The sequence below is a fragment of the Prosopis cineraria genome, unplaced genomic scaffold (assembly GCF_029017545.1).
Source record: "Prosopis cineraria cultivar Desert tree isolate PC_DT_omini unplaced genomic scaffold, ASM2901754v1 PC4, whole genome shotgun sequence".
Lineage (NCBI taxonomy): Eukaryota > Viridiplantae > Streptophyta > Magnoliopsida > Fabales > Fabaceae > Prosopis > Prosopis cineraria.
The window spans coordinates 33,072,569-33,144,657 of NW_026555335.1; the positions used below are offsets into that span (position 1 = coordinate 33,072,569).

A 72,089-nucleotide genomic window follows, 5' to 3' on the forward strand; every position below is an offset into this window, starting at 1 on the left:
ATATTATATATGAACTATTTGGATTGATAATTATATTTATTAAAAAATTTAAAATTTATACAAATCTTTTATTTAAAAAAAATACAGGACTGACCAAATCATACACCTCACTACTGGAGGGGCTAAGGAGGCTTCCCTCCTAGGAAAACCGACTCCCGCAATACGTACACGATGAGACCTTCATTGCAATGAGGCGTGGGTTAGCTCAATAGGTAAAAAAGCCACCACCTATGATCCGCAACCTGACAGTCAAACCCTAACAGTCAAAATCACTGCCAACTAAATCCGTCAGGCAGTGCGCTTGACAACACTCTCACCTACTGTTTCTCGTCCATCTATAAGACACCCAAGCCACTCCAACACTTGTTTCTAAGTCACTAAATCCCTCGAAACCTTTCTAGATATGGACATAGAAGTCATATCAAGAGAAACTATCAAACCCTCTTCTCCTACCCTTCCGCATCTCAGAATTTACCCACTTTCCTTTTTTGATCATGTCCTTTTTCGTCACTATATTCCAGTGGTTTACTTTTACGAGCCAACCAGTACTACTGAAGATCGTGAAGAAAAATCTGATGAAGTGGTCAAGAAGTCCTTATCTCAAGTTCTTGCTATGTACTACCCACTTGCTGGCAGAATCAGAGATCGAGCTTCCATAGACTGCAACGACGAGGGCGCAACATTATTAGTCACTCGTATCAAATACGACTTATCAGGTTTGCTTCGAAACCCAAAGGAAGACCATCTCAAGAATTTATTCCCTCACGAATTGCCTTGGAAGATAGTGGATCCACATGATCCCTTGTTGGTCGTTCAAGTGAACCATTTTGTGTGCGGAGGAATTGCAATCAGTGTGTGTGTGTCTCACAAGGTGGCCGATGGGTGTACGATCTTCAACTTTGTCAAAGACTGGGCCACCATTGCCAGAAAATTTGAATCTTCTGGAGAAGAGAAAGAAGGAGAAGAAAGAGTAATCCTCCCACGATTTGATGGAGCATCAATATTTCCACTTGAAGGTTTACCAAATTACCCAGAAATTGCTTTTGCGAGAGACAACACTATGAGATGCAAACGGTTCATACTTGATGCCTCGAAGATTCAATCTCTCAAGGCCACGATATCACAGAAAGTGAAAAATCCCACACGCGTGCAAGTTGTGAGTGCTGTTCTTTACAAATCTGCAGTTTCAGCTTTAAGTTCATCTTCCAAATCATCGAACCAACCCTCGTGGCTTTGCTCTTGGGCGAACCTTCGGACGAGAATGCTCCCTCCGGTACCTGAAAAGACCATAGGAAACATGATCTGGTGTTACATAGTATCTGCTACGATGGAAGAAGGATTGAATGAGCTTGTCTACAAATTGAAGCACTCTTTGACGGAGTTTTGTGATACCCATGTTGAACAATTTGGGAGAAAGGACAAGTCATTCATCTCGGAGATTTTGCAACAAGCAACTAGTTGGGACCCAGATAATACCGATACGGTTGTGGTTGATATTACGAGCTGGTGCAGATTTCCACTTTACGAAGCAGATTTTGGGTGGGGAAAACCGATATGGGTGACCACTACTTGTTGCCCTCATAGGAATTGCATGTTTCTTAAAGATACAAGAGATGGGGACGGGATTGAAGTTCTTGTTAACATGGAAGAAAATGAGATGGCCTTGTTTGAGCATGATGTTCTTCAATATGCTTCTGTTTATCCAGGTATATAACCTAGTCATGCATTGAATGCTTGTTTCATTGAAGAGCTTGATGAGGATTGTTCTATTATTTTGTTTTTTAAATTTTATTATTGTTATCTTGTATTTTAATCAGGCTCTATGTATTCCCCATAAAAAGCTGGGTTAGTGTTGATTGTTTAATAAGTGTTAAATTTGATCATTTCACTACTCTAGAAATAAGCTTTGATAGCATTTAAAACTTCAATTTGGTGACGTTTATAAGACATTATATGATTCAATATTATAATAAGTGTTTGATAGTATTTTATTAATTAATGAAACATCACAAAATTGATGTAAGAGCAATAGTGCAGTGTTTTTCAAATGCCATCTCTTTGAGCTTTTTCTTAAAAAAAAAAATTAGAGAGGTGGCATGTCCTTTTGAAGCAAATAGCACCTCTCTCAATTTTTAATAAATAAAGATGACGTTTTCTTAACTTACAAATGTCACCTCTATTATTTTTTTTTTAAATATTATTGTCAAAAGATGCAGCTTTTTTTCATTATTAAATAAAGGCAATGCCACCTATCTTATTTTAATTATTAAAAGAATATGCTTAACAGTAGTAATTAAATAAATTATTAAATATTTTATTTAGTTAATTATTAATATATATATATATAATTTTTTAAATAACTGAATAAGAGAGGTGACGGTTCCATAAAGATGAAATGCCACCTATATGTCATAAGTTATTAAATAATAATACATAATAATAACAATATTTAATTAAATTAATTATAAATTATTTATTTATTGAAAATTTAATATATATATATATATATATAGTTTAAGTAATTAAACCAAAGAGCTGGCATTTGCAATTATTGGAAACGCCGTCTGTGTAAAATAATATTGCATACTGATATAAATATTAATTAAATAAATTATAAGAAATTTATATAATTAGTAATTAATATATAAAATTTTTGAATAATTAAACCACTATTTTAGTTATTAATTATTATGAAAAAACAAGATATTTATTAATAAAATACTTATGGCATAAATTATATATAATTTATTTAATTACTTACTCATTAATATATATATATATATATATAATTATTTAATTTTTAGGATAAGAGAGGTGGTATTTTCAATTTGTAGAAACACCACCTCTTTATTTTTAATTATTAAATAAATAATGATTAATTAATGAATCAGAAGCAATTAGAGAAAACACCACCTATTTGATTTTAAATTATTAAGTGATTGTATATATTGATTATTTATACCAATTATATAACTATGATAAAATATTTATATAATCTTATAAAAAATTAATTAATTTATAACAAAGTAGAGATGTGGTGTTTAATTATTGAAATGTCACTTAATTTTTGATTAATATAAAATTGTGGCATTTCATTTAAAAAACACCACCTCTATGTGTTTACTAAAATTGTAAATAAAAATAATTTTCAAATTATGGCATTTAATATAAGAAATACCATATCTATACTTTAGCTTTAATATTTGCGGCGTTTTGCTTTTTATTGCTACAAAATACATGTTATTAAATCTCATTTTTATAATAGTGCTTATTTCTCTCCCTTTCTTATTCGTTTTGTTCGGTCCTACTTATTATGCTTGTTATATGTTGCATATTGAGGAAATCAAAAAATTCACGTTCATGGCTTTTCTAGAACTCTAATTATAAATAAGGGAAAGAGAGAGAGAGCGTAATAAATGACAAAGTTTTGGTTGAAGGTTCATCCGCCAAATATTTCCTCGTGGGCTTGCTTCATAGTTTTTTATACTAACGGAATTCGCGGGATAATGCACCATTTTGAAGGGAATCAGTTTCATACTCATCACATAGAACATCGCTGAAAGTTCATCACATCTGAAGCATTCAGATTTAATTTATATGATCTAAATTTACAGCTTTTCACTTTTATTTTTTTAAAAAATTATGTTAGTAGATACAGAATATAAAATAAAAAAAATCTCTAGACTGCCAATTTTTCAAAAAATAATTTTTTATTTAAAAAACATGCATTAGAAAATTATAAATCTGGACTATCTAGAGTAGATCTAAATGATCCAGAGATGATGAACTCTCGCTGCTCATCTGTATGAAGAGCATTAAAACTGTTTCCTATTTTTAAATGTAAAGGATGAAAAAAAATAAATGTAATTGGTTTGATCTAGCTTTTTCCTTTTTTTTTTTTTATAAAGGTGCAACTACATTAAACGAAGATTATAAGGTGCTTCTTATTTAGACTATATGTGAATCATTATTAACTCATTTATATTTTTTAAAAAATAAGTTAAAATCTTGATTTTCCAAATTTATTTACATCTTTCTAAATATTGTGCCCTTGAGTAGAGTAAATACAATAGTTAACTTATCCAAAATACCTTGATTAATTACTTGGGTGAAATATATATATATATAATAAATTAAGTGTATATATAATTTAAAAAATATATACAATTGATCAAATATTCTCTATTTTAAATCAAGTAAAGTTTTTTAAAATTTTTTATATTATGGTTTTGAAAAGGTACATAAGTAAAGAAAAGACCCAAAAAAAAAAAAACAAACAACTGTGTCAAGAAAACAAGGAACTCACATGCACGTCCTTTTTTCTTTCTTAAAATAATGGAAAATTGGGGAGAAAGAACATGAGGCGCAAATAATAGGGCAAAATTTCCTGAGTCCCATTAAAATATTTATATTTTGTACATTTGTAATCCTTTGGTTCAAAATTAGAAGTGAAAATACAAAAATGCCCTTTAAGTAATTTGATGATAATAAGTTGGTTTTCCAGGAAAAATGTACCATTTCATTGTAAAATATGTACATACGTAGTTAATTTTCAGAATACATAATGACAAGTTTTTAGGAAGAAAAAAATTAACCCAACAGCCTAATGCACCTCACTTTGATTTTTTTTTTTCAGAAAAATGTACTCCCAAAATATGAGACACTTTTAGAAAAAATACAGCATCCCAAAATATAAGACAGCTCGATAAAAATAAGATTTCATTAATGATACTTTTTTAATGTTACCGTTACTATATATTCTTTTTCTTCAATGTTCTTTTATTAATGGAGTGTTAAATGAAGGACATTTTTTAAAGTTTATATTTTTGCTTTAAAAAAGTAAGGCTGTAAAGTGCATTTAATGAGTTTTATTGGTAGATGAGATTTTATTCAAAAGTATCTTATAATTTGAGACATGAGTACCATTTTTGGGTCTTAGAAGCGTTGGATATCTTTCAACATTTTAAGTTTTCAATTATTAAATAGTAATCATTAATTGCAATTAATGTTTTAGAAGAGTTAATTGAGATTTAGAGAATTAATTAATGGATTATGAGGTCAAAGAATTACAAAATGTGAAAAAGAAATTAAATTGGGAGAAATTGAAGGGAACATGTCACAAGTCATTAAATGACAACAAGGGATGGCAATATCTTTCAAAGACATTTAAAATAAGCATTTCAATTTATCATATTATAATTAGTTAATTATACAAAGAAAATTCAATCTAAATAAAATACATAAATTCCTGGTGCGTGCGTGTGGCATGACTCCTTAGAGAGATAACGGCGTCTTTTGTTTCGTTAGCAGCAGTGTGAGGGCGTAAGGTAGATAGGGTGCAAGAGAAAGAGATAGTGTGGGAGCTTCTTTTGGGTGCTAATGAATCCCAGAAATTTAATTCATCTAATTCAAGGCTTCTAAAAATTAGGTAAGTGATCTAAGTCTTCATTTTATTTTCTTTTTATAATATTTTTGGGATCTCATAAGGCCAAATTTTAGAACTAGATAGATTTTAAATTTATTAAGTATTTTCAACTGATTATTAAACTAGTAAAAGAGCTATAAAGATTAGATTAAGGGTTTATTATATAAAGTAAATGATTATACAAAGTTTTTGATTGAATTGTAAGTTTTTGAATAATTCTATTTTGTGTTATTAACAGCATATATTTAATATTTTTTAAGTATGTATATTTGGTAAATAAATCTTTAACTGTATATTGAAATTAATTGGAATGGTGGACAAAGAACACTGAAATCAAGTGGGTGCAAATGAAAATAAATATTTCAACTTTATTCCTTAATTAGAATAAAAATTATAATATTGGTTTAATGAATTTAATTATTTTATTTTCTTTATAGTGTTCTTGACAATCAAGAAGTGTAGAGTGTGGCTATTTTTGTGATGTTTTTCATGCATGAAATCATCATTCAAGCTATTATCCACTCATTTGATCAAGTAATAATTTGTTAATACTGATTTATATTTTGAAGCTCACCCTTGTACTTGAATTATTATTCATACATATATTGTTATTGAATTTGCAGCATTTCAAAAGCTTAAAGTCATATTTTAAGCAAGAGCTGAGACATATATGCAATATTTGGTCTAATTTTTTCTTAAAATTAATAAGATTAAAGTAGAAATTTTTCAGATATTTGTATTGAAAATGTAGATTTTTCATTAATATGTTTGTATTAAATATACTTGTATTTCTCTCTAGGGCTACTTATTAATGTATCAATGCATGTTTTGTAAGTGAGAGATGTATAAAGTTATAGGTAATTCTTTAAAAAATATATACATATATAGCATTTATACCACATTTATAACCACAACTGTGGTTAAAAGGTACATTTATAGTGATAGTTATGGTTACAACTGTCGCTATAAATGGCTCCTTTTGCCACTTATGCTTGAACTGTGGTTGTAAATTATATCTATGGCCACAGGTCCCAAATTGACTTGTGGCCATAAGTAGTATTTTCCGCCACAATTTTGTTATGACCTATAGCAAAAAGCTCCACAATTTGTTGCCATAGTTCTATTACGACTTGTAGCAAAAAATCTCCATTTACTACTACAGAACTTTCTACTATATACCATCTTCTGTTGTGAAAAGTGGCTTTTAAATATGGTGAAAAGTACTTTATATACTAGTGTTATAAGTGTTGGTTTTGTCGCTCAAATAATTGATTTCAAGACTCTAGTAGTTTTTAATGGTTTGAGAGAATTATGATATATGAATAATGATTTATTTATAATCTAATAGGCTAGGAAAGTTTTTTAGATTTTAAATTTATTCATAAATAATTTGAATATAAGAAGTTTTTATTAAATTTATGGAGGTGAAAAATGTACAAAAGTTTATAGAAATTAATTTAAGTTAAAGGATAAAATAGTTTGGAGATTAAATGAAGAACATTGGGAATTTGTAGAGTTAATTTTTGGATAAAATAAATTATTAAAATTTATTAAATAATTATATTTATCATTATTAATTTTGTATACTAGCATTTGTGTTGATAGCTTTGTGAACGTTATGAAATGCATAATTTTAGTTTGGAAAAGAGGTAACAATATAATTATTCTTTTTATGCCGGAAAATTGTTGTGTTATATTATTATATGGTGTAACATCCCAAAATTTAGACCTAAGTGCTTGTAAGTGTAAGCAAGAAGTTTGAATTCATATGCTATCTTTTCAATTTGGATGGAAACTCAAATGCAAGGAAGCTAAGATATACTTAAGATAAGAGGGAAAAAAATAAAGAAATCCTTATGAATAAGGAACTTACAGGAAATTAACTTGCGTCCAATTTTATAGCATATAATTTATTAGATTAAAAATTATGGAAAGTGAGGGCACACATGGAATTCTTCATTAAAGTATAGAGATGCCTGAAAATACAAAAGGAAAATTTAGAGAAGAGAAAGATGGTAAGGATTAAATTGAAAAAATTATTCTTTGTTTTAACCATGTGATGCATCTTAAGTTACTCGGTATATCAGAGAGAACCTTAATCATGATGAATAACTTCAAGGTATATTCAATGTGCATCAATTTAATATTCTAAGAAGGAGACATATAAAACTAGAGATATTATATATATATATATATATATTTGTATTCAAATCTAATAGGTTATTTTATGGTAATTGACATTTATCATGTATTTGATTGAGAAAAGAAATAACCCAATATGAGATATTAAAAAAACATATTTTTCACTTATAATTCAAAGGGGAAATAAAAATGAGTGGGAATTAGATCTCAAAATAAGAGATTAAATAAAAGAGGAGTTGGATTATGTGTCCCAAGGTAAATTAGCTCCAGTTAAAATGTGAATAGGTGTGTGGCATTGAACGAAATTAAATTAGAAGCAAGAAGAGGCATTAAGTGGCAATAGAAGCATTCAACTACCAATCTTACGCTGTCCTCTTAATTTATTGATTTACTCCTCTATTATTGATTAGTTCCCATCAAGTTTATTATTTAAAAAAAATGAGTTGGACTATTTCCACATAGACAATGAAATAAGAAATAAACTATAAATGAGTCATACTATTTCCATAAGCCATTAGATTCAAGAGATAGTTAATGTTTTATTAGGTGTTGATGACTTTGGGTTAGGAGGCATGAAGATAGATTATAATGAAGTAAGAAGAGTTTATGTAGCAGCAAGTGGGTTTTTCAAAATGCACTTTTGGTAGGGAAAAAAAACATCACCACCCTTTTACTTGTTCCTTTAATGCAACTATATTTATACCAATTTGCCTTATATAGATTCTTTCTTTCTTTTTGTTCGTGGCAGAACAATAAATATTAGGTGTGTCAGAGACGCTGGGTCTCAATAGATAATAAAAAGGGTCATGAGCTTTGTATAGTTTACTCAGAAGTAAAAAGATATAAGGCTTTGGTAGAACAAGTGTTTGATTGTTATTGAAATATGAAATAACTACAGACTAAAAATTGAAAACTAAATAGCGCTAATGAATGTAAAATTTATAAGTCTTTGGTGAAGTGTTGACTAGTTTCTTCTATATTTTCTTCTTCTATTTATATAGTCAGAATAGCGGTAGCCTTTTCCTTGAAACTTAGCACGTTCTGCTAAAGAATCAGGGATTCTCATGAAACTTATGGCACGGTCTCTCCATTTTGATAACCAGCCCATTTTATCGAAATACTTGGGCATAGATTTTGGTATTACTTAAGATCGTGTCTTCATGCCAATAGTCTAATATTTATAGCTGATAGGATTTAGGCATGTTTACTTATTGTGGCCTTATTGAGCCTAGGGGTCGGTCCCTTTCGTTTATATTGGGCCTAACGCTTCAATTACTCAACCCAACTAGCCTTGTGACCTATTTAAGTGAGGTTTTATATTTAGCCCAAACAATGCCCTCGTGTGCCAATGGTTGGTAACATAAGCCACATGGTATGTTTGAAAAAACTGAAATGTCACTTCACTTCTGAGCGCTCTTTATTAATATTAACTCATTCCTTTGTTTTGGTCACTTCTCTTGCCTTTTTTTTCCATTTCTTAAACTTTAAGTATTCAATTCACTATATTTCTCTTACCCTAACTTTCAAATGACTTCTTTCACTCCTATTGTATCTTCTACCACTGCTCCTTCTTTTGCCTCCACTGGTAGTTTGCCAGTCTCTAGTGACTATTTGGAACCTCATTAACCCACTTGGCAGGCTTGTGACGGTATGTATTCAGTGGTTTGGAAACCCCTTTTTAGGAGGATTCATCATTCCACAAATCAATGGCTTTTTGGTAACTTTTTCGCTTCTCGCACTTAGCCCTTCTATTTTAGTGAAAAAGTATGCTAACTGTGCTATATTTTTTTCCAGCAGTTCACCTTAGAGTTTCCAAATGTCCAATAAGAGCGATGTTGAGTACCTAATAATCTCTCCTGACCTGTCTAAAGTCACTGCCCCCACTTAACCAAACCCATGGCCACTGACCTCCCTTCACAGCTTGGTCTTGGCTAGAACGACCTCACCCTTACCTGAGTCATCCTTCAGAAAGCTCAAGAACTAGCCCTAGTCTCCTCGTGCTTGGGTCAACTATGTGAGGCGTGTGAAGTTAGAATATGTGTCTCAGTGGATAGAGATGGGTCTATATGACCTAATCCAACTCTCCTTAGTCAATGTTAATGTTACTGTCGAGCTTTTAATGGCCCTTCTCAACTTTTAGGCTCCAGGCTACAATGCCTTTATATTCGAGCTCAGCTCGATGTCCCTCATGTTATGGGATGTCTATATGTTCTTAGGACTGCCAATCATTAGGAAGGAGAACTTCTATGTGATCCCAAAAAAGCATGACTCCTACACCACTCTCCTTGCCAATTTAGAGAGCAAGATCAGGAGTGCGGGCTCCTATATGAATATTATGGAACTGTTTACTGAGAAGCCAGCCATTGAGCCCATCATTGCCATGAAGCATTTGGTCTTTGCATGGATCCTACTAAGCCAATGGATTTTAGCCTTGGGGGAGGGAAGCCCGTTCAACTGCACCTAAAGATCACCCAGTCCCTACTCTGTGGCAACCAAATAGCCCTGGGGACTATGTTTCTATATCACTTCTACGATGGCATGAGGAAGTCGCTAACCAAGAAGCCTTTTAGCAACTTTCATAGGCTCGTTTGGTTTTTGAAGTTAGGGACGATGGCCTATTTCTTACATCTTTAGTGGGAGCCATTCTCAGACGATTCTCGCACCAACCATCCCTTCACCTGTCTCCTAGGTGGTCATCTACTGACTGAGTTAAAGATTTTCTTTGAGTTCTTTAATCAACAAAACTAATTCTTGGGGAGGACCTTAAAGGCTTTTAACATCTCGGACTGCCGCCTTCCCAAATGGTAGAAGTATATGGTGGAGAAGAAGAACAAGCTTACCAAGCTCCTGAAGGATGAAATCTTCTTTTCAGCCACTACTCCCCGGAAGATGTAGTTGCCATACGCTGGCTCCTCCTCCAAGACTCTAAAGGTCTACTTGAAGTCTTACCATTCTCAACTGGTGGCGGGCTAGTTTGGACTGAGCCAATGTATCCCTTGGGGTCTGTCCCCCAAATTAGCGTGGATCTGTTGGATATAGAGGCTATCGACCAGATAGCCATTCCACTCACTACTTAGAGACAGTATAAGGTGGAATTCGTAAATAGAGACACCTGCCTCTACTTCAACAAATGGTGGCCCTAACGCCTTAGCCAAATAATAAAGAGCCATACCAGTAAGTGTTACCTCTTACATTTGTCTTAGTTCTATTGTTCTTATTTTATACCCCAGTCTAATTTTGTTTTTATTTTTTATAGGCCATGATTGGATGTAGTCTCATATGCTAATGACATTCTTAAGGGTAAACATTGATGCCCTTGCAACTTCTAAGACACAGACGGCACCCTCATTAAGGACTATGGTCTAAGGGATGGAGCAAGATGACATCTCCTCCTAAGTTTCTGCTCCCTTAGTCTCCAGGAAGCCCAAGGTTAAGAAAAGCTCCTCAAGTTACTCGGCAAAGGAGATGGTCCTGATAAGAGAAAGCAGGCTCCATCTCTATCACCCAAAGCTAAAAGGAGGAAGAAGACAACGCCCTATCTACTCGACCAACCTTCCTTTGCCCTTCTCTTGACTAGCCCCATGCCTCAAAAAGGAAAGCGCATGCATAAGCGCTAACAGACGATGATCTTGTTAGCATATTCTAACAATGATAGAGTGGGTCCTCTTCAATAAGGGGAGAAAGAGACCTAGCTCCCAAATCTCTAAGTAGTCACTTTCCACACAATTGCTACTCTTGAGCCAACACCCATGGACCCAATTAAAGTCAATCAAGAGGTGGCTCGGTAGGTGATAGAAAGTGATGAAGGTTTAGGGGCTACCATGTCTACTGTAGCCCTAGGTGGTCTAGAAGACATCGGAGCTGCCCTTAATTAGGGAGGGGCTTTTGCCGCAGCCTTGAGTGATAAGTTAGAGTTTTAAACCAAAAGCCTTAAAATGGTCTCCCTAATCAGTTTGATCCCACTCCTTAAATCATCAAGTATTCAAGAGGTAAGGAACTTTGAGAGATCCCTGGAGGGATTCCAAGTGATGTCTGTGAATAACGCCTTGGTCGCTCTAGTTCCCACCTAAGGTGGCTCAGTACAAGGTCAAACTGACTCTTCCACTCTTAAGGGCCGTGTGGAGAAGGCTCTATGCTCAGCGATACAATCTATGCATACTCCTCCCTTTTAATGAGAAAAGACAAAGCACTCATGCACCTAATTCAGGTATTGCTTGTTTTGCTTTTTCTTTCTAGTCCTTTTAGTTTCTTCTTGGTCTTTTGTTGTTGACCTCATTTTGTTTTCTTCAACTGGTTACACTGGAGGCGGTGCCTATTAATGCCCTCCTATCCTGCATTTGTGTCCCTAAAATAGACGTGGTGTTGGATGCTTGAAGGGTCATGTAATTCCAACTGAGTTGAGACCCACTCCTTATTCCTGCACAAAACTTCAAGGAGATGATCCGAGCTCTCAAAATTGTAGAGAAGTTGATCCCCATGTCTGAGTTGGCACTCCTGCAAGCTCAAGTCTCGGCATGTTACAGAATCATCAACTGATGCCTTAAAGAACTCCCCCTCCTGTCAGAATATTTGAAGAATAATTGGTCAGTGAGGGATGAGTAGTTGGCCGTTAAGACCTAAAAGATTGCTACTACTTATCAGGTCCAAGAGATTGCCCCTCACGTGGATTACCTCTGGATGCTAAGGGCTATATAGCGGACCTATGGCACCAGTTAGCAACAGCTGAAGAGGAGTTAGCGAGAGCTGAAGTTGAAGATGATCTAGCAAGACCTAAACTGGAGATCGCCACCAAGGTCCTAGACAAGGCATGGGCCATTTCGGATGTTAAACTTCAGTCTATGCTTAAGTTCGAGATAGCCATTACTCACCATTAGACCTTTTTACAAATCTGGACTCGGCTTTGGCGACATAGGAGACTATGTGCAGTCTTTGTAAATAATGTATCTGTGTATTTACATTTTTTTCTTCCATTGTTTATTCTATATTCTTTATTCTTGTACTCTATACCCTTTGTAACACGATTCAAATGTAATAAAGAATAAATAATTTTTTTTCTTATTATGTGACTTTCATATGCCTGGAGACCATTCTAGGCCTCGAGTCCTTTATCGCTTTTCTATTATAATGACGGCCAAAACTTCTTCAAATACTTTTTGTTTATGGCCCGTCTATGTGGAATCCTGCCAATGCTAGCTAACATATAAACGTTCCCTTTAAGTACTTTGTTCACCTTAAAAGATCCTTCCCAATTAGGCAAAAATTACCAAGTATTTGGTCTTTAAAATTAGGTGGTAACATAAGTTTTCACACAATCTCATACGTCTGAAAGTATTTCCTTCTTATCCGCTTATTATATATTCTTGAAACCTCCTTCTTCTAGGCGATCATATGATTGAGTGCTTGCAAGCAAATTTTGTCTAGCTGAATTAACTTATTCATCAAAGCTTCATTGTAGTTATCAGATGGTCTTCCTAGATTGCTCGTAATGCATAGTGAAGGGACTACTATTTCTATAGGTAAAACAACCTTGTATAGGTAAAACAACCTTGTGCTTATATGTTAACACATACGAGCTCATGCCTATAACTTCTCTCTTAGATGTCTGGTACGCCCATAGTGTCTTGGGCAATCGTGCATGCCATTCTTAAGGATTCTCGTTAATAGTCTTCCTTAGAATTCTGAGGATGATCTTGTTAGAAGCTTCGGCCTATCTATTTGCTTGAGAGTAATATGGCAAGGATGCTAATAACGTAATCCCACTTTCATCGGTGAAGGCCTTGAATTCACTTTTAGTGAACATTATCCCCTAGTCTTTTGTAATCATTTGAGGAATTCCAAACCAAAACACAATTTATTCGCGTATGAAGTTAACAACATTACCCTGTTCTACTTTTTTCATAAAGATAGCCTTGAACCACTTAGTAAAATAGTTTGTGGCCACTAAGATGAATAAGTGGCCCTTAGATGAGGTCAGATAGATTTTTCCTATTACATCCATAGCCCATTCTCAAAAAGGCCATGGTTTGATGATTATATGCATGTTTGATGCTGGCACTTGTTACGTTAGCCTATAAGTCTGACATTTATTACACCTTATAGCGTATTTAATGCAATCTTTTGTCATTGATGGCCAATAGTATCCATGCCACACACCAACCATTATATCTTTAGCCTTGACTGATTAGCCCCACAGACTCCCTCATGCACCTATCTCGAAACCTCTATATAATCAGTGAAGGCCAAACATGTAAGTAATAACCCATCGAGGCCTTTTCTATATAACTCATCTCTAATCAAAATGAAGTGTTGAGCGTATATCCTTTTCTATAAGGGTATCTCTAACTGGGATCTTGTAGATAACTCTTAAAATCATCTCGCCAATCTCAGGCTAACCCTTGCGAGATCGCGCTGCATTGTACTGTCAAACCATGCTGAGCGACCGAGGGATGTTCTTTCCGTTCCACCACAATTACCTTTCTAGTGAGTTTAGGAGACAGCCTTAGCCCTGACGCTATTTGAACCAGTTCATTGGCTTCTCAATTTTGAGCTCAAGAAACATGAGTCAACATTATCATTTCAAACTCTTCTAGAATTTAGAAACCCCCAACATAATATATCACTAGAGCTGGGCTCATACAATTGTACTGGCCAGTTAATTATTTGATGACTAACTGAGAATCCCTTTCTATGACCACATCATGAGCTTTCATTTCTTGAAGAATGTCGAGCCCTGTGAGTAGTGCTTTGTATTTTGCCTGGTTGTTAGTACACTCAAAATCTAATTGAAGAGATAGTATCAATTTTATCCCTATAGGAGAGGATATCACTATATTAATTTTAGATGCCTGTTCAGTATTAGATCTGTCAAACTTAAGCACCCAGGGCCCCAGATCTATTGAGAACACAAGTAATTCTAACTCATCTTCAGGGAACCCCACCGAGGGATGATGAGCAAGGAAGTTTGCTAATGCTTGGCCCTTCACTAATTTTTGAGGCAAAAATATTAATTAAAATTCTACTAAGGCCAAGCTCCATTTCCCTATATAACCCGTTATGGTCGGCCGATTAAGCATGTATTTAATTAAATTAGAATGAAAAACCACATACACAACTGTGTTTATTATATAATGCCTTAACTTAATATAAGTATAATATAGCGCCAAGCATGCTATTTCCACAGTTGAGTATTTGGCCTCTATGGAAGTTAAACATCTACTTAAATAATAGACCACCTGCTCACATGCTCCATGAATATTTTAGGCTAATATACAATCTATGAGCATAACGGTGGAAGTTAAATATAATAAAAATGGGGTGTTCTCCCTCGAGGCTGCTAAGACCGGAGGTTTTGTCAAGTGTCCTTTAATTTTGTTAAAGGGTACCTGATGATGTCTAGTCCAGGTAAATTCCTCATCACCTTTAAGTTTTAAGAGCTTAGAAAACTCTTTTGTCTTCCCTGCCATGTTCAGGATGAAACGCTTGAGATAAATGACCTACCCCATGAACCTTTAAAGTTCTTTCTTGTTGCTTGATATCTTTGCCTCTAAGATAGCCCATGCTTTGTTCTAGTCTACCTCAATTCCCCTTCTGCGAACTAGGAATCTAAGAAAATTACCTGCAATTACACCAAAAGTACACTTAAGTAGGTTTTACTTAAGGCCAACCTTCCTCATTCGAAGGAAACTCATTTTCAAATGCTCAATATGATCATGTGCCTTCTTAGATTTAATCATTATGTCATTTATGTATACTTCTCGATGGCCAACACCTATATTGATTCTTGTTTGCTGCCCTCTAAGAGGCCCTATACTTCAGCTTGCTTCCAAAGGAGTGCTACTCAATGATGCGTTTATGTTCTTCATGCTGTAATGTAAAGCCTGCATTATGATCTACTATCATTCTTTCTCCCTGTATTTTAATGTTTCCAAGGATAATGTAAAGAACCTTTGGTTCTCTTCCAACTGCTTATCCATCCGGTCTTGAATTTCCCACAGCACTTCTGTCATAAGTCCATTGGATATGATCAGTGCGTTGGGTTGTCTACTTCCTAACTTTAAATCAGGGCTCATGTTGCTGCTACCTGTTATCATCAACACTATGTGCTCATAATGTTCAGCTGCCTCAGTATCAAGCGATAATTGTTCTGACCCTGCATGTGTAGAGGTCCCTTCTGGTTCGTGAGAACCAGTACCTGTTTCATCAGTCCATTTGTCTTTTCACGTCCTTGCCATCTTTGTTACACAAGTCCCACCGGGCATGATAAAAGATATTCATAGTTGAATAATAAATACTAAGAGTACCAGAGACATCGAGTCTCAATAGATAACAAAAAGGGTATCGAGCTCCCTTACTATAATTTACTCAAATGTAAAAAGATACAAGGCTTTAGTAGAATAAGCGTTTGATTGTTATTGAAATATGAAATAACTACAGACTAAAAACTAAAAAATAAAAAGGGCTAATAAATGTAAAATTTATGAGTATTTGATGGAGTGTTGACTAGTTTCTTCTTTATTTTCTTCTTCTATTTATAGTATCAGAATAGCGATAGCCTTTTCCTCAAAATTTAGCACATTCTATTGAAGAATCAGGAATTCTCATGAAATTTATGGCATGGTCTCTCTATTTTGATAACCAACCCATTTTATCGAAATACTTGGGTGTAGATTTCAGCATTACTTAAAATTGTTTCTTCATGCCAACGATCTAATATTTGTAGTTAATAAGATTTTAGCATGTTTACTTATTGTGGCCTTATTAAGCCTTAGGGCCAGCCTTTTTCGTTTATATTAGGGTTGATGCTTCAATTACTCAGCCCAACTAACCCTGTGACCTATTTGAATGATATCTCATATTTAGCCCGAACACTTTCCTTTTGTAATCCAAAACTAAGAGAGACTAAGGAAAGTTGGATAATAATGGGAGGAAGAAAAGAAGAAACTGAAGAACTAGCTAAGTGATTTAAGCTAAGGAAAAGGAAAGCAAAGTTAGAATACATATAAGGTAGCAATCTTACACTTTACTTTTGTAGGTATTAGTTGCTTGAGTAAGTTTAGGCATGTTTATGTGCTTTGATTGTTTTTGAAAGAGCTAGTTTTTTCAATGTAAACCTAAGTGGAATTGAAATGAAGATTTAATATGATGAATGTTCTTCTCCATGATTCTTTTACCATGATTATGGTTATGTGCTTATAAGGCATGTTAATCTATTTGAGCTGACCATGAACATCATAAGTAAATGTAAGTTTTGTTACTGAGATTATTATAATCTTACCTTCTAAAATTTTATTAACGATGCAAGGATCAAGCTTAAGCAAAGGCAAAGGCAAGACAATTTACGAAGTTTGATTCCATGGTAAATATTGTTGTGCTGAATTTGTATTAATATTGTCACAAGTGCGTGTAAATATGGAGTTGCATAGTTGCTGGAACTTGCTGTGGAAATATGTTAGTTGGTGTTTTAGAATCAAATTTGTTTTATTTTGGTTGTATGTAATGGCTGAAAACATGCTAAGTCTACCTATTTATAACCAAATGACCATGTGAATGTTGTTAATGGCTATGCTTGCATAATAGTTAGTTTTGTGTTCATGCATGAGCTAGAAAACCATGAATATTTGTTCCTAGATAGAACACCTTTAAAGCTTTAAAATGACACTAACATCACTTTATTTGAATCAGTAGAACTTAAGATGTGATCTTTCAAACATGCAAGTTCAGCAATATGGGTAAAAGTTGGTGCCAGAAGAGGGAGCAATCTTTAACTGAAACTCTGTATCAACATAGCCATCCAAATTCAGTGATAAATTTTATGATTAAACTAGACATGTCAAATATTAATATGAACTTAGAATGGTGCTTTTTGAATTTATAGAACTTAAGTTATGATTTTCTCAAGATAGAGAAGAGAATTAGTGGTAAGTGAAATGTCTTATGAATAGAGTTGGATTTACCAATGAAAATGTGTCAACTGAGACATGCAATGTCCTATATAATAATTTTAAATTCTGGAAAAATTCACAACATTTCCATAAATATATCATATTAATTGGGTTCCTATAGCTCAAGTTATGTATTTTCCAAGTTAGAGCATAAAATCTAGATCTAGAACAGAGTCCAGATGAGGTAGTCTTAGAGATTAATAGGACTATATCAAGTGAGAACTACAAAGTTATGACTGGCACGAAATCTGAGATAAACTCACATTTCATAAGTCTTAATTAACGTAGATTAAATTAAATTATCGATATAGAATTTGTAAAGTTTGTAGTAAAGCGTTAAATATTTTGTAGAAATTTTAGCAAAGTCTTCCTTATAATTTAGACCTCTCAAAATTTCTACAATAGCAGACCTATTAGCCAATCCAGCAAAAGAGAGTAGCTCTATACTGGCAGATTTATATCAAGAAAATAAAACTAGGATCTAACTATAGTATACGTAGAGCACTAATTTTATAATTTGAATATAATACATAATTACATCAAAATGAATGATCAAAGAGTGCTCCCCCTATCCAAAAACAATATTGCCCTTTAGTAATTAGCAGGAAGTACAGGGTCAGCTATAATATTTAAGAGTAAAGAAAGTTTTCAGTGAGTATCATCTCAATTGAAATTCATGGACAAATATAATTAACAATAATAATAAAATAAAAAATTAAGTTAAGAGAATCAATGAGATCAATTTCTCATGAGCCACGTGATTCTATGTACATATATAAATTATATATGTATGAATCCAACTAATGATGACATAGCATTAGAATTCATTTCATTCTATAATGAATATTATAAACAAAAAAGAAATAGGAAACTCTTCAAAATCGATATGTAACAAAATACAACTCATTCAACAATTAATATTTTAAGTAAGCGTCAATTTTTAAAACTTAAGTTAATATAAATATATATTTTTATTCATGAGATTTAATCAGATTGTCAAGCATGGATATAAAATCCATGAGAATAACTAACTGATAAGCATGGACACACAGTCCATAAGAATAAGTAACGAACAAGTATGGCTAGAAGCAACAAAACAAACGCAAGCTCTAGGCCTACAAGAACAAGCGTGAATACAATGTTTATGAATTAACATCCCTCCAATTCATGTGCAATAGCTTTCGCACGACGCTAGTAACTCCTACAAACACCCTACTAGCTAGGTACACTATAGTGCGTCAAGGGTTAACGAAGTTAGCATCTCGTGTTTTGAAATCAGTTCCTCTAGTAAAAATGATAAAAAAAACAATTCAATATTTTCATTTCCAAATAATACCATTCAACTATCATCTTTCATTTACTAAACTCATTTTCATTTCTTCCTTACACGAATTATTATGTTAAAAGTTTTTATATCAACATAGAGTTAAACAATCAAATTACTTGAAAAAAAAATCGCTTATTCTATATCAACTTCAATTCATTCTTATCCATAATATAAATCATGAAAACAAAATTGACAAGAATGTTTATACAACTTATAAAGAAATAATATCAAAATTCTAGTAAAGAAATTTTATAAATACATTGTAGGAAATCATTTAGGACACTACCCACTGAGAGTTTTTTTAATAATTCTAAAACTCACTTTACTCCAACTTTTCACTTAATTCTAAGGATGCCATTAATTTTCCTAATAAATAAATCACAACCCAATTTTTAATTTAATGTATCCTACTTTAGGTACTTCAAAAGTCCAATCAATTTTATCAAGCACATGAATCGTAGAGCTTTCCAAGCCAAATCGAATGATCATTTTAATTTAAAATTGATAGCCACCCCTTTATGCTCAAATTTAATTTCTTAAGATTTTCCCATCAACAATATAAATTTTTGAACCACAACATAAATTTCCCGTTCTCCATCAATAACTCACAATTTAATTGTATTGTCAATTTACCTTACCTTTCTCTTAAGCATTTAAATAAAAACATTGGAAGCGTATCCATTTACTCAATACAAAACCAATTTACATATATTCGTTCCAACTTCTCATCATCATTTAATTCATAAATCAAACTTCCATACAATACTCAAGCACTGATCACAACACAAAACATCTCAAATTAAATCCCAATCAAACATTTGAATTACATTGGAAAGCAACTAAACTAAGCCTTAACAAAAAATTCTAATATGTATAGACTTGTTCAATAAGCTTCTTCCCTAACTAACACCAGCTGGAACAATTAAAATAAAATTCCAGCTCCCTCCTTCAACCACGGTAGCTCAAGGAACAGAAGGGATGCGTTTATCAACCAGAGGAGGAAGAAAATAAGCTTACCACATACACATATGTAAGTTCCAGCAGCTGGGGAGGAAAAGAAATTGAAGTTCACACACCTACTAACCATACATGCCGACGAAGAAGCGAGGAAAGAGCAGAAACAAAACAGGAGCGAACCATAACAGAAATCCGACGACTCCACCTCACTGGAGAAGATTGACGCTGACAAGGGAAGGGTGGCCAGCAACTAACAGCGGCGGAAGGGCAATCGGTGGCGAGGGACAAAACTGCAGACCAACGGTGAAGGGAAAGGAAGGTTTGTAGATGCTCACTCTCACTCTCATTGTAACTCTTACTTATTCTGGCGTTCAACAGAGGAAGAGAAGAAATAAAAATGTGATCAAAAAGTATTTGGGAAATTTACAAGATGCCAAAGGAAAAATTATAAGAAAAGCACAAAATTTTTTATAATTAAAAATAAAACCAAAATTAATTAGTGAAATTCTAACTTTGAATCCTTAAAAAGTTACTAGCATATATTCTTATAAACTACGACCCTTCACTTGTTATACATCTAATTTAAATAAAATTTAATTGGAAAAGAAAAAAATTTAAGTTAAAATTTAAAGTTGGGGCCATTACAATAATTTTCCCGTATAGTCAAGGCCAAAACGTTTTCATAGAGTCTAAGACCATGTCAATTGGAGTTCTATAATTCTAGATATGAATTTTTAAAGATAAGGAACTAATTCTAAACTAATTCACTTGAAAAGCATAACAGAGTTTGTTAGTTCATTTAACTGTATCATTGGAGCAAGCTAATGTCCTTTTTAATATTTTTAAATAATAGAGAGCATCCTAAGGTTTCCAAAAAGTCAGAGATAACATTAAGTGGATCTCAATAATATTTCCAAAGTTAAGACTACAATTCCGGAAATTTGAAAGGAAAACAGAGCAATCTAGTTAAATGAATAAGCCATGTTAATTGGTTTAGTCAAAGTCTAGTTTATTATTATTATTTTTTTACATAGAGGACTATTTTTAGTTTAAAAGAAGACAAAAAGAGTTCAATTTGAGTTTCCCAGAATGAGTTATGAATTTTGTAAATTAGTCCAAAAATTCTAGAAATACCAAGTTAAAGCAAATCAAGATTCAGCATGGAATTTTAAATCCTTCTTGTCTTTATAGAAGCTAACATAGCTTCCATTGCTGAATAATAGTTCCAAATATAGGATGTTTCAAATTTGGCAATAAACAATTAGCCATGCATGTTTTGTCCGTGAGATACATTTAATACATGGAATGGCAAGGAGTTTATCCATACCCCTTTTGATATACACATATATATTATATTAGAAATTGAAGTAAAAAAATAATAGGCACAAAAATAAGGTTCGGGTTGATAAGTGCCTAAATATTGGGTTGATAAATTAAATCAGAAATAAAAATGATTTAAGACTTCTAACAAACCCTCAAAGCCCGTCAAAAACGTCTGAATTGGCCCCTTTCTTTCAACACCATCGTTTCATTTTCTTCTTTCCCTTTCCACCTTCACGAGGCTTTGACATATTATCCACTAGTTCTTTTTCATTCATTAACATGCATGATAGCTTTGTATTCTTCTATATACATCCTTTTACTTCCTGTCTTGGTTTTGAACAGTATAGTTTATAAGCCACTTTGCCTTATGACTTTCATAACAGAATCTAATTGCCCAGTTTGTGCTTTCTATATTCCTAAGAGATATGAATCAACCTGTGCATTCACCACAACTGCAATCTATCCCATTTGCACCTCAAGATTCTTGCGAATTCAGTCTACTTTTGTATTAATTTTAGCGTACTCCTGATTATTCTTTGTTTGAGAACTCATTAACTTGGCCAACATCTCTTCTGAATCAGATTCAAGCTCTTGGATATGAATATTTTTCCTTTCCATTAGAGAACTCAGACGATAGAATTTGCTTTGCCCTAGTAGTGCTTGATTGAGTGTGGTGAATTGTTTTTCCACAAGAAATTAGGATTATTTTGCCACGCCCATCATTATTTAAGTGTTTGAGTAGGGATTGATTTGATTACCACCATTGTAATTTCTAGCACAGGTTAGTCCCTTTTGTTGAGAGATGAGACATTGTCCAAATGCATGTGCCAGTTTAGGGTCAACGAAAGATAATGTTTTTGCTAGGTTAGTACTCATTTGCAAATTGATATCATTTTTTATTATTTATTTATGACTGATTATCATCCTGAAATAAATATTTTATCAAATTTTTGTTGAGATTGTTATTGTAAAAGAAAAATATGAGCAGTTAAATTGAAGTTATGATACGTGTGTTTGTGAGTTTTGTTAAGCTCAGGTTTTGTAAAATCGAGTATTTAATTTTAAGTTCTTTTATATCTACCATGGTAAACGTGATTTTTTCTTTTTATATATTAAATTCAAACATTTATAATTATGGTAGCCTTTTGATTAATTCAATTCTTTCTACCAAGATTAGTTTTTAATTAAGCATATGTTTATTAGGTGAAAATTTTTATAATTAATAACTATGGTAGCTTTTGGAAATTACGTTTAACTCTTTTCTATCATGATTACTTTATAAACAAATTTGAGAAAATTAGTCATCATAATTATTTTTTGGGTTTGATTTTTATTACCATGATATTTGTCTGAGGTTTTTGGATTGTAAATTTAGGTGTGTTACATGACTCCTCTCGATTTTTCCTCAAAGGAAAATCTAAAGTGATGTTTGTTTCAATATATGTAGATGATATCATAGTCACTCGAAACTCATCTAATTTATCAAAAAGCTAAATTCATTATTTATTTTGAAAGATCTAGGAAATCTAAATTATATTATTTCCTGAGAATAGAGACATAAAAGGACAAAATAGAACTTAAGACTGGAGAGAGATAGTTAAACACTTTACTCCAATGATTGGCATAGCTAATCATTACAACCAATCGAAAGAAGGACTGACTCTAAAAAATCCAAAATTATACAAACAAGCTATTGGATCTCTTCAATACTTGATAACCCAACTCTAGACATCATTTTTGCAGTCAATAAACTCAGCCAATTTCTCAGTTCACCCACATACATACATTGACAAGCACTCAAAAGAATTTTTAGATATTTAAAGGGAACGACGGATTGAACAATTCATATTTAAACTAAGCAACCATCTAACATTACAAGGGTTTTTTTTATGCTGATTGGGCTATTTGCTCTGATGATAGATGTTCCATCAACGAGATCTATGTCTTCTTCTTTGGGTGACTCTTTGGTTTCATGGTCGGCGAAGAAGCAAAAAGCGATTGCTCGATCAAGTACGGAGAATCATAATGCAAAGCATTGTCCAATCTCACTGCTGAAGTTGCTTGGATTCAATCATTTGTTGGTGAAATTGGTCTTCATCTCAAGCAACTATCAATAGCTTGTTGCCATAACATGAGTGTCACTTACGACTCTTGTCTTAAGCCCTATCCTTCATGCCAGATCAAAATACATCGGTGATTAATATGTTTTTACAATGAACATTTTGTTACAAAGGATTATTACGCTTAATCCATTTCAAACATGATAGATATGGGCACCACAAGGATTGGTTGCCCAATGATCTATAGTCGAATGGACTTAAAATTAATATACAATTAGATACCAATGAGATTATGTTTAGTGGAAGTGGTTAGTATCTCATGATGTGATGGAACTAAATTTTGAATACTCACAAAGAGATGCGCCTATATTTAATGCCTCATGTTACTTTGAATAAGATTGCCTCTAATAAAATGACACATATACTCTTATGAGAGCCACGTCCATGTGAGATGGCAAATGAACCCTCTCAAATGGAGAAACTACACCTAAAATTTAATATCGTGCACCCCTATTTTTAGAATTTTGATCCCTCTAGACTACTCAATAAAAAATATTTCGATTAAAAAAATAGATACATGATGTTTTAGCTCATATCCCATAAATTCATACAAAAAAATTTTAAGCTCATTAGACATATTATTAAGAAAATAGATCAAAGAGTTGTTTAATTATTTTATAGTAAAATCCAACTGCAACAAATTAAGTCATTTGGATTCTTTTCTTCCAAATTTAAACTATATATCAACCTTCTCAACATATTTTTGGCCAAAAAAAAAAACCTCAATATATATTTTCCTAAATAATTATAAATACATATAATTTTACTCATTTTATTATATTTTTGGCTTGATGTAATAATTTTTCTAATATTATCATATTATTTTTTAATTATTAATTTTTAAATTGAGTTGTATTACACCACATCTAGCTTCACCACTCTTTGTAAGACAACATATATCATCTTCCTAAGAGCTATTGAGCTATTCAATTATGACCTGGGAAGTTAAATGAACAAAATATACAAATTAAATTGGTGGTTTTGACTGAAATTAAAAAGCAGAGATATAAGTTATCAACTAACAACTAATGTCGATCGCATGTTTGCATAAAAGAAGAAAATCGTTGCACAACCTTTCTGGCTTGCCGTGGACGTCATCATCAGGATGAGGAAGCTGTATTTTTTTTTTTTTTTTATCGAAGATTCTCTTTGAAGATTTCCGTTTTGAATTGCATGCCATGTAGCCATCTTGTTCTTTGCACTTTTTCATGGCCCTTGTATTGAAAAAAAATAAGAAAGAAAGATCTCACTTGCTTCATTCATTCAAGTAAATCTAATATATCCTGAATTAAAAATTTATAACTTGTCCTAGCTAGTCACTAAAAATAAGCGTGCACGGTCGGCACAAATAATTTCTGACTCATAGACTAATTAGATAAACCAATCTAACAAGAAGTTGCACACTTTCGCTGAAAGAAAATTAACTCATCCTTACAGGACAACATTTAAATTGTTGATAGAGAAAAGTTTAGATAAATTGGATCACAGGAGTCTATCAAGGATGGGGCTAGCTTTAGGGCTCAAAGAGAGCTTATAGAAATTGTCTACCAACAAGGTTCTTACATTAAACAGAAGAATTGAACTTATAATTTTGTGAGTTATGGGTCAATTCCTTGTCAATTGGACCAACCTTTCTTAGGGTCATTTTAAATTACTTTGTTTAAGCTTATAAGATAAAACTTTTGACATTTTTCTTTATAGAATCAACTAAAATCTTTCTATTAATAAAGTGATAAGCTCTTCTTGACAGATGACAACAGAGAAAAATGACATAACTTGGTAAACGGTAAACGCGCACTCAAGTCACAAAAATATAATAAGAAATCATGGAAAACTATGTGACTCAGGCTATACATTATTCAAGTTTGGCGAAACATGCATTTCAATTAATTTTTTTTTTCTTCGTTGTTCTTTCTTTCTTTCTTTTTTTTTTTAAGCTTCCTCCCAAATCAAGCTAAACTTCCTCAAAGACAGTGATCGGAAATATTTCTTCAACAGATTAATGAAATAGGGTGAGATAGTTAAAAGGTTTGAGTTACTAGAAAAAACACATAATCCATTTTATTCCATTAAATTTATAATAATGACTAAATAATGGTTAAATGAGATTTGTTTTTCTTGTAAAACTACAAAAAGTGAAACGTTTTATTCCATTTCGGTCCAATAATGACCCTTCTATTCTATTTCATCTAAATAAGGAATGCAGGTGAGCTCTAACTAGAATAACAATATATCAGAAGCTGAATAATCAAGCTAACACCCAATTTTTTTAGTATTTTTTTTTAATTTATCTGTGCATATAGTTGACAATACATATATAACTCTTGTAAGCTAATCAATCTATGAACAAGTTGCTAAAAGCATATTTTGCCACAAACAAGTAAAAATTAATTTAATAACACTTTCTTAGAAGATAAGATTTTGACTTTTTTATATCAAACAATATAGGCGATAACTTTCTATCAAGAACAGATCCATTTTAGCTGCACTGATGGCTGTAATATAAATAGTAAAATAAGAAACCGGAGCCATCAAATAAATCAAGAAACATTAAAACTAATAATGTAGGGCAAAATTAGATTTTTTTATTGTATATATTATTCTACATAATTAGGGTGATTATAACTATTTTATTTTCTGTTGTTATTTTATTCTTTGATAGATCTTGAAAGATCTTTTGCCTTGTATAAATAAATCTCACATTGGACTTAAAAAGATAAGTTACTATTTTCATAAATTGTATTAAAGTATCAAAGCATGTGAAAAAAATTTTCATTGTTTTCCTTCTATGCTTTATTTCATGCTTCTAGAACCCCATGGCTCCTAAACCCATAGTTCTATCTCCTACCATTATGACTACTTTAGATGCTTCTATACCTACTGATAGAATTGCTTGATCCTCATCTTCTTTTGCCTCTCTATTGTTCATTGGGATCAGTACAATAGGCTTCTCGGTCTTATGTAGACCCCTACGCCTGTTGCTTCACCAACTTCTTCGGTACAAGTTAATTTTGTGATTACCTCTCCTTCTACTCCTTCCATTAATGTGACTTCAACACCAAGTATAATTCACTTACATTCCTCTAAATGCCTTTTGTCTGCATGGATCATTGATAATGGTGTGATCGATCATATATGTTCTTCTGTTGATCTTTTTTTGAGTTAGTTTCTATTTCTCCTATTTTTATTCAGTTAGCAGATAATTTTGTTGTTCAAGCTCATCATTCTAGAACCATTTATCTTTCCTTTGATTTTTATCTTACTGATATTTTGTTTATTCATTAGATTGTCTATCATTTGATTTATGTTTTTAAACTCACTTTTTACCTTCATTGTTTCTTAATCCTCAATACCATCATTGTTTCATTCAAGCCTAGGACTCTTGAAAGACAATTAGGATAGCTAAGGTTTAGAATGGTCTTTGTATTCTTTAAGATAATGCAAGTAGGTTCTCACCTTCTTCATTTTCTCTTGTTGCTTTATATTCTAAGTCTGTACCTTCTTCTAATTTGTGGCATTCTTTGGTTAGGACATGCCTTCTCTACTATTATTAGTATTTTAGGTCAAGAATAATCTTCAATCACTTGTAAATCTACCTTAGATAAAAGTTGTGATATTTGTCATTTTTCCAAACAAAGAAAATTTTCATTTCTTGTTAGAGTTTCTCACACTACTCATCCTCTTGAATTTTTACATGTTCATATTTGGGGTCCATTTAATACCACTTCTATTCATGGCCATCATTATTTTTTTTTACGATTGTTGATGATTACTCTCACTTCAATTTTCTTTTGCTATAAAAATTATTTGCTTGAATAATGGTCCTGAATTGCTCATGCATTCTTTCTTTGATTCAAGAGGCATTTTTTATCAAACACCTTGTGTTGAAATGTCTAAACAAAATAGTGTTGTGAAACATAAACATCAACATATTCCTAATGCTTCTCATGCTAATTTTGTTTCAATGTCATTTACCTTTAGCTTATTGCTCTTATGCTATTTTACATGCTGTTCACATCATTAATTGTCTTCCTGCCCCTATTTTGCAACAATAAACACCTTATGAAGTTCTTTATAATGCATTCCCTAATTTTTCTAATTTTTATATCTTTGGTTATCTTTGTTTTGCTTCCACTTCTATTTTTCATCGCACTAAATTTGATCATCAAGCTAGGAAATGCATTTTTCATAAATTGTTTTCAGATGGGATGAGAGAGTTAGAAAAACGCAATGTAACTCTACAAATCCATGCTTTTGAAGAAGCAGCCCTTGTGGACCTACTTAATTTTATATACAATAATAAATTATCAGGAACAACACCTACTTAATTTTATGTACAGCAATACATTGCATGATGATAAATTTGAGGTATCATCATGCATAAGTATTATAGTGGCATGTTGAGGACCATTCCTATGACGTGTGAGGTTGTGTTGCTCTATTGGAACTTTCTTTTAGTGTTCTCATGGAAAATGCAATTCAGCCATTGATAAATGAAGCAAAGCTGTTTCCTGTTGCACATTACAGAGACATAATTAATCCCTAAGATGAGGTGTGATGACTTCAAATATTTTATTAAATTTATTGGTATTTTTAATGTAATTAGAAGTCATTTATTTGAATATTGTTAGCAAAAATACAGTTAAGTGGATGAATGTATGTGAAAATGGGCTTGGAAATATGTTAAAAGTTAGTGGACCAATTTTATTATTTATTCTAGATTTTATGCATGTAAAGAGGCCTAATTTAGAGGCCCAAAGAAAAAAATTTTGGAGCCCAAGCCAAAGGAATTCAATCTGAAAAAAAATCTAAACAAGTCATGTTCACTATAGTAAAAATGCATTTCGCTACAATGAAGCATAATTTTAGTAAAATGCATAGTTTTGATTGTCAGCAAATTTTTAGGGCTTGGGCACCTCATTTTTGACCATTTAAATGTTGATTGTGATTTGAGTGTGTTGTGATGTGAGAACTTACACAAATGGTGAGGTAGAGCCTCATTTAAAAGAATTGAGTACATTTGTGATTCTTGATTATATAGTGAGATGAAGCCCTATATGTAACAGTTGGAGAATTGAAAGTGGAACAAGTTTAGCCGTATTTGTGAGTATGTGTTGTATATGTATTTTCTTCATATAAGATCACAATTATGTAATGTAGCTTTGAGAGGCCAAAATAGGCTATTGATATTATATTTGATATGTGTGGTCTCAATCAAGTGTATATGGTCCTTTTGGATTGGGTTTAAGACCCAAAGTATTCTAATGAGATAAGGAATAAGAATTGAGTACTTAAGGTAACAAGTTTTTGAAAGAAAAAATGACTTTTTGCACTTAAATGTTTAATTTTAGATTGGACCATTAAATCGAGTCCAAAATTTGTTCCATTAGCTAGTATACATTGTAAACTTGGTGTGGATGCTTGAATTACTCTAATCAGATGTTGGATATGAAAATGACACTTGTTAAAAGTTTGTCATTTTTTGCTATCAAGATGACAATAGAATTTTGGACAGGTGCACCGCAGCACATGATGTTCTTGCCATGGCGTATGTCTTAGTCAAAAATAGAGCGTGTGGCTCTGTGCCACATACTACGGTGCATGTGTTGCATGCTGCTATGCATGGCCTTTTTTTATGATTTAGAAGTTGTAGCTTTTTGAGTTATTTGATTGTACTTACGCTTCCACTAACCGTCTTATTTGAATATATATTTTAAGAAGTTGAGATCCTGTGATTTGAAAACAAATAAAAGGCTATTACTTTGATTTTGATCTGTTGATTGTATGATGTGAAATGATAAAGCTTGAATGTGAGACGGGACTTCACAGTTTAGTTTGCACTTTATAGTAACAGTCTTTAGGCAAAAAACAAAAAAACAAAAAGAGAGTAACAGTCTGATGAACTCCACGCTTATGGTATAATGTAATACTCTTTGTATAGATTTTAGGATCACCAACTAAATACTAGGTGATTAATAATAATCACCTTGACTAATCCAACAAACATTATGAAGTCAAATGATGAGTATAATTAATATCATTTTAACCCGTGGTAGAAACATGAGCCAGAAATTCCTCATCGTGTTCAAATTTAACCATGTCCTCCTCTGTGAGATTGACACAAGCTTCAATGCCACCACTTGACTTGGTGTCTTTTAAAGTAACCACATTCTTAAATTTCTAGGTAGGTGGTCCTACCCACACTAGATTTCCCCAACCAAAATCAAACTCATAGACCGGAAACCTACAGAGCGAAGTAAATGCAAAAGCTGCAATCTCTACATTACCAGTTGCTCTAACCATTTCTTCTTTCTTCTGATGTGGGTTCCATTGTTTACTTTCTCGAATCTTCACAAAAAAAAAAAAAAAAAAAAAAATCCTTATCGATTTTGTTGACCTCTTCTCTTAACTTCCTTCACAGGTCGTGACATTCTCCTTTCTCGTATAATATTGGAAGTGTTCGCATCGGCCAATAGTAGTTTCCAAAGGCATATTCTGGTAATATAGGTTCCATTCTTGGCCGTAGATTTGCTATCCATGCAACTAACTGAATCTTCTTCTCGCTTCCTAATTCTTCCTTAGTGGCTGCTAGAAACCTTGTCCATATGAAAGTTGAAAACACTCAACTCGTGAAGGTGGTTTCTGATGACCTTTCAGAACGTTTGTCATCTTCTCAGAGTATTTTGCTTTTAGAGATTCTATCGCGGATGCTTCCAACACGAATCTCTTGCACACAATTTTGTCCTTGATGACAAGAGAATCCGGGTTGTATCCCTACACGTCTTTTGGCGGTAAGAGTATGCACGATTGGAAGTGGGTCCTGATTGGTTCTGGATTGCCACGTGTCACGGCGGCCCAGGTCTTGACGAACTGGAAGTACGACAGTGCATCAGCTATGTTGTGGGAGATGCAAACACCAATGGCGATTCCGCCACAATCAAAGAAATTGACTTGGACTCCGAGGACTGTGTCGACAGCTTCGTCCATTTTGAAGGGAAGCAGATTGCTTACATCAGCTGGAGAGGGGTTATCGGTGACTTGGCTGAGGCGGCAACTGACCCTGGTTTCTATGTTAGGGACACCCTCGTCGTTGCAATCTACGATCAAGTTCTTGTTGATGAGCCTTCCGGTGAGTGGGTAGTAGTGAGCTGAGAGCTGAGATAATGATTTCTTGATGTGGTCGGAAACCTTGTTTATATTGAATTTGTTTGCGACATCATCGGCTTCGAGGAAATAGACCATAGAATTGTTGACTTGGGGACTTAACTGGTCAAGGAACGAGAGGTAATAGCGATGAACATGTTGAAGTGTAGGAGACGAAGGTTTCACCACTTCTGTAGAGATTACCTCCACTTGGTTGCAGCGTCATGTTTTTTTCTTTTTATTTTTTTTTAATTTAGTTTGCTTTCTCTCTATGCTTCCATTGCTTCATTGCCTCAAACAACTCATTCTTTTTCACCACTATTTATACATCTCTATTATTTGTCCTCTTCTTATTGGAAAAGTTTTCGTGTTATATTTAACTAACAATATGTATCAGATATGATTTTGTAGCTGGGTCCCATGTGACCAACTGTTCAATGGGTGAAGTTTCGTGCAGTGAGTATTATAGTTTTAATGTGAAAACAAAACTTTATATATATATATATATATATAACATTGCATACACTATGAAGGGATCTTTTGACCAATTTTTTGGGAAAACATGAGAGATTGGATTTGTTGACTTGTACGTATATGGAAAGCTTGTCTCTCTTGATATAAAAGACATGTACCTAAGTAATTTGCATTCAATAAGTAGCCTAAGCATTACTACACCATATTGGATGTTTAAAATAAATATCTCAATTATAGCTATTGTATCAATACTTGAAAATAATAAAGGTACACTTTTTTTAAGAAAATCCAAAACAATTTTGAAAGTAACAGAGTGCATGAATAATCAACAAGGACCAATTTTGTTGGGATTCAAAAGGGCAAATGCAATGAGGCAGTGCACTGGTTGGTGATTAAAAAGAATGGATAACGCGTACGGCTGTTGACCAAACCCAAAAAGATACCAACTTAGCAAGCATACGTTATTGATTAATTAATTATTACAAAGCATACCACCGATTATTAATTATAAAAAGGTAATTTTAGGAAACCAAAAGCCTAATATTGAAAAAAAAAATTATATTAAATTTGAATGGTTAAGATTTGTGAATTTAAAAAACCAAATATTAATTAATTATTTTTAATGGGACAAAAGTAATTTTGATATACTTATCTTGGAATTTTAAGTAGAGAAAATGACAAAAAAAGAAATCCTCGATACATGCAAATGATAAGGAAGTCTTGCAAAGTGCCATAATTTTTTCAATCCCTAAATACCTCTTTGACATTAATAATTTTTTATAAATTAACTAAAATATCCTCAATTTAAAATAAAAAAGTGATAGCTTTAGCCTAAAAAACATATCAATGACTATTTTAGTTTACATAATGAATAGAATGAACAAGGAGTACAACTGTCCCTCTGCAATTTTTTGATTTGTAGAAATTTAAATGTTGTAAATATTCATGACTACTTTAATTTAAACAATGGCTACTTTAGTGATGACTAAAATAAAACAAGCACTTACAATTTTCCATGTGCAGTCTTTTTATTCACTTGTAATTGTTCCATTTTAGTCATCACTAAAAGAAAAGTAATTGTTACTTAAACTAAATAGTAACACAAATATTTATAGTAGTTGGACTTTAGTGAATCAAAAATTTGCACAAAAAAGTTGTAATTGCTTGTTCCATTTATGAAAGTAGTCATTGCTTAAACTAAAGTGGTAATTTTATTATTATCTTTTCGGACCAAAGCTATTAATTACTTTTTTTAATTTTAAACTAAGAATATTTTAGTCATTTCACCAAAAATAATTAATATCAAAAAGTCCCTAAAAACTAGAGAAGAATTATAGCATTTCGCATCGTTTGCATATTTTAGGAGAATTTTTTGTCATTTTCCTTTTTAAGTAAAAATCAATGACCTTTAAAATTTTGTAGAATGCCTTACATATTAATTGAAATATTGGACTTAAAACCATATTTGAAATGTAGGCAATAGTTTATTACGAACCATCTTCCGATCAAATTGCATGGAGACAAATGAGGGGTCTAACAAATCAGAAGTTGAATAATCATAAATAAAAAAATAGAAAATTTTCAATAAAATCTCATCAAAATTTCATAATTCCTTTCAAGCCTCTGGATATTTTTCTAACATTAATAATCTTAGGTTAAATGATTAAATTGCCCCTTGTTTAATGATAAAAGAAATTTCACGTGGGAAATTGTGATTTCTTATTCAATATTTGCAATTAATAACACAAAAAGTTACGATTGCTTAAACAAAAGTTGTGATTGATTATTTTTGAAACTTAAACTTTAATAATAAAAAGATATTTCACATGAAAAGTTGTGATTTCTTATTCAATATTTGTAATTAACAAAATAAAAGTTGTGATTGTTTAAACAAAAGTTATAATTAGTTATTTTCAGAACTTGGTTCTTCAATGATAAAAAACATTTCATGAAAGATTGTGATTTCTTGTTAATTTTTTATGAATCACAAAATAAAATTTGTAACTAATTATTTTCACAACTTGGACTTTACTCATAAAAAAATCATATGAGAAATTGTGATTTCTTGTTCAATATTTGCAATTTACAAAATAAAAGTTGTGATTTTATAAACAAAAGTTGTGACTGGTTATTTTTTGAACTTAGATTTCAATAATAAATGAAATTTCACATGAAAAGTTATGATTTGTTATTCAGTTTTGCCATTCACAAAATAAAAATTGTGATTGCTTAAATAGAAGTTATAACTAGTTATTTTAAATAAGGGGTAATTGAGTATTTAACTTGAAATCATTAATGTTAGAAAGGTATCTAGGGACTTGAAAGAAATTATAGCATTTTGAGAAACTCAATTGTCATTTATATATTTTGGTGGGACTTTATTGCCATTTTCCCTTCAAAACATCCGATTTTCTTTAATATTTTATCATATAGGGTCATGCAAATAATTGGAAAATGCTTATACAAGATTGGAGGTGTTTGATCTATGACCATGTTTTTAGGGAAATTAATACCTATATAACTAGATTGCACATAGCATGCACATATTTCTGATTATTAAGCCTCATGGTGAGGACCATATAGAAAATTATGGGAGAGTAGCAAAGAATCATACACTACAAAAAATAAGACTTTTGGCAGCGACTAAAGGTCAATGCCAAAAGTATAAATGTTGTCGCTAAAGGTCTTTAGCAACAACAAAAGTTCACCATCATAATGGCCATTGCCAAAAAATTTTAGCAACGACAGAAAGAGTTGCTTCCAAAAGTTGATCTTTAGTGCTGACATACGTGGCTGCTAAAGGTCAAAAGTTGCCACCAATACTTTTAGGTTATGTCACCACTAATGACAAAACTTTTTGTTGCTACCAAAAGTGAAGGTGAAAAAATGGTATTTACTTTTGGCGATAAAGACTGTTGCCGCTAAAGGTAGTTAATTGTCGCTACTAAAAGTTGAGTAAAAAATATTACATACTTTTGGCAATGAAGTGTGTCACCACTAAATGTTAATATGGCGGTGACATTTAGACACCACCAAAACTCAAGCAAAAAAATATTATTTACCTTTAGTGGCAACAATATATTGCCACTAAAAGTAATATCCAATAGTTTACACCTTAGGTGGCAACTTATTGTCACTGCTAAAAGTTGTTTGCAAAAAAAAAATTATATATCTATATATATATATATATATTCTTTTAATTTATAATTTTATATTTAATTCCTTCTATCCAACCTAATATATGGCACATAGAAATAATATTAAAATTCAGTAACCAATAATATAATAACATAATACCAACATAGAACTAGAATTACAATACAAGAATTTGTAACAACAACAATCCAATTCAACACTAGAATATAAAAGCAATCCAACAATGTATGAGAGGAAAAATAATACAAATAAACTAATTTTCCAGCTAAATTACTATAACTGTCATCATCACTTCATGTATCATTGTTTGGAGCTGAACCTGAAGTTAGAGCTAGAGCTGGTGCTTGAGGCTATCCCTAAAAAAAATTGAATTATGATTTATCTTTTGAAGAATTAATCAAATTCTAAATAATATACATACATACATACATACATACATACATACATACATACATACATATATATATATATATATATAAGTAATGTAAAATTAATAATTACCTGCTGAAATAAAGTCATGATGGTAGCCATTTCATCCTGAATCCTTTGTGAAATATTTTGTTCCATCTACTTATGCTCTTATTGATGTCTTTCATGCTCTTCTTAAAGTCTCCTCTCAAAATCTTCTTTCATTTGTTGCTGCATTTTTTTCCATCTTAAAGGATTGAGATTGGGCCCTTTTTTTTTTTTTTGCAGGATGCACTTTGTAATCTTTACCCCTCACAGACCCTGACCTTTCGCCAAGAACTTGGCTTCAAATCTCATCTGAGGTCAATTGGAAATCATTATTTGAGTCTTGTTGCTATAAATGATCCTTAAGTCGAGCCTGTAAATAAATTAGAGTTAGTTAATAAATTAATTTATAAAAAAAGTTGAAGTTTAATTATTTAAGAAAATGCATACATGAATATGCTTTGAATGTGGATTTGCCTACTCAAAATGTCCATCTATAGTCTTCCTTGTATGCTCTATCTCCCACATCCAATCAGATGGTGGCAAATCTCTAGTAACATGATCTCTCTACAAAAAAAAAAACATCAATGGAAAAATATAGTAGAGATATAAAGATATTAAAATTAAGAACTTACCAATCTATCTTCAACTTCTCCAAATGATCGAGGTCCACAAGTATGTTTTGTTATTTGCTTTCTTCTATTTGTTTTGTTTCTTGCACTTATTGCCTATAATAAAATTTTAAATTGATTAATATTGCACTTTATTTATGAAAATTATAACTTTAAAATAATATAGAAGCATACCTTAAATTTATCAGATCCAAAATGTTGTACAAGCCAAGCCCACTCACTAGGACTAATAAACGAAGGTATTTTAACCAACATATCTTCATCAATAGAATATTTTTGATAATAATCTCTATGTAACTTACTTTTCCAATCCCTAGCTTGTTTTTTCATTGTTCCAAATATAGCAGACTCAAATTGCTCTTTCTTTGATTCATCCTCTGGTTGATATTTTTTTCTAAAGCAAACATAAAAATATATGCCTGTTGGAAATTTAATAACAAAAGATACAGTCAATTTATATATATTTGGTGAAAACAATACCATAACTTTCGGCAACAACTCATCCTAACACTTTTCAATAGTGACATTAGGGTTGCCTAAGGATTGTTGGTAAGATATTATGGTCCTAACAACATAACCATAGTGTAACACAAACCCCCTCACATGTTCTCCTAATGCTCTATCTGCATTATCTGCAATTCTCAAATTAAACTTAACACCATGCTTTGTCTGGAGGCCATGTTTAGTTGCCTTATAAATACCTTTACCCTTACTCTGGGAACTAGTAGAAGCTATATTTCAAATAAAAGGGAGGAAATAATTAGATACAATACATTATGAAAAATAGATAATTTGTATTATTTAATGTTGAAAAAAACTTACCTGTGCTACTCATCTGTGTATCGGGGGAGATTGCAGCTTCATCAAGTAATGGTTCTTGCAAACCTAGCTGAGGGATATGATATGTGTTATTGTACTATTGAAGGGGTAAGCACTACTAGCAGGTCTTCCAAGCTATGATAGAGAAACAGAGACGAGAGATGCGAGACTGAACCTCTTAGAAGTTTCCAAGCTATGACACCTCTTTTTTAGCACCAGTAAGCCTTGAGATCGAGGAGAGGAAAAATATATAGAGGGACGAAGAGACAAGTTACTCCAAAATTCCAGATCTCTCTAGCTTTCTCTTATACTTTATAGCTGACTCAAATAAGGGAGAGAATAGGAAAATAAATTTGATAAGGGACAGTATTTACGTAATTTTAGAGAAGCTAAACCAATTAAAAAAAATCCCTTTTTATTGCATCAGGGATTCGAACTTAGAACCTTCAGGTTACTTAGCATACATGCTACCATTCTACCAATACTTCATATTGTTATAATTATCCCAAACATAACTAAAATATTTTCTTAACAAGTTATTATATGTTAATTAAATAAGTATATAGATATATTTGTTTTTAAGGCTGTTACATTCTTCCCCCCTTAAAAAAAATTCAGTCCTCCGAATTTGAATTTGTGCCTACCTTAATCCTCGAATAAGTGTGGATACTTAGCACACATAATAGTTTCAATTTCCCATGTAGCTTCTTCCTGAGAATGATTACGCCATAATACTTTTACCGAAGCGATTTCTTTCGACCACAACTTCTTAACTTGTCGATCCAAGATAGCCACTGGGACTTCTTCATAAGAGAAATCTGAGTCTGTCTGAATTCCTTGAGTTTCTATCACATGAGAAGGGTCATATAAATACTTTCGTAGCATTGATACATGAAACACCGAATGAATACCCGACAGTTCAGGCGGTAATGCCAAATGATAAGCAACAGCACCAATTCTTTCTAAAATCTCAAATTGTCCCACATACCTTGGGCTTAGTTTGCCTTTCTTTCCGAACCTCATTACCCCTTTCATAGGAGATACTTTAAGGAATACTTTATCCCCGGCCATGAATTCTAATTCCTAATGTCGAATATCGACATAAGACTTCTGTCGACTTTGAGCTGTTATTAATCTTTCTCTAATTATTTTCACCTTCTCAATGGCATCTTGCACTAAATCTGGTCCCAAAAGCTTAGTATCGCCAACATCAAACCATCCAATAGGAGATCTACATTGCCTGCCATAAAGTGCTTCATATGGGGCCATTTGTATGCTAGATTGATAACTATTGTTATAAGCAAACTCTACCAAAGCCAAGTAATGGTCCCAACTGCCACCAAAATCTAAAATACAAGATCTTAACATATCCTCAAGTATCTGAATGGTTCTCTCAGACTGGCCATTAGTTTGCGGGTGAAAAGCAGTATTGACATCTAATCGAGTACCCAAAGCTTCTTAGAAAGATCTCCAAAATCAAGAAGTAAATTAAGGACCTCTATCAAAAATTATGGATATTGGAATCCCATGCAGTCGCACAATTTCATCAATATATAATTGGGCATATTTATCAACATTATATGTTGTCTTCACTGGAATGAAATGAGCTGATTTCGTTAGTCTATCAACAATAACCCAGATAGAATCATACCCCTTAATAGTGCAAGGTAACCCAGTGACAAAGTTCATTGTGATATTTTCCCATTTCCACTCTGGTATTTCTAACCTTTGATGTAGCCCAGTTGGCTTCTGATGTTCTACCTTAACTTGTTGGCATGTCAAACAGCGTGAGACAAAGTTTGCCACATCCTTTTTCATGCCATCCCACCAATATAGTTGTTTCAAATCTTGATACATTTTAGTTGTTCCTGGATGCACGGTATATGCAGAATGATGAGCCTCTTCCATGATAAATCGCTTTAAGTTTTCCTCTTGTAGTACACAAATTCTACCCTTACACTTTAATATTCCTTCCGGGTTAATTTCAAACTTAGTGTTACTTCCAGCTATGATTGCTTCTTTTAACTTACATAATTTTGGATCTGAGAATTGAGTGCTCTTAATTTGATCCATTAAAGAAGAACGAGCTTGTACATGAGTCAGAAATGGTCCCTTATCAATAATCTCAAACTTAACTCCACTTTGCTCAAGTTTATGAATTTCTTGCACCAAAGGCCTCCTTGTCAAAGTCATGTGCGCCAAGCTACCCATCGATTTTCTACTTAAAGCATCAGCTACCACATTTGCTTTACCAGGATGGTAAAGAATTGTACAATCATAATCTTTAAGTAACTCCATCCACCTTCTTTATCTAAGATTAAGATCCTTCTATTCAAAAATGTACTTTAAACTCTTATGATCAGTATAAATCTCACAAGTCTCACTATAAAGATAGTGGCGCCAAATTTTTAGAGCAAAAACAACTGCTGCCATCTTTAGGTCGTGGGTTGGGTAGTTCTGTTTGTGTTTCTTAAGTTTTCTTGAAGCATAAGCAATAACTTGTCCATGCTGCATTAGAACATAGCCTAGACCCACACGAGAAGCATCACAATAAACTGCATATCCTCTGTTACCCGACGGTAAACTCAAAACTACTGCCGAAGTCAAATACTCCTTTAACTTTTGAAAACTGTCTTCACACTTGTCATTCCATTCAAACTTTACATTCTTCTGAGTCAACCTTGTCAGTAGAGCAGCTATTTTAGAGAAATCCTTGACAAATCAACGATAATATCCTGCAAGACCTAAGAAACTGCGAATTTCAGTAACAGTCATTAGTCTTGGCCAATTTTGTACCGCTTCTACTTTGCTTGGGTCCACTTGAATACCATCTTTAGAAACAACATGTCCTAGGAAGGTAACTTTATCAAGCCAAAATTCACATTTAGAGAACTTGGCATAAAGTTATTGCTCCCTCATTGTCTGTAAAACAATTCGCAAATGATGTTCATGCTCCTCCAGGCTCTTTGAGTATATCAAAATGTCATCAATAAAAACAATCACAAACTTGTCAAGAAACGGTCTAAACACCTGATTCATTAGAGCCATAAAAGCTGCTGGTGCATCAGTTAACCCAAATGACATTACTAGGAATTCATAATGACCATATCGGGTTCTAAATGCAGTCTTAGGTATGTCCTCCTTCTTGATCTTTAACTGATGATAACCCGAACGCAAGTTTATTTTGGAAAAACACTGAGCTCCTTACAACTGATCAAAAAGATCATCTATTTGAGGCAATGGGTACTTATTTTTCACCGTCACCTTATTAAGCTGCCGATAATCAATACAAAGTCTTAATAACCCATCCTTTTTCTTTACGAAAAGTACTGGTGCTCCCCAAGGAGATGTGCTAGGTCGGATGAATCCCTTATCTAACAGTTCTTGCAATTGAGTCTTCAGTTCTCTCAGCTCAGAAGGTGCCATTCTATAAGGTGGAATAGAAATGGGTTGAGTGTTCGGAACTAAATCAATGGCAAATTCAATCTCTCGATCAGGTGGCAGTCCAGGTAACTCTTCTGGAAAAACATCAAGAAATTCCTGAACAACAGGAATTTGATTCAAACTAATGGTGGATTTATCAATGTCCCTTACCATAGCTAAAAACCCTTGGCAACCCTTTTACAATAATCGTTGGGCTTTTAAGGTCGAAATAAGATTAGTAAGTATTTTTATAAAACTCCCTTACAACACAAAAGGAGTTTTACTTGGAATATCAAATTTTACTACTTTTAAGTGGCAGTCAACGGTAGCATAGCAGGAAGCTAACCAGTCCATGCCCAAAATAACATTAAAATCGATCATATCAAGCATCATCAAATCAATAAGGGTTTCTCTACCCTCAAGAGACACTTCACAAGACTTGTACACATGAGAAACAATTAAAGATTCCCCTACTGGGGTACCAACTACAAATGAATTATCAAGTTTGGTAGGTTCTTTGCCTAACCTCTTAGCAAAATAAGCAGACACATATGAATGAGTTGATCCAGGATCAAATAATGCATAAGCTTGATTAGAACACACAGTTATAATGCCTGTAACAACAGTATTTGAGGCTTTAGCATCCTGTCTTGTCATGGCATAAACTCTCGCCTACCTTTATCCTAAGGAAGATTGTCCCTACTGACTGTTTCCCCTTCCAAATTTACCCCTGCTAGCTGAAGTAGAAGTAGCTCTAGCAGGCGAGATTGACGAGGAAGTAGGGCGAGGAGAAGGTTGGATTGATCCATGGCTTGACACAGACTGTAGATATGGACAATTTCTTCTCAAATGGCCCATCTGCCCACACTCAAAACATGCATCAGACACTCTATAGCACGATCCCAAATGATATTTCCCACAACTATTACAAGGGACTCTAACATAACCCGATTGATTCGAAACTGACTGAGCTCGAGGTCTCATATTACTAGAATTTGGTCTCATGATGGGAGTGCTTACTGATGGGGAACCAAATGATCTAGGCTTAGACTGTGAGGCACGAAAGTGAGATTGACTTGAAAATTGATGACTCTTGGAGGAAGAACCGGGAAATTTCTCATCGTGCTCCCTCTTATATTTCTTAGAAATTGCTTCCTCTGCCTTATGTTGATTCTCGATTCTCAATGCACTATCAACTATCAACAATCCATACACAAACCTGCTAGTTCCCTTTCAGTCGGATGATATGTGAGGCAAAAGAAGATAATTCAGTAAACTTCTGATCATACTCTGCTATTGACATTCCTTTATTGCACTTTAAAGTCAGAAACTCTTCAACTTTTACGTCTCTAGTACTCTAAGGCAAATAACGATTCAGAAATATAGTCATGAACTTTTTCCAAGTTAAAGAAGGTACTCTAGTCGCATGTAAACCTGGGACTATTTTTGCCCAAGTACTTGCCACTCCCTGAAGCTGAAACACTACAAACTCGACATACTGAACATCAGGGCATCTCAAGGCCCTACATCTCTTCTCTATTCCTTCAAGAAATTCAATCGGGTCCTCCCGTGCATTAGTTCCCAAAAAAGATGGTGGATTTAACTTGATAAATTCCGATAACTTAATTGCGAGATTCTCCTCTGTTGTATCATGTGTTGAAGGAACGATCTGCTCCTCAGATTGAGGACTTACTTGTTCACTTCTAGAAGGAATATCTTGTAAGTGCCTAAGGGTTCGACCACCCCTAGCCCTAATCCTACTCTGATGCCGTCCTCTACCTCTTAAGGGCATATCATATGTCGGAGAAATTCTGCCAGAGGCTTTACTACTAGTGGAGCTCCTGGTAGATACTCGACATCTAGGTGGCATATTTCACTATATAAAGAAACAAAAGAAATATTTAATTCAAAATACAATTCCTTTATATAACAAAAAGTCGATAACAAAAACAAACGTCGTTCAAAAACTTCCTATAGAACTCCCAATGATGCCTTAACTATCATTATGCCCGGGTTCATAATGATAATTGGAACCTTACTGGCAAGTTCTTGCTTCACATAGTTATATATGTAAAAACCTTGACTTTGATACCAAAACTGTCACGCCCCAAACAGAGGGTGACCGGCACGGGTGTGAATCACTTTCACAATCCCGTAAGCCTTCAAATGAATATTTATTTCATCTTTCAAGAAATGCAAAATTCAATCAAATCATATGAGAATTTAAATAACTTCTTTAAATTCATTATCATAAGAAAGTGTCAATGTTTTTATAGAAATTTTGGCAGAACCTCTCCTGTAATTAGGATCTCCTGAAAATTCTACAACAAAAATTTTTACAATAATAGTATAATTCAGGAGCGTAGCTCTTTCCAGCCAGTTATCAATATGCAAACCAAAAATAAAATTCATAAAAAACCTATGTGGAGCATCTGCTATTTCTTTTAAATCAAAAAGACATACAGATTATATATTTACATTAAAGTAATAATACCAATAAAAAAAAGTCCACCCATTGTAGCTAATTGTCCTTTTTAAGGTCATTGGTGGGATTAGCGTTAGTTAACGAATCTGAGGCCAAAATATTTTTTCCAATGAATAGCATTCTCATAAAAAAATTTCTTAAAATTTTAATCAATAATTTCTGATAATAGTGCCAGCTGGTTAAAAGCAATTCTATCAAAATTTATAAACATGTAAGTCATAACCATATGTATAAAATAAGAGTAAATTGAAAACAATTTATGTTATCATGCTTAAAGAAAACAATCTACTCTCATATAACTCAAGTGATACAAATTACTAGTTAAAATCAAGTAAATTTTGAAAACACATAATACTCAACATTTAAAATTTTGAGAACTCAACAGAACAGATTACAAATGTGGACACTCAGTCTATGAGGGTAAATAACCAAACGCGGCTTATGCCATGAAATCAAACGCGGGTATGAAGCCCACGAATACCAAACGTGAGATTAAAACTCACGAAACAAACTAGCTAGTGTTTAACCACAGCGCGCTACGGGCTAATGGAACTGGCGTTAGCAGTAGTGTTCTGTTTCGAGTTCTCTTAAAATCATGCTTCAAACATGCGAGAAAAACAATTATCATTGAAATAAATTATCATTCTTACTGCCAAACTCGCATGAATTGTTTCAAATCTCAACATTTGTCAAAATCATAAACTTGCATTAATTAAGTATCCAATAAATTTCAAAGTTTAACAACCATACAAGAATGCTTCCATCAATTTTGAAAATATATTTTCAAGAATCAATAAATGCACATACCATCACTCATTTGTCCTTCATTGATACTTCATAATTTTCAAAATTAATATAATTCATAAGAATAAAACATTTCAGGAAAAAGGCTATTAAAAATAAAAATAAATTAAATAAAATGCTATTCACTTACTTGTGAAAGTTTTGAATTCCCAAAATTTCTTTCTTCAATTTCTATCGGGATCCTCTTCTTCCACACGTCCTATAAGATATTAGTAAGCAAAATTTAATAAATTGTCCTTTAATTTACAAAGACTTCCTTCCACTCCTAATAAAATTTTCATCAACCATTATCATTCAAAATTCAAAATCAAAATTCATACTTTAAGATTATTCCAAACATTCCAACAAGCATCTCATTAATATCCATATCCAAGTAGAATATTAAGGTTATCCTCTTCCAACCTTCCTTTAATAATTTCCTTAACATAAATCAATCCAATCAAGATTTATCTAGCTCTAAAATTATAGCTTATATATGTAGATATGTCTTTATACATGCATATATTATTATTAGCAAGTTTTAAAATAGATTCCTATCTTAAGTTTGAATATTTTCCCCCTACAACAGCACGGCAATAGCAGTAACAAAGGCATAGGTTTTGCAACTTTAACAACTGACCACATACGTGCAGATTAAGAGAGAAATAAAACATGAAGATCCCTCACCTTATCAGCACCACAGACCGAGAAGAAAAGAAACAGGGACGTTGGTTTTACAGCTGAATAAGGGAAGCTATAATCCAAACGTTATCACCATATCCAACAATGAAAGGAGATTGATTCAGCCGCACAAACACAAGTTCACAGTAATAGCCTTCCAGCACTCAATACTTTGCAACTTCTCAGCCCAGAACGACACGGACGGATAGCATACAGTGAAAATGCAGAAACAGGGAGCACAGACTAGTACGACAGAGTACAATGTTTTCGGTTCAACTGAGAAAAGAAAAGCTTATGAGTAGAACCTCTAGCTCCAACGATTTGGTCCCACGCCAGCAGCAACCCGAACACAGACGACAGAAACCGAGCAGCAACTGGAAAAAAAGAGAAACAGAGACGAGAGATGCGAGATTGAACCTCTTACAAGCTTCCAAGCTATGCCACCTCTTTGTTAGCACCGGTAAGCCTTGAGATCGAGGAGATGAAAAATATATAGAGGGACGAAGAGACGAGTTGCTCCAAAATTCCAGATCTCTCTAGCTTTCTCTTGTACTCTGTAGCCGACTCAAATAAGGGAGAGAATAAGAAAATAAATTTGATGAGGGAGGGGTATTTACATAATTTTAGAGAAGCTAAAACAATTAAAAAATCCCTTTTTATTGCATCAAGGATTCGAACTTAGAACCTTCAGGTTACTTAGCATACATACTACCATTCTACCAATACTTCATATTGTTATAATTATCCCAAACATAACTAAAATATTTTCTTAACAAGTTATTATATGTTAATTAAATAAGTATATAGATATATTTGTTTTTAAGGCTGTTACAAGGATCATATTTTATAAGTTTACTATAGATCATTTGCATGCATGCTCTACTGGTTGACGCAAGAAATTTTGGGGTGGCCTCTAGTTTAGGTATCAAGGTCTATGGTGTGAATGTATGATAAGATGTCTTATTGCTTACTCCTTCATCTCTTGGATTAATGGCATGATTTAAGTATTGATGCCTGAATGAATTTGCAAGTCTTAGGTTAATATGTATGTATGTATGTATGAGGGGAGACACTTGGGTTTATGCAAAGAGTCTAAAGATTTAATAATGCACATAATGTTTAGGGATTCTTGTTTAGTACTGGATTGAGATGTTCATGCATGGTGTCTATAGCTAGATTACTTAATTACATGCATGTGGATACTTGGATCACCCTAATCAAAAGTCTAGGTAATTAATTATGTGAATTTGAGGTTTGCTCTATGGTTGCTGTCATGATTGTTATGTCAATGCAAGATTCACTGCGGCAAGCGATGTAGGTGGCTGTGGCAAACATGTCACTATTAGGTGCTCCTAGCAAGTAACGCTGTAGACGGCGGCAAGTGGCCTTTGTACTTTCCGCCATGGCTAGTAAGCTTTACACCGTGGCGAGTGTTCTCGCATGTAATTGGCTGAGGCGAACAAGCACAATGAGACCCAGAATGTCAATTTTACCCTTTTCATGTTTTTAATGTGGTGTCTTTTTTTATTTGTCTCTGTGAAATTCATCTACTCTAAGTTGTATATTTAAGTTTGGGATCCCATGTCCTATCTGTCTCTCAATAAAGGTTACATAAACCATGGCTGGCTCCTTGGTTAAGGGTGTTAATTTTGGGGTATTTGTGAGATAATGACAGTGGTCATTGCAAAGGCCGCTTCAAGGCTAGTAACCACAATCTGCGAAACAAAACTTAAGATAAATTTGTGTACAGGAAACATAATCAGTAAAGATTATCTGAATTTGTGAATTTAGAATTACAAATCTGACGACCATGAATTTAGCATATGTTATTGGGAAACATATATGTTGAAAAAAAAAAACGGATAATTCACGATCTTGAATGAAAAATTACCCTGAGCACATAGAAATTGAAAAAAAAAAAAATTCATCATTACTACAAGAAAATCATTAAAGACCTGAAAGCATAATCCCATATGCTTTTAACATTATCCCAGTTTGCAACATTACCATCCTTCCAAATCCAATCTAAAAAGCTAGTTTAGCTCAGATGACCAATCCTTCCAAATCCTTCACTCATAAAATAAAACCAAGATATAGACCACACTGTTAATATTAGAAGATCATAAATTAAACAAATTAAATTTTAACTTTCCAACATTAAAGAAACAGATCTGGAGTAGCAAGGAAAAAATCTAATGTTAATCAAACCTCAAAAGAGAAGAGGAAAAACATATTTGGAGTGGCGACGATGTTGGAAACGAGTTTGCAGCAAAGTTAGAAACATATCTGCATTGGAAATTAAAGGACATGACTTTGACTGCCACAACTTGGGTGTGAAGCTGTAATGAAAACCTGTGCAACAAGCCACGAAATTATCGGATCTGCAACTGCATTGTTGATCGAGCGAGCAACAGACGGAGAAGACGGGCAGGCACCAAGCTGAGACTCAACGGACAAAGGAACTTGTGGCGGGAGAGTCTCGTTGGATAATGCTGCTTGAATGGCAAATGTTTGGGAACTGGAGAGAGAGTTGAATTGCGGGATCTGAAACGTTGGAGTTGGATCAAGACTTGATAAGACTACATATTTTAAAAATGAAAAAAATACATACGAACGCTATTTTAAATAATGAATATATAATTTTGTTACTATATAATGATTAATTATAAATAACCATTATATGGTTTTTAGAACAAGGAAAATTAAAATAAAAAAAATTATGTAACAGCTGTTTATAAATAACTATTAAATGGTTTTAAAATAATATAGCAATTATTTTAAATAACCCTTATATAATTTTTTAACCTAAATCCTGTCTCAACTATATAATAGTTTTTTCAATAACCATTATATATAAGGCGTTGTATGTAACTTTTTTTAGTAGTAAAATTTAAATTATCTAATCTCCTTTTTAAAAATAATAATTAAATTGATAGGTGAACTGAGTTTAAGGAATTAATTTAATGAAAATTAAAGTTAAAAAACTAAATTAATAATTAAATTAAATTTAAAGAACTAAAAATTACATTACTTCTCCTTCTTGGACAATATTCCATAATGTTGCGGGTTCTGTCTTCTTTCGTGTGCGCACACAAAAATAATACAATAGTCAAAGCATGGGCGGTCAAAGTTGATCCATTATGTCTTTAGCCATATTTTGTAAATGACAATTAGGTCCTTAGAATCATTTTAGTGATAAATTTAATCCAAAGAGACTTATTTATAAGTGTCATTGTCTGTCTAGACTCCAGAGGGTTTTAAATTTTGAATTGTCATATTTCCTTCTCGTATAAAGGTCATAAGTCAACATGTTATCGCATGCCCTTTACCCTTTGGGCTATGACTAGGGACTCCTTTCATTCTAAAATTATAAAATCAATATATAACACTACACTTCCTCCAATTCACTTTATTGATTACCTTCTAGATGAGTGAAATGATCTGCTTTATAAGTTATCGAATTGATAGTAATATTTTATTTTAAATAAAATGTTTAAACTATCCTTTAAAAATAAGAGAGAGAAATAGAAAAATAATATTATATAGTTTATTTACTTTTGAGAGTTATATTTGTAATTTTACTAAATTTTATTCTTTATACTTTTGTTATATTGTTATTAATAAGGTTGGTATAAATGACTTATGAATAAAATCGGAGGGAGTATGTGCTATAATAACTCTTCACAAAATTATCTTTTAATAAAATTATAAACTTTTAAAAGCATTCTTATACACTTAATTATTATATTATAATATTATTTTAATTATCTCTATTCAAAGGATAATTTTTAAAAAAGCATTATTAAAAATATTTTTTATATTATTTTATATTTTGGGATAATAAAATCCTTCCAAAATTATTTAATAATTTGGAGTGAAGGGAGTACATGATAAGTAGTGAAGTGGTCAAGACATCAAAATCCTTATCTCAAAAAAGTGGATCCCTGGGACCTTGGTCACGTGAACCTTTTTTTTTTAAATAATAATAAAGCAAATGTAATGTCACACCTCAATACAAAAGGTATAATCGACATGAAATATGAGGTAAACTTATATTTCATAGACCTGAATTAACCAAAAATTAAGCTAAAATATCAATATATGTAAGTTATATATATAAAAATAAAGTTTGTAGTCTTAAATATATGTAAGTTATATATATATAAAAATAAAGTTGGATCTCTCAAAATTTTCATAACAACAAAACCTGTCAACCAAACCAACAAAGAGACTAGCTCCATTCCAGCAATTTACATGATACAAAATAAAATCAAGACCTAAGTATGGTGCACGTGGAACGCTAAACTATGATTACAAAATAGAATGCATAGTTTTACCAAAATAATAATCATAATAGGCTTCCTCTTTTTCAAAAAGGCAAAAAGACTCCTCAATTGTTAGTTAAAGGCACAAGGTTAGCTACAATATCTAGGATCAAAGAAATTATCGATGAGTAGCGTTCCAATTAAATATATGTATATAAATATATGAAGACATTAATGAATAAATTTAATTTAAAAAAATTGAAATAATGAGATATGACCTTAAACTAATAATAATAAACAAGTTTTCTCAATGATACAGTCATGAATTTGAACAATGTTAAGAGGATAAAATAATTTATCAAAATTCATACTATTCATAGGATATAAAATTTTCCAGCAATAATATGACTAAGTAGAATGCTTTTAAAGAAATAATATAAAAATAATGAATTTTAAGTTTAGATTTATCAAAATGAATAGCAAATGTGGACACACAGTTTACGAGGATAAGTAATCAATCAAGTACAGCTAAAAGCCACGAAACAAGCATAACTGGAGCCACGAGTCAAGTGCAGGCATGAGGCCCACGAAAACAAGCATGAGTACGATGTTATGAATGATAATCCCTTCATTCCATATGCGTTGGCCTGTACATGGGGCTAACACCTCCCATAAGCACCCTACTAGCTAGGTGTGCCACATCGCGTCCAGGGCTAATAGAACTGCTATTAGTATCTAGCGTTCTAAACTCAATCCTCCTCATTAAAATCAAGTGTGTATGGAGAAAAAAAAATAGTTTCAAAATTCTTCATTTTGAATATTATTCAACTATCATTTCCATTGCCTAAAATTAACATTATTTCCTCCATACACAAATCATTATGATAAAAATTTTATATCAATGTAGAATTAAATAATTAAACTGCTTATGAGAAAAAGTACCATTTATCATATATCCGTTTCAATCATGACTTATCAATAATATAATTCATTAGTAAAATTCATAACGTTGTTATTAATGAGACCATTAATACAAAAAATGGGATTAACAAGAATATGTAAACAATTTATAAAGCGATTATAATAATATTTAAATAAAGAGATTTTTTAATGAAATTTTTTTATAAATACTTTACTAAAAATATGTTTGGAATGCCACCCACTCACTTGAGAGTTTTCAAAAATTCTAAAACTTGACCTCCTCAAGTTTTCACTTACTTTAGTGATTCTCCAAATAATCTAATGCATAATCCAACAATCCTCTTGTCATTACAAATTTTCTTTCTTATAACAAACAAGCAAAATTAACATTCAAAATTTTTGTAACAATTTTTATCAAATAATCAACAACACTGGGTAATATTCAACTACCATCTTTGACACAACTCTTATTCCAAACTTAACAAAATCTTAATTATTATTTAGTTTAATAATTTCATTTTAAGTGTTGTACAATTTCCATGAATATTTCTTTTTTACAACTTGCATACAAAATATATATATATTCTTCCTCAAGTAATATTTATAATTTCTATGGACTCTATTATAAAATTTAAACAATCTTATTCCCACCAACTTCTTTCAAGTATTATCACAAATACCTTGAGGACATTTATCCTTAACAAATTATAAGATGAGAATCCAAGCGATTTCAACAATTTTCAAACTTTCAATTTTACAGCCCAATTTCAATTCAGCATCATGGCAAAATAACATTCAACATTAACCAAAACTAAACCTCAATTCTTTCTAAAATCTCTAGGCAGAGGCAATGAGAAATAGGGTAGTATTAATCAGCTAGAAGAAAGAAAAAGGATGCTTCTGCTGCTATGGAAATCGAAGAGAAGGAGAAATAGAAAATCACCTCAACGAAATACCATGGCAAAAAACATGAATCATCAAGTGGCCAACGTGGAAGAAGGAGAAGAGGAGAGCCTCAATCTGTAACAGCCACAAGAAGGAAGGAAACCAGAAATTTCAGCCAACAAACAAAAGATTCAGCTACCATACATACGCACACGGAACCTCAATAGCTGAGAAGGAAGAAAAAAAAGATAATCGAACACGCTTACACAAACCTCCGCCAGCCACGACATAGAGCAGAAACAGAGTGAGAGATTCAGCTTTATCTCTGGACAGAAGTGGCCGAACAAGAGAGACAAAGGAGTGGTGAATTGCTGGCGGTGAGGAGATGAGCACACCAAGGTGAGATTGAAGCCTACGCGACGGGGAAGGGGAAGAGAAACAGATATACGCAAATGCACACACTTCCTCTGTGTAGCTTATAACCGACATGAAGAATGGAGATAATGAAATAATTAGCTTATTGGGACAATTACGAAACAAGACCCAAAGCTTGTTAGGGAAATTCTCAAAAAGGAGATCCCACCAGTTTTTTTTTTTTTTTTTTGCTATTATAATATTTTTATAATAAAAATAAGGGAACTTTTGTAATTTCTCATATAAGAAAATAAAACTAACTCTAGCTTAAGTAATATTCAAACTTTAGACCTCCATATAAAGAACTAGTAAAATTTCACTAGGCTACTACACTTCCTATATTATAACTAAATTAATTAAATCAAATCTCAATAGGGAAGGAAATTTATTTAATTTAATTAATTTTTTGGGTCATTACATGTAAGTTTAATTTAAATTTCAATTTCCAGGTTAGCAGCGCACCAAGAAGAGAAATTATGCACATAAAATTAAAGGCCCGTTTGGTTCAATGTTATTGCTTATGTGCAATAGTAATTAAAATTGCATTATTGATCATTAGAAGAATGGTTTAGCTCTTTAGGTGGATTGAAGGTAATAACTATTACACATCATTACCAAAGATGATGGTAATACTCATTTATATCCCCTATCTATGAATTTTCATTACTCTCTATTACCATCTCTTTATTCCTAAATGATATTAAGATTACATTGCATCCCATTACATTACATTACATCTTTCTAAAAGAGTGAGAATGGAAAAGCAGTCCTAAGACTAAAATCTTTTGGTAACTAACAAGCAAAGAAAGAGAGTTCTCTTGCAATGGTGTTGTAATTATGAGAACTATAAAAAAGTTGTCAGGGAAAAATTTCTTCTTAATGTAATGCATGTATTGTCAAGAAATTAAGTAAGCAGTCGAAATCAGACTGATAGATCAATATCCACCATAGAACTATTGTTAGTGAGACAGCTTAAAAACAGATATCAAAAACTTGGTGTTCTTTCATGTCAACCATGTTGTGTGTAGATCGAGGAATAACAATAAGTGCATGTGAGTCACGATATACGAGGGTAGCCAATGGCCAATGGCGAAGTCAATTTAACTCCTACATGAAGGGTTTTCATGTGACAACAAGACTTGTAAAATTAAACTAAACCTATCAATTTTTGTTACTTGTTCATGAGGGCCATATTTGATGTTAGGAAATAATTAAGATGATTGTCTTAAACATCAAAAAATGTCTACTTCTACTCTGTATAACTGGCATTATTTTTTCCCTTTTTTATTTGATATTAATGTTAATTATATCTTCTCATCAAAAATTTATTGTCCCATATTTTATTGCAATTATCACTCCTATTCCCAAAATTTATTGATTCTGCAACCTGCGTTATTTTTTATCTATCCTCTCTCTCAATCAAATCTTTGCCTCTTGCCTGCACCACAGCCATTTTCTTATTATAAAAAATTGTTGTCTTGATTGATTATCTGATTTGGGCATTTGTCATTGGAAGTGAAGTACACAAATACTTTTATTTGTTCATTGGAGTTTGCTTAGATACAAAGAACATCGATTTTAAATACGAGATACCAGTCATTGCAGGTGTGTTTGTTTTCCTTTTACTCTTTATTTTACTTTTTATTTGAAATTATCGTTGTTTTAATTTTTATAGGATTTAAAGTGATAACAATGTCAAATAAAAAAATTTGGATGTGGCTATGATAAGTTAAAGAAAAAAAAAAGTTAAGAAATTAATTCAATCACAGCGTGATGCTCTTGATAAATTTATTACTATTCATAATAAAAAAGCTGCAGCAAGAACTTCAATTGTCAAAAAAAAAATGATAGAAAAACTCTTTATAAATGATGATGAAAATATTAGTGGTTTCAACTCTAATAAAAAACAAGGTGGTGATACAAAATTTGAATGGAGATAATTTAATAGAAAAAATTATTGAACATAATAGCACATCAAATGAAACATCTCAAAATATTTATGATTCAGGACAATGAAAAAATATTGATGGAAATTTTAGAGATTTAATGGTAGAAAAGGGTCCTATTTAGGTATAGAATAATTTACAATTTCCAAAAGATAGGTATTAGATATATTAGGGCTCTTAAATAATTTTGTCTTAGACCCAGACCTCCTTCACATGGTCCTATTATTTATGAATAAATATTTGTTTAATAATTACGTATGGTAATTTATAAATAGCTAAATTTTGTGTTATTTATATTAATGTAAGACTTGTAAAGCGTAATAGGTGTAATTTGAATTTTTCTCCCAAAATTCAATTTTCGGACAAGTCTCCAGAGATGCAGATATATTTCAGATGTTTAAGACGTCTGATATTAAAAAATCTTTAGATGACCCTATGATCTTCAACGTTGTCTTAGAGTGGGCCACCATTGCCTGAAAATTCAATCCTTAGATTGCACTTCTGAGAGTTACGTAACGATAACGTCCGAGAAATAGAAGCACAGGACAATGACTGAGAAGATCCAAGTGAAAGCAATCAAAACTCTCTCCAATCTTATTTATAAATTATTTTTATTAATTTCATTAATATTAATATAATAAAAATATAAGTAATAAAAGTGTAATGACCTCGATAAATAAAATAAACACATAATAATTTATTTAGAGTGTATTTTATTTATATTTGGAGCAATTATGACAATAATGAGTGTTGACATAATAGAAGTGTAGGCATAAGTCATCCATTGGGTCCAGAGTGAAATAAAAAGGGAGTTGATTTTTATCATTTTAGCTTTGTGAAATTACCAATATACCCCTCCCTTATCCAATTTATTTTTCTTTCTTCTCTTCTTTATTTCCGTCTCAGTTTGACAGGGTGGGAGGGAGAGAAAGTTCTAGAACTCATGTGTGATCTGATCTCTGTTTCCTCTGCCATCTCTGATCTCTTCTCTTCCTCGTTCACTCTTTGCTGTCATTAATGAGAGAGCTGAGATGTTGTGCGTTTTCTGTTGTTGGGCTGCCATTTTCTAGCCTGTGTCTGCTTTGCTTCTTGTTCTTGACCATGTTTCTTCCTCCATTCTTTTTGTTCATTAATGATGAGCAAGTAAAGAGCTGATTTATGGGTTGGAGGTTGGAATCGATTATATCTTCTCCTTCCCTTGTTCAGTCATAGGTTTTGCTCTTCTCTTCCCTGTGCATGTGTCATTAGCTGCCTAAGGTGAGAAGCTTCACTCTCTTTCTATTGCTATATGCGTGTAGCTCTAGAGGGGAATGGTGAAATAAAGTGAGGGAAAAAAAAAATTCTTCTTCTGCCAGCCATGAATCATGTAGATCTAGTTGGGAATTGATTTTCTTTGGGTATAAAAAATTTAACTATGTTGAAGCACTGAAATTTGGAAGTTGAATTTTTTAAAACATGGATGATTGAAGTTGCAATTTCTCCCTTTTGGTTGTTGCTATCATGGCTGTGTGAGAAGGAGAGAAGTAAAAATTGAAGCTAAATTTATGGTTTAGTGTTGCCATGTGAAATGTGAAAGATCATGATTTAATTTTTTTGAAGTTAAGATTTATTTATTCAATGAAGAAATTGAACTTAGGGAGCTGATTTACTTATTTACTTCTATGTTAGAGTATTTTGTGAGATGGAATCAAAGAGGAAGAATTTAGTTTGAGCTTGAAAAAAAAATTAATGTATGTAAGGTGTTTGACATAATGCTTATTAGAAGTTATTTTATGTTTGCAATTTTTTTAAATTTCATTGATTCTTGTGAATGATATGTTCAAACAGAGTATTATTGCTCTATGAAATTAAGTTAAAGATTTCAAAGAAAATTTGAGTCTATCAAACTATTTGAATACTTGGTAAGATACGGTTGTTGTTACTCACTGCAAGTATGTGGGTTGTAGCAAGTAATATAATATGAGTAAAGTATCATTCCCTCGAAGATTTGTTCAAAAACAATGATCAAGTAAAAAACTAGGCAAATTCAATCAAATTGAGCTAAACACAATTAGGAAAAATTTGATCTTGCAAACTAAATTAATACTAGAAAATAAAGAAAGTAATTGATTCACAAACTTCAAACACAATCTAGGAAGTGGACCCATTTCAGATTACAAGATAGGAAAGGGAAGAAGAATGGAAAAATTAAAGAAGAAGAGCTCCAAATGTCATCAAAGCTTCAATCTCTTGATTCCAACTCTTCCAGTGCCCAAACCCTAGCACAACCAAACTCCAAAAGTGTTTAAAAGTCTGAAAAATGCATTCTGGGTCGAGCTTTCGGCTTATATGTGTTCGAGCCAACTAATTTCTGATAAATGAAACACAGCATTTTTTTTGACAACGGTGAATGTTGCGAATGAAAGTCGCGACTTTGGGACGACTTTGATAGTTTTGCACTGCTTTTACAGCTAACGAAAATCATTCATTTTCTCTTAATTTCTTCATCCAAAAACCTTCCAAAAACATCCATAAAGCTCTAGAAATACTTCTATTCAAAAACTTCAATCAAGATAACATGAAATTAGGCTCAAAATATCAAATTAAAGTTAAGAACACAAGCCCAAAACAAAATGCACATTTTTCTAATTTCGGCAATAAAAAAAATACAATTGAACCAAAATGGATTAGAATCTAAGGAAAATGTGATGAAATAATATAAACTTCTAGAGGTTAACACACCCCCAAACTTAGATTTTTACTCGTCCTCGAGTAAAACAAGTAATAAAACAACTAGATTGACCAATTATTTATCTACTAAGCATGCATAAAAATATCCTCATTAATTGCTCTAAATATATATTAAAGAGGATAGCAGTGAAATATAAAGGAATGCCCAATTCATAAATTAAGATCATGCTTTTCAACAATTTAGAAATGTGTGTGTGTGAGATTAGAAAATGATTTTCTTGCAACTATCAAGTCAAAATGTAACAATTTAATATGCATGAAACAAGCTCAATATCAAGACTTTATATGCCTAAACTCTTCTTCTCTCTTCACTAAAAGATCACTTCATATAATTCAAAATCAATGGGACTTTGCAAGCTTATAGCGTGGCTAGAGGTTTTAGGCTAATTGAAATGAAAGGCTAAATAGAATTCAAAAAACTTGAGATAAATGACAATGAGAAGTCAACCATTTCATCCTTACTAGCCAAATACTTTCCCCTAAACTTATCTCAAATATCATTCCTCGTACTCTAAATTTATTGATATTGAAACTCTTTTTTTTCCATTGCAATTTTTTTTCATGTATATTTCTATTTTTTTTATACTTTTTTTAGGAGCACAATTAGTGGAATTCCAAACTTCATTTCCATTCCTCACACCTAAATTTACAACAACAACACCTTCTTGAATAACTAAACCAATCTTTCCTACTAGCACACAATTTTTTTTTATCACTTATCTCAAGAGTAAAGTAGTTCATGGTTTTTCAAGTTATAGAGGCTAGGGTTTAATGTAGGTTTCAAAAAGACAATACATAATATTTTCAATTCTAGGCTCAAAAGGGGGTTCAAGTAGAAATGATGTAATAGGTATTGGCCTAAGTCTTGGCCAACATCAGTATTGGCCTCCTTTTCTTCCTCTAGCAAGTCCATTTGAAATCTTTGATGCAAGAATAGCTCAATATGGTGGAACCCAAAGTTAATCCGATCCAACTAGCTCTGGAGGCCCTCATGCATATTCTGGATGAGTGCCATGAGGTTGCTCAGTATAAGCTCAATATGAGGTGGATCCATATGCCTCCTACTATCTGCAGCTTGATCTGGCACATCTCTTTGTCCCTCAGCACATCTAATTTCTCTGTAATTGAACTTGGGCAAAGGAGGGAGCATAAGATCCTTTGGATAAGTGGGTACCTTCTTTTCTAAGCACACTTGAGTAATCAAGTGTGGGAACCCAAATGCCTGCTTACGATATTTGCTTCTGGGTAACTTTCACATGTACTCAAATGTGATCTTTGGAAAGTCGACAGGTTGCCTCATCATTAAAGCATGCAAAAAGGCAGCTTGATCAACAGTCACGTTACTCATATGGGTTATTGGGATAACATTAAATGCCAAGAAGTGCCACCATATACAAGTTATCCTATTCAAATTATAGCATAGAATGCTCGTGGGACTGCCATGAGTGTCATGTTGCCAAATATTTTTGTCGGAAAGGCATAGCACTCGGACTACATCATCAAATGGCAATTGATTTCTATCATTCTTGTAAATGGTATATTGGCACTCTTCTATTGGAGAAAGGTTGCACACGTTTTGAAATGTGTCCTCAGTGATTTCTACTCATTTTCCCTATACCTTACATTACAAGGTATCCTTGCAAGTAGCATAGGCATAGTAAGCTTCAACAAGCGGCTGAGAGGCATGGCTCTGTTCATGGATGAGGCTAATGGCATGATAAACATCATGTAAAGCATTGTAAAATTGTTCAGACCATTTAAAGGGAAAGGTTTTTCTTGAACTATTTTTCTCTCCTTCAAATTTTGCTCAAAATAATCTTGAATCGCAACAGTAGCAAATTGAGTTTTATCCCATCCCGATTCCTTAGATCTTTCACCAACCTCAGTGACCTTAGCTTTTTTAGAAAGGGGGACATTTTTCTTACCTATTTCCTGCAAGAAAGTACTCAATGCAACAGCAATAAGCAACAGCCAGTACAAGTAATGACAAAAGTTTAAATCAGATTAAACAAGATTCAATGAAGCTAGCACAAAATAGCATTTTGCATAACATGTTCAAACAAGGTCTAGCTTCCATAAAACAGATTTGAATTGAGGATACAAAATATGAAGAGTAAAGCCAAGTCTAGAATCAAGAAGCATGATAGTGAGTGTTAAGCATAAGTCACAATTATAATCTCAAGTTTAATAATGAGAGCATTCAACTAAAGAAATATAGCCCATTCATGCTCACCAAATTCAACTTGTACAAGCATGCCAACAATATCACTTTTTTAATCCTTCTAAGTAAGCCAAAAATGGAATTATCAATATATAAATAGCCAATCATACCCACAAAACTCTAAGAGAAACAATGCCAGGAATAAAGCTTAAAATTCAACACAGCGTACTTCCTTACTATCCAAATTAGAACCAGGCAGCAACATGATTACATAATTCTTACTAATTTAGATCATAAAACCTACAAAAACATGCCTCAAGCAATTTGAATCTTCTGATAGCCAAATTCAATGAGATCAGTCAAATATATTGAAAACATCCCATTAAGCAATTTCATTCCATATCAATCAAAATGCAATCCTTTAACAAGAAAATTACTAGACCCATAAACTAACAATAGTATCCCTTTAAGCATTTTTAATCAACAGCAACTCATATACTTAAGCAATTTGTCAAGACTACAGAAATTCCAAAAATTGACACCCTAGTATTAGAACATGAATCTGGCTAGCCATAAATTGATGAATCACTCTTAAGTTTCATGAATACTTGGGAAAATTTTCTTCAACAACACTTTGAATTGGCATTTAATACTAAAATTTACACAGCAATAAAATCCCAACCTAGACCAATTCCAGTAATTTACCATTAAAAATTTCATTCGAAACTGGAAATGCAGTCTGAAGTAATCATAAGGAGCAAAACACATAAAAAAATGATAAGCTTACATAGGAAGATTTTTCGAATCAAGGAAAGGAAATGCTATCAAATGTGGGAAGAGAATCAGCTATACTGGCTCGAGCTGATAGCCGAGACGAGGAAGATACAGAGTGATAGCTATGACAGGTATGGCGGACAAATAGGCCAGAGATGAGGAATGCAATGGTGTTCAGATCTGGAGCGAGGGTTGAAGCTTGGGAAGGAGAAACAGGGACAAATGGTAAAGAAAAACCCTAGAGCTCCATGAATAGCTATGGCAGAGAGGGGGATACAGTAGCAGATGGGCATGGAAGCTATGATGAACAGTGTAGCTCAAATGGAAAGGACAGAATAAGAAGGAAATAGTGGCTGTTGGAAAAGGAGAGGGACGCCGTGGATGCTTGCGGTAGAGGCACAGGGATTTGATAATGAAAGGGGTGAAATGGAGTAGAGGTTGACGGTGAATGCTTAGGGCAAAGAGGAGGTAGAAGAAGCAGACGGTGGTTATAGAGAACGAAGTTAGGAGATGAGAAAGGAGATGCTATGGCTGCTGGTGGAAATGAAGTAAGGAGATAACGGCAAAGGTGAAAGGAGATGAGAGACCACACAAGGATGGCAGTAGAGGGAGATGAGAGACTGAAGAGAGACATAGTGCAGGCAAGGAAGCTAATGAGGAGAGCTGAAGGTTTCAAAATTCAAGTGATATTATTTTTTTTAAATAAAATGATCTGCAGATGCTGGAATGGAAGGGGAATATATATATATATATATATTATTAATATTATATCTATATATATTATTATTATTACTTTATATACTAAAAAACATAGCACATAAGGGAAAAAAAAGAATAGGAAAGAAAAGAAAAAAAAAGAGAAATAATATTAATATAATATATGTATATATATATAGAAAAAGAAAACCCATATTTTAAAAAAAAATCTAAAGGAGATGGAAGTTTTGACTTTGGATTTAAGCCTAAAATGAAAGTCACAACTTTGACCTTCTTTGGAATCTCAAAGTCGTGAGCCCAAAATCATGACTTTTGTTAGAACTTTCTTAACAGCAAAATTCTACAGCACTCTGTTTTCAAAAATTTAATTTATTTACCCCTTAAAACCTCTTCCACACACTATATCCACTCCAAAATCAATTTGTAATCATCATTTATCAACCATACACAATTTCCTTCAATTAAAATGCAATCAACCCCTAAAAAGAACCATTTTTTATGGGAATTAAACCACAAAAAATTGCATTTACTTCAATAAGCTCAAAATAATTACCAAGACAAGTTTATAAGCACAAAAACAACTTAAATGGCTCAACTTCCCTGAAATTTTCCTTTCTTTTGTGCTCTTTTATTCTTTGGCCATATTTCTTACATCTCCAAAGGCTTATACTTCCTCATATCTTCTTGTCAACCTACAAAAGAGATAAGATCACACCTAACTTCACCAAAACAACTAAACTACAAAAGAAAAATCAAAATATAATGTTTAGAGCTTGGGTTGCCTCCCAAGTAGTTCTTATTTTATAGTCATTCAGCTTGACTCTTCTCTTCTTCAAGAGGCATTAGATAAGGGCAAGGTGATTGCTTCACGGTCTACCTCACCACGCCAATAATGCTTCAATCGTTGCCCATTAACTTTAAATCTTTCTCCTTCAATGCTCTCTAGCTCAACAGCACCATAAGGGAATGCTTAGACCACATTAAAAGGTCCTGACCATCTAGACTTGAGTTTGCCAGGAAATAATCTCAATCTAGACTTGTACAAGAGTTCTTTTTGGCTTGGCTCAAATGCTTTGCATAAAATTTTCTTGTCATGCCATCTCTTTGTCTTCTCCTTGTATTGCCTCGCATTCTCATAGGCATTTAACCAAATTTTATCAAGTTCATTCAATTGTAGAAGTCTCTTTTCACCCATGGCCTTATAATTAAAGTTGAGCTTTTGGATAGCCCAATAAGCACCATGTTCTAGCTCTACAGGTAGATGACAAGATTTTCCAAAAACTAACCTATATGGAGACATGCTGATAGGAGTTTTGTAAGCCGTTCGATAAGCCCACAATGCATCGTCAAGTTTGGTAGACCAATCTTTCTGTGTGACTCCTACCGTCTTCTCAAGTATCTTATTAATTTCTCGATTAGAAATCTTAGCTTGCTCGTTAGTTTGAGGATGGTAGGCAAGTGCAACCTTGTGTTTGACACCATATTTCTTCAAGAGAGATTGAAATTGATTATTACAAAAATGAGTACCACTATCACTAACAATGGCTTTTAGTGCTCCAAAACGGGTGAAAATATGCTTCTTCAAGAACTTGAGTACCACTTTAGCATTATTAGTGGGAAATGCCGTCACTTCAACCTATTTTAGGCATAGTCTACAGCAACAAAAATATATTAATTGTTGAAAGACATGGGAAATGGTCCTATGAAATCTATGCCCCATATATTAAACAATTCTACTTCAAGTATGTTGTTGAGTGGCATTTTGTTCCTTCTAGAGATGTTATCCATCCTTTGGCACCTATCACACTTTAAAACAAAGTCATATACATCCTTAAATAAAGAGGGCCAATAGAAACCACTTTATAAGATTTTAGATGCTATCTTGTCACCCCCAAAGTGGCCTCCATAGTCAAAAGAATGACAACATCTTAGAATTTCTTGTTGTTCACACTCAAGAACGCACTTTCGAATCATTTGGTCGGCACATTAGTGAAATAAATAGGGTTCTTCCTAAAAATATAATTTAGCATCATGGAGAAACTTCTTCTTTTGATGAAACTTCAAATCAAAGGGCAAGACGCCACAAACAAGATAATTGATAATGTCTGCATACCATGATGTTTGAATATTGTTAACCTTAAAGAGTTGCTCATTAGGAAAAGCATCATTAATAACAATATTAGATTTAAGTTGAGCATCAATACTTAACCTAGAAAGATGATCCACTATTTGATTCTCAGTACCCTTCTTATCAACAATCTCTAAGTCAAATTCTTGTGGAAGTAGTACCCATCAAATTAATCTGGCCCTTGGATTCCTTCTTACTGAATAGGTACTTCAAAGCTGAATGGTCGATGTAAACTATCACCATAGTACCCACAAGATATGATTTAAACTTGGTAAAAGCAAACACCACTCCAAGTAGCTCTTTCTCAATCGTGGTGTAGCTTTCTTGAGCATCATTAAGTGTTCTGCTAGCATAGTAAATTGGGTAAAGCACTTTTTCTTTCTTTTGGCCGAGCATAGCACCCACAGCAAAGTCACTAGCATTACACATCACAATGAAAGGTAAACTCCAATCAGGAGCCATCATGATAAGCGCAGATACAAGTCTTTTCTTCAACTCTTCAAATGCTTTCAAGCATGAATCATCAAATTTGAATTCAACATCTTTCTCAAGAAGAGTGAAAATAGGCTTGACTATTTTGGAGAAGTCTTTGATGAAGCGGCAATAAAATCCCACATGGCCAAGAAAACTCCTCACACCTTTAATATTAGTAGGTGGAGGAAGTTGCTCAATCATCAAAATTTTGGCTCTATCTACCTCTAAGCCATTTTTGGAGACTTTATGGCCAAGAACTATGCCACCCTTAACTATGAAGTGGCATTTTTCCCAATTCAAGACCAAGTTGGTCTTTTCACATCTTTTCAACACATTGGCCAAGTTGATCAAACACTCCTCATATGAATCCCCAAAAACTATGAAATCATCCATTAAGACTTCTATAGTTTACTCAATTATATCAGAGAAATTTGCCATCATACACCTTCAAAAAGTGGCCTGTGCATTGCATAACCCAAAAGGCATGCGCTTGAAAGCAAAAGTTCCATAAGGACAAGTAAATATCATTTTTTCTTGATCCTCTGGAGCTATGGCAATTTGGTTATAGCCTGAATACCCATTAAGGAAGCAAAAGAATTCCCTTCCAGCTAGTTTGTCAAGCATTTGGTCGATAAAAGGAAGAGGAAAGTGATCTTTCCTAGTAGCCATATTTAGCTTTTGGTAATCCATGCATACTCTCCACCCAGTGATAGTGCGGGTAGGAATTAGCTCATTGTGGGTGTTAGCCACTACAGTCATGCCTCCTTTTTTTAGAACACATTGAACTAGGCTCACCTAAGAGCTATCAGAGATAGGATAGACAATGCTCGCCTCAAGCCATTTTAAAATCTCCTTCTTCACAACTTCCTTCATAATAGGATTCAACCTTCTTTGATGTTCCATGGAAGCTTTATGATTGTCTTCAAGGAAAATCTTACTCATGCAAATTGAAGGGCTAACACCCTTTATGTCGGTAATAGTCTACCTAATAGCTCTTTTGTGAGCTTTCAAGACTTCCACAAGTTGGTCTTCTTGTTGTGCATTCAAGTCCACAGTAATAATCACTGGTAAGATATTTTCCTCTTCTAAATAGACATATCGAAGATGAGAAGGTAATGTCTTCAACTCAAAAGATGGTGGCTCTTTAATAGAGAATTTCAAAGATGGTCTACTAAGAGAAGATAAATCTAGAGATTTAATTTGGACATGGTTTCTAGAATAAACCGGTGATGCATTCATGATAGCCATACATTCTTCTCCATCTTGAGTCTTTAATTGAGCTCCTATCAATAAGGCTTCTAAAAAATCATTAGTAATTGCCTCATTAAATTCTTCTTGTGCAACTTGATCAAGCATATCAACAAAGAAGCATTGCTCAAGATCATTGGGAGAGTTCATCAACTTGTGCGTGTTAAAAGTGACTTGCTCATCATCAACTCGCATAGTAAGCTCATTTTTTTCAACATCAATCAAGGTTCTAGCGGTTGCTAAGAATGGTCTTCCTAAGATAATAGGTATATCACGATCTACCTCACAATCAAGGAAAATGAAGTCAATCAAAAAAATGAATTTATTCACTTTTACAAGAACATCTTTAAAAATACCACGTGGATAAGCCAAGCTTCTATTCTCTAATTGAAAAGTCACGGTTGTTGGTTTAGCTTCACCCAACTCTAATTTATTGAAAATAGAAAGAGGCATAAGATTGATATTAGCACTAAGATTACATAATGCCTTACCCAAAAATTTATTTCCAATGTGACATGGAATTGAGAAACTACCAGGATCTTTCATCTTTTGAGGTAGTTGCTTAATGATATCCGTATAACTTTTGGTTAGAGCAACCATCTTAAACTCATTGAACTTTCTCTTTTTAGAGAGCATATCTTTCATGGACTTAGAATATTTGGGCATTTTCTCCAAAGCTTCCACAAAAGGAATGTTGATATGCAATTGCTTGAACATATCAAGAAACTTTTTAAATTGGCCATCTTCTTATTGCTTCCTAAGCCTTTGAGGAAAAGGTGGTGGAGGCACATATTTTGGCTTGGCCTCTTATTACTTTGTCTCATAACTAAACTTTTTTGGCTTGATCTTCATTCTTTTTCTCTTCTTGATTATTCTTCAAGTTATCACAGTCTTCAATCACAATTTTTTCATTAATCACTTCATCATCAACAACCACCTTAGTAGCACCACTACTCAAACCACTTGCACTTGGCATAAGAACTTTTGGTAATTGCATCCCACTTCTTAAAGTGATTGCTTTACACTCCTCCTTACCATCAGTTTTAGGATTTGGAATGGTATCACTAGGGAGATTACTTCTTGACATAGCATTCATTTGTGAAGCCAATTGCCCCATTTGTACTTCGAGATTTTTAATTGTGGTATCATAAAGAGTAAGAGTTGCCTTAGTTTCAACTCTTATAGACTCTTGATTACTCAAGATTTATGCTAATATCTTTTCCATTCTAAACTCCTCTTCCTTAACCAACATTAGCTTTAGTGGAGCTTGAAAACCCGGAGGGTAAATTGACTTGACATTAGAGGATGAACGTCGATTTGAACAATTCCCTTGACTCCATGAAAAATTAGGATGATTCCTCTATCTTGAGTTATATGTTTGAGAGTAAGGGTTGTTGTGAGGGTTTTGAAACTTGCCCATATAGTTGACAGACTCTGTGGTCATATAAAGAGGACATTGATTGGGCATGTAAATATCATTATATTGATTGCGCACAGTTAGAATGGCCTAGACAGCATGCACATTATGAGAATTTTCCCTTTGCATTTGAGATTCTAACACATCAAAATGCTTGTTCATTGCATTTAAGATGGATACAATTTGGGAAGAAGAATCATCTTTAGCACTAGTAACCATTGATGTATTCCTTCTATCCGTGTTTTAAGTGTTGTTTACAAATAATTGATCTAAGAGGCAAAAAACTTCATTAACAGGCATATTTCGATATCCCCCATTTGTGATAGAATCAACTATAGCCTTAAAAGATGGATTCAGATGATTATAGAAATTTTAAATCACTACCCATTTTATCCACCCCATGATTAGAGCATTTCTTCATCAATATCTTGTATCTCTTTTAAGCTGTATAGAGATGCTCCTCTGGATATTGCTTAAAACTAAGAAATTCATCTCTTGTTTCCATAGTTTTATCATTAAAGAAGAATCGAGTTCTAAACTTGTTCTCAAGATCCTCCTATGAACCTATAGAACCTTTGAGAAGATTGTTGAATGATTCTTTAACCTTGTCTTGTAGAGAAATTGGAAATAACCACAAGCGCAAGACATCTTTAGGCACCTCGTTTTGTTTGAAAGAATCACATACTTCCACAAAAGACATCAAGTGCTTGTTAGCATCTTCATTGAATAGACCATGAAACACCCCATTTATTTGAAGCATTACAGTCATGGTGGGTTTGATCTTGAAAGTATGCGCTTAAAACTTCGGCATTCAAATACAAGATTGAGTACCCCTCAGATTCCGATTAGTAAAGTCATTAACTGAGGCAGTGTCGTACTGGTCTTCTGCCATGTTTCTCGTTGAGTTTCAGGAGTTCTTTCAGAATTAAGAGACACGACTTCTTCAAAGATTGTCAATCCTTCAAGTATCACTTCTAATCCTTCTAGGCCTATGGCTTGCATATGCCAAATGGGTACCTGAAGAAGAAAACAACCCAAGAAGTATCAAAGTAAAACAAAAAAACTAAATAAAGACAAAATAAAAATCTAAAACTAATATCTACAAAGCTCAAGCGAAATCTAATATCACTACTCTAAGGTTGATCAAAATATTTTCAAAACCAAATCCCCGACAACAACACCAAAAACTTGTTGCTTACCATAAGTGTATGGGTCATAGCAAGTAATATAATTTGAGTAAAGTATCGTTCCCTTGAGAATTTGTTCAAAAACAATGATCAAGTAAAAGACTAAGCAAACTCGATCAAGTTGAGCTAAACACAATTAGAAAAAATTTGATCTTGCAAACTAAATTATTACTAGAAAATAAAGAAAATGATTGATTCACAAACTTCAAACACAATTTAGAACCTAAGATTATTTATCCTCCTTACATTTCATAGCACCAAAGTTACCTCCTCTCATGAATGCTTTTAATGAAAATAAGTGTTAAGCCATGGTTCTAAAAATACTTGGACAAGCTCTCTCAAGTCATGAACAAGTGTTTAGTTAAATTAATTGCCCAATCTCTTGTTACAATTAATCAAACTTAATTTTAAATACCAACCTTAATGTGGCTATGTAAAGCTAGCAAATATATCTCTATCTTACTAGCAAAACCATCCATTCAACATGCAAATATCAAGTTCTTACACAATTTTACCCAAGTTCTACACTCAACCTAGCCCTCTCAAGCATCAATTAAGTGAACCCAACATCTAAATGTTGGCCAATCATGTAGAAGCATTAAGGAAAGAGTAAAATATACACATATATATCATTAATCACAAAAAGAGAGGAGGAACATGGTGTTAATCCATACAAGGATTCCAAATAATCCTAGAACAAAGGTTTTAGCTACTCATAATCATCCACAAGCTATAAATATACAAAATAAGTGGACCCATTTTAGATTACAGGATAGGCAAGGGAAGAAGAATGGAAAAACCAAAGAAAAAGAGCTCCAAATGTCTTCATAGCTTCAATCTCTTGATCCCAACTGTTTCAATACCCAAACCCTAGCACAACCAAGCTCCAAAAGTGTTTAAAAGTTTGAAGAATGAGTTTTGGGTCGAGCTCTTAGCTTATATGTGTCCTAGCCATCTAATTTCTGATAAATAAAATGCAATGTTTTTCCGACAGCAACGAAAGTCACGAATGAAAGTCGTGACTTTGAGACGACTTTAACAGTTTTGCACTGTTTTTACAGCTCATGAAAATCATTTATTTGCTCTTGATTTTTCATCCAAAAGCCTTCCAAAAACATCTACAAAGCTTCAGAAATGCTTCTAATCAAAACTTCAATCAAAATAATATGAAATTAGGCTCAAAATATCAAATTAAAGCTAAGAACGTGAGCCCAAAACAAAATGCATATTTTCCTGATTTGGGCAATAAAAACATATACAATTGAACCAAAATGAATTAGAATATAAGGAAAATGTGATGAAATAACATGAACTTTTAGAGGTTAACAATTGTGAATGAATTTTGTGATAAGAGATTGAAATTTTAAAAGACATTATGAGTAGGTTGGAAATGACGCATAGTTGATATTTGACAAAAAGATTAAGGGAAGATAGTATTTTAATGGGGTATTGAGCTATGGCTTTTGAGAGATCTTTATTTGTAAAGTTTGCTCTTAAAATTTCAAATTTACTATAGCAAAAATTTGATAGTAGAGATGTTGGGAGGAAATAGTTGAAATTATAGATAGCTTATTTAAACATCTTAAATTAATTTACAGGAGATTTGGAGGGCGAGAAATTTAATTGACATGGAGAGGCAAATTATTGAAATTTGGGAATTTTAAATAAGTAAATAGCGTCTCAACTGATTTTTTTAATAAAATTTTCTTTATTAAAATATTACATTTTTATGCAAATTCTTTTTACAACAAAAATGTGATTAGTAGATATTTTATTGATTAAATTACTTTATTTCATGAAGTTATTTTACCGAAATTGATAATTTTAGTTAATCAATAAATAAAAGTTTGAATTTTAATTATGAGATTTTATTCTAAAAATTATTGAATTGCTATGGAAAACAATTTATGCGAGTTTGACATTAAAAATGAATATTTAATTTTGAAAGTGATGATTTTCTTGTATGTTTAAAAATGAATCTAAAGGAGACATTATATAAAATATTGGTTGCTAACAGCAGTTTCTTTAGCTCTTGGCACGCCATGATCAGTGACTAGCTAGTTTAATTTTCACAAACTCTATTCTCACGTTTATTATTCGTGGGTCTAATATCTGCATTTGATTTCATAGCTTTGAGCTGCATTTGGTTAGCATTACTCTCATGGACTGTGTGTCCACGTTTGTTTTATAGCTCAAACTGTGTTTAGTTACTTACCTCATGGACTATATCTTCATATTTATTTTTGTGGCATAAGTCGCATTTGATTATTTACCCTCATGAATTGTGTGTCCACATTTGTTTTCCTTGTTTAAGTCGCGTTTGGTTATTTATCTCCATGGACTGTGTGTCCATGTTTATTAATTATTCTGATAAGTCGCTATAATTATAAATTTGATTACTTGATGAATTTTTATCCCTTTAGTTTTTATTTAGTGATTTATTTATTAATATTTATTTCATTTATGTGCTTTCTTAGAATCAAGTCATATTAACATTTGCTATGATAGTTCAATGATTTAAGATTTCATTTTAAAATTTTATAGAGCCCTTCTATTTTGAAGTTTATTAAATTTTTATGAAAGCTATTGTCTCTTTAACTCACATAATTATTTTAAACTTTTTTTTATTCATGTTCTATTATTTATTGTTGAGATATTATTCACTGAAAAATTATTATTGGTCTCAAATATCTTAGTTGATGCTAACTCTCTTACTAACCCCTGAGGATTTTTAGACATGCAAGGTGGAGAATTGATTGAAATCCCTCTCTTTGATGTAATTATAAATGCCTACATACTTATTTTTGAAAAGTATGGTTAAATGCTCTACATAAACTATAATTAAGGTTTTATTTGGATATATATATATATATATATGATATCTACTGACTGGAAAGAGCTAAACTATTAATTGATAGAATATTTTGTAAACATTCTTGCACTGTTAAATTTTTGGGAGATCCTATTTGGAGGCCGAAATTTCAATAAAATGCTAAAGCTTTTATTATAATGATTAATAAAAAAGATTGCTAAAATTTCAATATAAGTCTAATTACATTTTGAAAATAGATTGAACATTCAAATTAAGGCTTATGAGGATATGTGATGTGGTTCACACTCGTGTCAGTCACCCTTTATTTTTGAGATGTAATAAAAAGTAACTAAATCTCCAAATATAACTCTTAAGGAAAAAATAAAAAGTTAACAAATAATAATATTTTTCTATCTCTCTCTCTCTCTCTTACTTTTTAAGGGTAATTTGAGGATTTTAATTTGAAAGAAAATAATCATATCAACTAGTGACTTATAAAGTGAACCAGATTATGCTTATAGAAGGTGACTAATGACTAATATACAAGACTGGAGGAGTATGAGTTAGTAAATATATATATATATATATATTCATATTACCTGAAAAATTAAATATGAATTCCAAACTGTAGTTTCCCCTCTTTCAAGATACTGAAAAGCACTTATCACATGCTAACATGAAGTGTAAACCCAAAAAAAAAATTAAAAATTATCTGACAAAAACTATCAACATGCCTCTTCAAATGGCTAAATTTATTATAAATTGTAAAGCATGGTTATCTTTTAAGTTAAAACTACATGTTGTCCAATTAAGATTTTTCGGTGATCTTTTCATGAAAATTCATCTGAAAATCATTTAATATATGATCTATAAATCATTCTTCTCTGCATGTGCTTGATTTTAACATAGATAATAACATTTGGATATATTTAACGAAAGTAATTTTTTGCAAGCATAAGTAATTTTAACATGTAACAATGGCTGAAATTTTTTTTTTCTTTAACAAAACCTCGATTTCTAGATCATACAAAATTCCACTATATAATGGGAACGTCAAGATATAATAGCTTTAAACCCTGTGCAATGCATAGAAAAGTGTTAGGGAGAATGACAATTAAGGACCTCTAAGGGCATTAATTCAAATTAAGGATCATAAAATATTAAAATCTTAATTATGGACCATGATCCTTAATTGAGATATAAAAATCATATCTAACTTTAAAAAATATCCCTCACTAAATACTAAAAGATAGTAGCATATGTTTATGTTTTCTGTTCTTCCTTTGGGCACAAAATATCTACTCTCATGTGCTCTCGTGTGTGAAAAATATGGATAAAAATTAGTGAAGTGGATCGTCATCTAGGTCATCATCTTTTCCTCTCTTAGTAATAGTTAATTAAATGCATTCCTTCTTTTACATCTTCTACCACTCTCATGTGTGAAAAATCTATAGTTTCTTCTTCTCTATCTTTTACAACTCCTCTATCATGCACAAAAGAATTTTTATATATTTGTAAATGCTATTTTACACCATTTCTCTTTTATAGCTAAGAAAAAAAAAGTAATCTTTTTGATAATTACATAGATTATATACACGCACATAAAAATGATTTCTGAGAATGTTAGTGTTGAAAAAAATTGAGTGAACAACAAGAAAAATGTAACATAGATATTGAATTTTTCTGTTCTGTGATAAAAAGTACGCTAATATTGAAAAATGTAACATGAATACTGAATTGTTGCAGTCATAGTTGGGATTACGGGAAGGATAGTTGCGAAGTAATAAATTAATATGTTGTTTCTAGTTGTTCCAAGTTTATCTTAATACTTGTACTTTGTTTCATGCTAATGACAAGTATTAGGTAAATATCAATTAACACTCCACACTTACCCTTTCCCTGCTTCTCAACATGCTTTCCCCTTACTCCTTTCATCTAACTCTAGTGAATGATCAATGACCGAGTCATTATCGTTGACCAAACTTCCATGAGTTCCCTTGCATTGGAAGCTACACCTTCCCAAAATCTACTCCATTTTTGGATCTAGGAGCATAAATTTTTAATTTTTCTTTTCCTCCCATATTACCCCTTCTTTGCTTCTTAATACTTGTTGATTGTGATGTGATTAGGATATGATTTGATTGTATATTATTAGGATTCATTGTAAATTAATTAGAAAATAATTTTTTAATTATTAATCATTAATCCATTGTCTTATATTCTTACTATAAATGAGATACTCATGTAGATTAATACCCTCCATTTTTTGACCAAACATATAGATTATTGGGAGAATGACAAGTAAGGGCCTTAGAAAAAAAATTAATGTGAAATTAAGATTTCTTCAATACTAAAGTTCCTAAATTCAATATTACTTCTCCCATGTTTCAGTACTAAACTGAGATCATCCTTAGATTTTAATACTTGATGGCTACACTTCTCTTGTTCTCTCCATCACTCTCCCTCATGTCCTACATCATCTTCTCCTGTTAGTGATTGTTAAGTAAGATAAGCATGCATATATTAGCACTGAAAGTACTAATAGTGTGGATATTAAGGGAAAGATGATCTAGAATGGAGAGTTTGAAAGATTTTAGGTGCGATGGTGTGGATATGGTTAGTTTGATGCATTTTCTAGAGATGATCGTAGTTTTAATCATAGCACCTATTTTCTCAATAGTTCTTCTGATGAGTTTATCTTTTTTCTTTTCTATAGGCTTGAGATTAATGTGTGTGTGTGTATAGCTCTTGTATTGACTCATTTTTCCTTCTTGAATTTTGAGCCCACAAGTATATAGTAGTTTTAGATAAAAATTTTACGTGTCACAATTTTGTGTCTTATTTGTTTGTTAATTGACTTGCTCTAATTGTGTAGGAACAACTGAGTAAAATGAGGACTGAGCTATTATATTAGTTGGTAACTCATCCATATAATGAAGTAGTCTCACAAATAATGATATCTATTTCAAATATTGGGCATGGGGGGCTCAAAGATTGAAAGCATAGTTTAGATAAATATGGTATAGACTTTCACTAGTTATGTTTTGGTTATATATATGATGTAAATTAAAACTTTATGTACTTAAGTGTTTTCTATGGCTCAATGTATATGATACAAAAGTTAATTCTAAGTATTTTTTTGCTAAATGTACAAGAAATTGGACAAGCCATTGGTGAATTATCTTGACTAAAGTTAGTGAATTCCTAAGTCATGTTAGTGAATTCTCAAGTCATGTTTGTAAATCCCAATTTGAACAAGTCATTTTTTGTTAAATGATCTGTTTCAAAATGAGGTTTCATGTTTTTACAAGATACAGTTGCAATATTTCCATGCCACGTTAGTGAATTCTAAGTGGATCTAACTATACATTAACAAGCATTAAATTTAACATCATTGGTGAATTATCTTGACTAATGTTAGTGAATTCTTAAGCCACTTTAGTATATTTATAAGTAACATTGAAACTTTTCAAAAATTAGTTCTTAAAATTGTGGGAAACAATCTATTAAGTAGAGTTTCATGTTTTCACAATATATAATAGAAATATTTCCAAGCCACATTAGTATAGTCATAACTGGTTTTAATTATATATCGACAAACATGAAATTTGACAAGTCACGTTTGTATTCATGTTCTTCACTAAAGTTAGTGAATTTTCAAGTCATATTTGTATTTTGATAAGTGGCCTTGGAACATTTTAAAAGTGAGTTTTATGTTATAACAGCTTTTTACACTTCAAAAGTCTAAAATGTTGGGAAAAAAAATATATTCTCAAGTGGGGTTTTATATTTTCACAAGTTACAATAATAGTATTCTCATGCTACGTTAATGATTTCAGCAATCTTATGTTGTGACAACATTTATACTTGCACATATTTAAACCTGAAATAAACATCAATATTATTTTACACTGATTTTAATATATATACACCATATTTGCATCCCTTTTGACACAATAAATATCACATCTACCTAAATAGTACTTCTATAATCTACTTTCAAAAAAACAATATAGACTGCAAACCTATTTACATATCTTGTCACCACCATCAATATCGCATTTGACAAGAGTATAAGCTGATATCTTTCAGTTACAATGATCAGTATTGCATTTGACAATAATCTTCTTAGGGCTATTTCTCACAAATATGTTATTACCAAATTTATGAGCAAGGCTATACTTATATAATGCTTTTTTGAGTTTTGTTGTCAAAGGTCTGCCCAACACCCATAAATAAATCATTCAATTTTACTAAATTAACCTCAGGGAGTGGTGCAAGAGCATTTTATGTTGAACATAGCAAAGAGGATGATATACCTTCAAGCTCTTGCTTGGAGGAAGATCCTGAGAGTGATTATGGTAAAAAATCCTCCATCCTACATTCACAATTACTCATAGCTCAATAAAAATGGTGATTAAACTAATTAAAATAACTAATATCTAAGAACAACAACTTACTCCATCAAACAATCCATTGCTCATCTATTTCATTATCATTTCTCTTAACATACACATGTACAAACTCATCATTATACTTTATTAAATGTTATACTCTCTCATCATCTAAGAGATCTATGTATATGGTCTCACTATACTTCACTATAAATTTTAAATCAGCTGCAATACTTTCAACTCCTATCATTGATGATACCATCTTCACCAACTCTTCATGATTTATGCTTTCTCTAATTAATTTAGAAATCAATCTCTCACCTTCATAGGTC

General features: G+C 32.6%; 2 protein-coding genes across 2 annotated transcripts; one reads left to right on the plus strand and one right to left on the minus strand.

Moving 5' to 3' along the window:
• The first annotated feature begins 358 nt into the window (after positions 1-358).
• On the plus strand, positions 359-1,883 carry LOC129309460 (stemmadenine O-acetyltransferase-like). The gene has a single exon (XM_054951047.1). The coding sequence runs from the start codon at positions 404-406 to the stop codon at positions 1,712-1,714; it is 1,311 nt and encodes a 436-aa protein (XP_054807022.1). The 5' UTR covers positions 359-403; the 3' UTR covers positions 1,715-1,883.
• Positions 1,884-29,277: 27,394 nt separating this feature from the next.
• Positions 29,278-30,477, minus strand: LOC129308966 (vinorine synthase-like). The gene is made up of 4 exons (XM_054950322.1): positions 30,014-30,477; positions 29,655-29,831; positions 29,523-29,583; positions 29,278-29,415 (listed from the first exon to the last, which is right to left on the minus strand). The coding sequence occupies exons 1-4, from the start codon at positions 30,475-30,477 to the stop codon at positions 29,278-29,280; spliced, it is 840 nt and encodes a 279-aa protein (XP_054806297.1).
• Between the last annotated feature and the right edge of the window lie 41,612 nt (positions 30,478-72,089).

Bases quoted from the DNA above. Each gene is read 5' to 3' on its own strand.
- LOC129309460 (XM_054951047.1), top strand. From the start codon at position 404: ATGGACATAGAAGTCATATCAAGAGAAACTATCAAACCCTCTTCTCCT.
- LOC129308966 (XM_054950322.1), bottom strand. From the start codon at position 30,477: ATGGTCTATTTCCTCGAAGCCGATGATGTCGCAAACAAATTCAATATA. The intron at 29,832-30,013 runs GTAGGGATACAA...CATATGGACAAG, and splicing joins CTCTTACCGCCAAAAGACGT to GTTTCTAGCAGCCACTAAGG. The intron at 29,584-29,654 runs GTGAAGGAAGTT...TTTTTTGTGAAG, and splicing joins AAAGGAGAATGTCACGACCT to ATTCGAGAAAGTAAACAATG.